The 53,725-nt window shown below is 45.4% G+C and overlaps 9 protein-coding genes and 1 pseudogene across 11 annotated transcripts; 5 read left to right on the top strand and 5 right to left on the bottom strand.

Annotated features, from left to right (window-relative positions):
• The first annotated feature begins 3,117 nt into the window (after window positions 1-3,117).
• Window positions 3,118-8,979, top strand: LOC100828641 (plasma membrane ATPase 1). Its single transcript, XM_003578124.4, has 21 exons — window positions 3,118-3,440; window positions 3,553-3,672; window positions 3,764-3,862; window positions 4,047-4,184; window positions 4,291-4,425; window positions 4,498-4,677; window positions 4,776-4,982; window positions 5,068-5,187; window positions 5,265-5,384; window positions 5,463-5,585; window positions 5,685-5,789; window positions 6,081-6,225; window positions 6,396-6,560; window positions 6,665-6,903; window positions 6,989-7,021; window positions 7,245-7,326; window positions 7,425-7,585; window positions 7,734-7,919; window positions 8,003-8,185; window positions 8,273-8,451; window positions 8,684-8,979. Exons 1-21 carry the CDS (start codon window positions 3,378-3,380, stop codon window positions 8,778-8,780), a joined length of 2,880 nt encoding a protein of 959 aa, XP_003578172.1. The 5' UTR covers window positions 3,118-3,377; the 3' UTR covers window positions 8,781-8,979.
• A 28-nt stretch (window positions 8,980-9,007) lies between these two features.
• On the top strand, window positions 9,008-13,004 carry LOC100839955 (annotated as a pseudogene).
• Window positions 13,005-13,213: 209 nt separating this feature from the next.
• On the top strand, window positions 13,214-17,257 carry LOC100821356 (uncharacterized protein YtfP). Its single transcript, XM_010238659.3, has 16 exons — window positions 13,214-13,408; window positions 13,507-13,641; window positions 13,758-13,817; window positions 13,921-14,034; window positions 14,143-14,230; window positions 14,315-14,460; window positions 14,530-14,631; window positions 14,949-15,020; window positions 15,099-15,198; window positions 15,670-15,752; window positions 16,127-16,204; window positions 16,287-16,385; window positions 16,481-16,531; window positions 16,620-16,676; window positions 16,761-16,802; window positions 16,980-17,257. Exons 1-16 carry the CDS (start codon window positions 13,277-13,279, stop codon window positions 17,079-17,081), a joined length of 1,461 nt encoding a protein of 486 aa, XP_010236961.1. The 5' UTR covers window positions 13,214-13,276; the 3' UTR covers window positions 17,082-17,257.
• A 127-nt stretch (window positions 17,258-17,384) lies between these two features.
• LOC100832383 (pentatricopeptide repeat-containing protein At1g18900) lies at window positions 17,385-23,054 on the bottom strand. Of its 3 annotated transcripts, none has more exons than XM_010238658.3 (4): window positions 22,667-23,054; window positions 22,149-22,184; window positions 21,057-21,131; window positions 17,385-20,166 (listed from the first exon to the last, which is right to left on the bottom strand). In XM_010238658.3, exon 4 carries the CDS (start codon window positions 20,161-20,163, stop codon window positions 17,590-17,592), a length of 2,574 nt encoding a protein of 857 aa, XP_010236960.1. In that variant the 5' UTR covers window positions 20,164-20,166; window positions 21,057-21,131; window positions 22,149-22,184; window positions 22,667-23,054; the 3' UTR covers window positions 17,385-17,589. The 3 variants fall into 3 exon arrangements, with proteins under 3 accessions (XP_010236960.1, XP_010236957.1, XP_003578355.1); XM_010238655.3 differs by having other exon boundaries at window positions 22,135-22,184; window positions 22,667-23,053; XM_003578307.4 differs by lacking the exon at window positions 22,149-22,184.
• A 2,622-nt stretch (window positions 23,055-25,676) lies between these two features.
• Window positions 25,677-26,631, bottom strand: LOC100846866 (1,4-dihydroxy-2-naphthoyl-CoA thioesterase 1). The gene has a single exon (XM_003579031.4). It carries the CDS (start codon window positions 26,297-26,299, stop codon window positions 25,766-25,768), a length of 534 nt encoding a protein of 177 aa, XP_003579079.1. The 5' UTR covers window positions 26,300-26,631; the 3' UTR covers window positions 25,677-25,765.
• Window positions 26,632-27,596: 965 nt separating this feature from the next.
• LOC100846557 (protein NUCLEAR FUSION DEFECTIVE 4) lies at window positions 27,597-38,791 on the top strand. The gene is made up of 2 exons (XM_003579030.4): window positions 27,597-28,132; window positions 37,510-38,791. Exons 1-2 carry the CDS (start codon window positions 27,674-27,676, stop codon window positions 38,662-38,664), a joined length of 1,614 nt encoding a protein of 537 aa, XP_003579078.1. The 5' UTR covers window positions 27,597-27,673; the 3' UTR covers window positions 38,665-38,791.
• LOC104584341 (60 kDa jasmonate-induced protein) lies at window positions 35,366-36,559 on the bottom strand. Its single transcript, XM_010238654.3, has one exon. The coding sequence runs from the start codon at window positions 36,309-36,311 to the stop codon at window positions 35,511-35,513; it is 801 nt and encodes a 266-aa protein (XP_010236956.1). The 5' UTR covers window positions 36,312-36,559; the 3' UTR covers window positions 35,366-35,510.
• A 38-nt stretch (window positions 38,792-38,829) lies between the features above and the next one.
• LOC100841076 (AAA-ATPase ASD, mitochondrial) lies at window positions 38,830-40,628 on the bottom strand. Its single transcript, XM_003577918.4, has one exon. The coding sequence runs from the start codon at window positions 40,525-40,527 to the stop codon at window positions 38,938-38,940; it is 1,590 nt and encodes a 529-aa protein (XP_003577966.1). The 5' UTR covers window positions 40,528-40,628; the 3' UTR covers window positions 38,830-38,937.
• A 969-nt stretch (window positions 40,629-41,597) lies between these two features.
• On the bottom strand, window positions 41,598-43,419 carry LOC100830055 (AAA-ATPase ASD, mitochondrial). Its single transcript, XM_003577963.4, has one exon. The coding sequence runs from the start codon at window positions 43,316-43,318 to the stop codon at window positions 41,798-41,800; it is 1,521 nt and encodes a 506-aa protein (XP_003578011.1). The 5' UTR covers window positions 43,319-43,419; the 3' UTR covers window positions 41,598-41,797.
• Window positions 43,420-48,164: 4,745 nt separating this feature from the next.
• LOC100845435 (serine protease HTRA3) lies at window positions 48,165-53,524 on the top strand. Its single transcript, XM_003577848.4, has 10 exons — window positions 48,165-48,483; window positions 48,657-48,818; window positions 49,650-49,804; window positions 50,028-50,312; window positions 50,465-50,592; window positions 51,106-51,229; window positions 51,303-51,395; window positions 51,510-51,587; window positions 51,686-51,776; window positions 53,190-53,524. Exons 1-9 carry the CDS (start codon window positions 48,246-48,248, stop codon window positions 51,773-51,775), a joined length of 1,353 nt encoding a protein of 450 aa, XP_003577896.1. The 5' UTR covers window positions 48,165-48,245; the 3' UTR covers window position 51,776; window positions 53,190-53,524.
• Window positions 53,525-53,725: the final 201 nt, after the last annotated feature.

Genomic DNA, 53,725 nt, shown 5'->3' with positions numbered 1-53,725 from the left:
CGTAAAACAACTAATAATTATTATGGGCCAAAGTACAGGCCCAGCAGAACTTTCTTTCTTATCAGTCCACAAATATAAGCAGGATCAAAATGATGGCTCAAATATCACTTAATCCTAATCATCATTCGGACTACCTGCCCGTCCACATTTATTTGAGCGCTAATCATTGTCTCTCAAAAAAAATTGAGCGCTAATCACAGCCTCAAACACGTGTAACATTCAACACATGGAAGAACTGCGAGCTGTGTGCAATTAATTTGGGATTTCCTTTCGATCTAAACCCTGCACCATCAAACACGTGTAACATTCACCACATGGTAAAGCGTACTTGCTTCCTTTTCTGTCTATCTTCCGGCTCAAATTTTACACCACATCCAAGATGCCAGATGTAACAGATGTAATGTAATTAACTGCTGTCGCCAAAAGAAACATGTTCTCTCTGAAACTTTTACTCTGTATGGATTCCTCCATTGGGAGACTCCCTTCTTTGATTTCCATCTGAAAGGCCAGCCTCCAGAACCACTAGTAACTTCATGCTCATGCTTAATCACAGAATCCAGAGGTGTTTGCACCAATGTATGTCCTTCCAAAAATTGTGCAATCTATTAAACAACATAACTTCAACTAGTTAATTTGGATCATTAGAGTAATATTTCCTTTCAATAGCATAGAAGAAGGATGGGGCCAGGAAGACATGAATGCATGGCTGTAAAACAGAAGCAGCCCCAAGATTGCTACTGCCTTTGCATGACCGTGATTGCACCACCTAAAAGGAGATTATTGTTAGTTTCATCTCTGGACATGCCTTTCTGAAAATTATACTATTCAAAAAGAAGGAAAGGGAAAAGGTACATCCATGCTTTTCTGAAAAGAAAGAGGGAAAGAAATGGTATGCCTGAACCTGTCCAAGTTAACTACTTGTCTTTTCTTTTTTGTGGTTGCATGATCTAGCTGTGCTCAGCTCTATGTGCTGTGACCAGCAAATCATTCCCAGTTTTCTAAACCAAACTCGTGAGTTCATTTTGACTTGTGCCGTTGCAGATGTATGCAGAATGAATGTCTTCTAGGATATCTCCTTTTTTTCTATGTTTCTGGTGAACAACTTGAAAAGAAGCTTTACCATAGTAAGTATAAAAGTCATAAATGGTTGATGATTGGTACTGTATATTTTACATGGATATCAATTATTAGTTATTAGCACTTGCACAGAAACCACTCCAAATGGGAATAGACAATATGGCATTGTTTCTTAGTACCTAATCTGACAACTTGCAGCTATAGCAGGATAATTTTGATCATCCATTAATTCCTTAAGCAGCAGAGCAAGCTCCAAATGACGAGCGAGGAATGCTTGTTTTCCAATTAATTTGGTCCCTCTTAGTTACCAGATTATTGTATTGGCATGCCACTATTTTCAACTCAATCAACGGATCGTTCTTCGCAATCTCTTTAGATTTGTGTTGTGCTCTACACGATGTACACCAACAGTTGTTTCCATCCAATCAACTCTGTCTTGAGACAAGTCATATCATCATGCTAGTACAGCAATAAAATGCAGAGGACTCAGACAAGCATTTATAACATTCCATTTGTCAAGTAGTCTTGCAGGAATAATTCATAATGTCCTATGATGTAATTGGGTAAAATGACATTGGAACCAATCTTCGCTCATATCATCTAGACAGTGAAGTAAACCTGACAACACATTATCTCTTGATTGGTGAATATGCTTTAATGCTGCTGTTTCCTAACACAACTGAACATTTTGATCATTGGTCAAGATTACACCGGGAGATCATATCGTGTATTTCATAAGCCAGTCCGATTTACCATCTAATGTAATGTCATCTGTTCATTTAGTAAATGGAGGTTTCGGGCTAAAAAGTTCAGTGTACCCATGCTCTTCATGTATATTTGGTACGTCACCTAATTAACCTGAAACTGAAAGCAAGATAGTTGGTGCCACTGCCAAATGACAACCTAGGAGCCAGCCAAGGTGTTGTGGAACTTTTGACAGCGTGTTTACGTAGCTCGAATGATTAGGACAATGATCTGGCCTAGTACCTAATCATTACCATGAATCGCACATCGCGTATATGCCACATGGCAATCTCCGGTTAGAAGCTTTCGTTTGGAAGTAAAGTGAAAGTAAAGATGGGTTGCTGGCTTTTCACTAGTTTTAGTATAATCCTCTTTTATTGTGGTCTGAAGAAAGCAAAGATAAGATTGGAGGCCAACTAAGAAAAGAAAAAAGACAGGAAGATAGTTCATTTTGGTGGAATCGCGTATATCTCCAACCAATCCTCTTCGGCTTAAATTTTGGTGCCTTTCTTCTTCTTCAAAGTTCGAAAAAAGATAACTAGTTCCTCCTAAGTGTGTGTCTCTCTCTTTTGGCTCTTCGGTCGGCCCAGCTCATAAGTAAAGACAACTTTGATATATGTGTGTAAAAATAAGTGAAGATTTCTATGTACCATGCGTTTTGCATTTGGTACTAAGCCCTGATGATTTCGACATGGCATGAAAAGAAGTGGAGGAGTTAGTAGGTGTATGAAATGAAATTGCTGTGAGCCCAGCTGCAGCTAAGCAGGGCACCACCTACCCCTGAACTGAACCAAAACGTTTCTTCAGTTTAAGTTTCAGAAGAGAAGGGCAGTACGGTGTGTACAGAGCCTGGCCCACTTGCTGTCTCTGCTGGATGAAACCCTTTGTTTGCTCCCATAATTTAGTTCAGAGAAGTTCTTCATCTATTCTAATCTAATAGGAGTATAATCTAATCTCTGCTTGAGATTGTTAATTAGGTATCTGTGCACAGCCTGGGGTGCTAGCTAGTAAAGGATCTATGTTGGGGTTTAGTTTACTTTAATGCAAGCATAGACTGTCAATGGTCCTGGTCCATTAATTGTATGTTAACAAGTCTTTACTTAAAGTACAGAGATCAGAAATCAAACTACTATACTAAATCAGGGGTGCCAGATGTCAACACAAGACAGACCTCTCTCTTGCTCTCCCAAATGGTGCAGAGAATCCAAACAGTTACACCTTTTTTTAAAAAAAAAACCCTCCTTTGCCCCCTCCTTAAATTTGTCCATGTGCCTTTTCTTACGCTCTTTTCGCCCAGTAATTCTCTTCCCTGTTTCCCATTAATTTCTCCTTCCTCCTACCACCCTCTTGCCTGCTGCTGCCTCTGCCTCTTCTTACACCTTCTTCAGTTACTCCATCGGTCCATCCCCATCCCAGAAGAATTTCTAGAGGTAAAAACCCCAAAGGACTGGAGAAGACACACTATTCCCACCCATTCTTGGTGCATATAAAGGTAAATCCATCCCGGGAGGGAGGAGGGGAAGGGGATCCGTCCGTGAGTGACTGAGGGCGCCGCCATGGCTGAGGCTGAGAAGGATGCCGGCAACCTGGAGGCCGTCCTCAAGGAGTCCGTCGACTTGGTACTTCCTACTGCTGCTCTCTTTCCGTTCCGGCTTAGTGTGTGAATGGTGGTTCTTGTCGAAAGCTTGCGCCTTCGTTGTTTTCGTTGATGGATTTCTTGTTGCTCTGCAGGAGAACATACCCCTGGAGGAGGTGTTTGAGAACCTGAGATGCAGCCGCCAGGGTCTCAGCGCTCAGCAGGCGCAGCAGCGCCTCGAAATCTTCGGTCCCAACAAGCTCGAGGAGGAGGAGGTTTTGCTCTATTCTCTGCGCTCTCGTTCCAGTTCGTTTCGTGTGAATGAGATGCTTAAAGTTCGGGGTTTTGTTTTTCTGATGGTGGCAGGAGAGCAAGTTCCTCAAATTTTTGGGCTTCATGTGGAATCCACTCTCATGGGTCATGGAGGCTGCCGCTATCATGGCCATTGCGCTCGCCAACGGAGGGGTAATCAAGGAGGCACTCAGACACACATCTGAACAAATTTGATGCCCTCAAAAAAAAATCTGAACAATTTGATTAGTTTTCGTTTCCTCAATCTTCTGCTTTGTTGCACATTAGTACAAGCTTATCTGGTACTGTAATGTGCTATGAACATATTTTTTATGACGTTGTGTAATTGTGTCATCAGGGGAAGCCACCGGATTGGCAGGATTTTGTTGGCATCATAACTCTGCTTGTTATCAACTCCACAATCAGTTTCATTGAGGAAAACAATGCCGGCAATGCTGCTGCTGCACTCATGGCTCGTCTTGCACCGAAAGCCAAGGTTATTTTCCACCTACTTTATGTTGCTTCAGTATATGCCCAGATATCAAGTTTGATGTGTCTACAGAGGAGCCCATTCCAAATTCTCATATTTGTTTCTCCTTCAGATTCTTCGTGATGGCCGATGGACTGAGGAAGATGCCGCGATCCTTGTACCAGGGGACGTCGTCAGTATTAAACTCGGAGACATTATACCTGCTGATGCACGCCTCCTCGAGGGAGATCCTTTGAAGATTGATCAGGTTCTTCCCATTGTACTTGACTTGCTAAAATCACATTTGAGGCTTGTCCTTACAATTTCTTGCGTGTTGTAGTCTGCCCTGACTGGAGAATCATTGCCGGCCACCAAAGGTCCGGGTGATGGTGTGTATTCAGGATCGACGGTCAAGCAAGGTGAGATTGAAGCTGTTGTGATCGCAACTGGTGTACATACTTTCTTCGGGAAGGCTGCACACCTTGTTGACTCCACTAACCAAGTGGGCCATTTTCAGCAGGCAAGAGTGAAGCCCTTACCTTATGTTCGTGTGTTCTTGACTGAATTACCAATATAACTCATTTTCCATATGGCCATATTTTTATCTTACTGATGCAGGTCTTGACGGCTATTGGGAATTTCTGCATTTGTTCGATTGCTGTGGGGATGTTTATTGAGATCATTGTAATGTATCCTATCCAGCACAGGGCATACCGTCCTGGAATCGACAACCTCTTGGTCCTTCTCATTGGAGGCATTCCTATAGCCATGCCAACAGTCTTATCTGTGACCATGGCTATTGGGTCACATCGGTTGTCTCAACAGGTTTTCACCTAGAGCATAACATAATCTGGTTTTCAGTTTTTATCTGTTTTAATATACTTAAGAACCATATGATTTTTTTTTTCAGGGAGCAATCACAAAGAGAATGACTGCTATCGAGGAGATGGCTGGCATGGATGTTCTTTGCAGTGATAAAACTGGAACTTTGACCCTGAATAAGCTTACCGTGGACAAGAACCTCGTTGAGGTGAGACAAGGATATTAGTTTAACTCCTTGTGTTCTTGTTCTGGTTTAGATATCTCAAGAAAATAAACTCAACCCAGGTTTTTGAAAGAGGAATCACTCAGGACCAAGTGATTCTCATGGCTGCTAGAGCATCTCGAACAGAAAACCAAGATGCCATTGATACTGCAATTGTTGGGATGCTAGCTGATCCAAAAGAGGTACTGTGCTTTGTGGTGGTGGCAGATAATTACCTTGCTTATATGATGAAATGACTGTTTGTCCACATTCTCATGCAGGCACGTGCTGGCATTCAAGAAGTTCATTTTCTACCATTCAATCCTACGGACAAAAGAACGGCATTGACATACACTGATGGTGATGGCAAAATGCACCGTGTTAGTAAGGGCGCACCTGAGCAGGTACCACAAGAAAACTGCTTTTATATTGACGTCCTATCCTAGCATTGCCTTGTGGAAGTGTTACTCACGATTGCTGTAAACCCAATGAACTGACTGCAGATTCTTCACCTTGCTCACAACACTTCAGAGATAGAGCGGAGGGTCCATTCTGTGATTGATAAATTTGCAGAGCGTGGACTTCGATCACTCGCTGTAGCTTATCAGGTGAGAAAGATTACAATGCACCCTTTATCTAAGTTGTTATTCACAGTGCAGTTACAGTGAGAAGGATTTCATGAAAATGTTTAAAATAATAACGTTAGTAAATAGTAAGCCACTACCATGCAAATGGGAGAGCGGGTGCCTGACTTAAGCTTGTTGTTTCAACTACTCATTTTTCTCTGTTTGTGTATCACTTACATCACTATAATGACTACTATAGTTGACCTGAATTATTTCTTTTAGTTTCTGTTCTTATGTTGTCTTAGCGGTGCATTATTCTATCCTTTCGTGTAGGAAGTACCAGATGGAAAGAAAGAAAGTCCTGGTGGCCCATGGCACTTTGCTGGTCTTATGCCACTTTTTGATCCTCCAAGACATGACAGTGCCGAAACAATTCGGAGGGCACTTAACCTTGGTGTTAATGTCAAGATGATCACAGGTATACTTCCAATGGAACAATATCCCAATGGGCTTAATCTTTATTGGTGTTCCTTCAGTTCCTTTTTTAGTGAACATGTCCCTGATGCAATCATAATAGCTTCACTTTGGCAACACCTTTGTTTATTCCTTATTTCTGGTTTCTTAATTCATTCTTCTAATAATGTTCAGGTGATCAGCTTGCAATTGGAAAGGAAACAGGACGTCGCCTGGGAATGGGTACAAACATGTATCCTTCATCTGCTTTGTTGGGGCAAAACACGGATGAGTCTATTGCTGCTTTACCAGTTGATGATCTCATTGAGAAAGCTGACGGTTTTGCTGGTGTCTTCCCTGGTATGGTTTTTGAGGAATTAAATTACCATACGACAAAGACAGGGAGTTGGGAAAAGGAATAAATATTTAATTCTACTTTAATTGAGTGGATGTTTTTTCTCCAGAACATAAGTATGAGATTGTGAAACGTCTGCAAGCACGGAAGCATATCTGTGGAATGACTGGTGATGGAGTAAATGACGCGCCAGCCCTAAAGAAAGCAGATATTGGTATTGCTGTTGCTGATGCAACTGATGCGGCCAGGAGTGCTTCAGATATTGTCCTCACAGAACCTGGCCTTAGTGTGATCATCAGTGCTGTGCTTACAAGTCGTGCAATTTTCCAGCGTATGAAGAACTACACTGTATGTTAAAAGTGAAAGTGTGCTTGAGTATTATTTCCTAATATATTGTTTATACTATCTGGTTAATGCATGTTCATGTTTGCAGATCTATGCTGTCTCTATCACGATTCGTATTGTGGTAAGTTTTTCCTTGTCTTTCTCCTCTGAATAAAAAAAAATGATGAATACTTCTGTTGGGGATTAATATTGTACAACACGAAGTGAAGATGATGAGATACCTATGCATCGCATCGATGGATTTAGAATATATATTAATCTTGAACACTTACTTTGCCCCTTCTGGCCTATATATCTTACTTCAGGGTTAACTCTATCTCTTCATTTCCCCACATTTTTAACAGCTTGGATTTATGCTACTCGCCCTCATCTGGAAATTTGATTTCCCACCGTTCATGGTCCTAATCATAGCAATTCTAAATGATGGTACCATATCCTTACCTCCCTCCTCTCTGCTTCACAACAGAAGTAGAAGCGGAAAGCTTTAGTATTTCACCTCTTAAACCATTTGCTGCGATCAATAGGTACCATCATGACAATATCAAAGGATCGGGTAAAACCATCTCCACTACCCGATAGCTGGAAGCTGGCTGAGATCTTCACAACTGGAGTTGTCCTTGGTGGATACTTAGCAATAATGACTGTCATCTTCTTCTGGGTTGCATATAAGACGAACTTTTTCCCGGTAATGACCATTGTGCTTAAGCGAATAAAATTTGAATTCAATGAATCTTAGCCAAATGCAGTGTATCCTTGGCTACTAAAACTGGTTTCGAACAATTTTGTTGATCTTTACTTCAACTTACCAATGCTTACTGTTAATGAAATTTCAGAGGTTATTTCATGTCGAGAGCCTCGAGAAGACAGCTCAAGATGATTTCCAAAAGCTTGCCTCTGCTATTTATCTCCAAGTCAGCACCATCAGCCAAGCTCTCATCTTTGTCACCAGGTCCCGCAGCTGGTCATTTGTTGAGCGGCCTGGGTTTCTACTGGTCTTTGCTTTCTTCGTTGCACAGCTGGTCTGCTTTTACTCTCTTCCACCTCTTACAAATTGCTCCAGGAGAAAAGTGACATCGAGCTAAAATTTCGCATTTAATTACAGATTGCTACACTGATTGCGGTGTATGCTGACTGGGCATTCACTTCGATCAAAGGCATCGGGTGGGGCTGGGCTGGCATCGTGTGGCTTTATAACATCATCACATACTTCCCGCTTGATATCATCAAGTTCCTCATCCGATACACTCTGAGTGGAAAAGCATGGGATCTTGTCATCGATCAAAGGGTAACAATAATATGTGTTGCACAGCTGTCTTGGCCCACGCCTTTCGGACCATGCATCATTCATGACCAACGTTTCATCTTGCTGTAGATCGCGTTCACAAGGAAGAAGGACTTCGGTAAGGAGGAGAGGGAGCTGAAGTGGGCACATGCTCAGAGGACCCTCCATGGGCTGCAGCCACCAGATGCCAAGATGTTCTCAGAGAAGGCTGGCTACAATGAGCTAAATCACATGGCTGAAGAGGCCAAGAGGAGGGCAGAGATTGCAAGGTACATAAGATTTAGGACCGCAGGCCACATTGGAAATAAAAATCAATAATGGTGCTCTCTTTCAAAATGCTTTCCTTTCAGTCCTTCATATAGGCTCCACCTGTCCCTTTGTTCATCAGTACATTATTTACTACCCATGAATCCATCTGTGGAGATGAAAGTTACCTACATCAACAATGTGGTTGGTTGATAACAATGCGAAGCTAACCGTGCTGTCTATGGTTGTTTTCAGGCTAAGGGAGCTTCACACGCTGAAGGGCCACGTGGAGTCGGTTGTGAAGCTCAAGGGGCTCGACATCGAGACCATCCAGCAGTCTTACACTGTGTGATGATGAATTGACCTGTGTTGTCCCAGAAAATTGGAACACAGGAAGAATACCAGATTTGTCACCGGCAATTGTGAATTTGATGTTGTCCATGTAGTGCTTATAAAAACAGAACATTTTCCCCCTTGTTTGTCAGTGGTGTCGACAAATTTGGTACGGTGCCATGTTGCCTGTCAAATATGCAACCGGTAGCTTTTTTTTTTGTTTTTTTGTTTTTGTTTTGAGGGGGATGCAACCAGTAGCTGGAAGATCTCCATGGTATATCTTTCAGGCTGTGGACAGCAAACCGTTTCATGGAAAGATTTACCGGGCCTTCTTCCTGAAATGGGCTCGATTTTGGCCTCAACCCAGTCCAGATTGGCCCATAAGGGCCTTTCATCTGACATTTCCATGTACTGGCGGCAAAGAAGGGGTCGCAAATCCAACTCCCGAATCGATCTGCCGGCGGCGGTAACCATGGCCGCCGCCGCCGCCGCCGACGACTACCCAACCATCGATCCGGTATCGTTCGACGAGGTCCTCTGCGGCACCGGTCTCCCGGAGGCCGTCCTCGCCGCCGCCTGCGCCGCCGGCGGCAAGACCGTCCTCCACGTCGACCCCAACCCCTTCTACGGCTCCCTCTCCTCCTCCGTCCCGCCCCTCTTCCTCCCTTCCTTCCTCCTCGACTCCTCCTCCTCCTCCTCCTCCGCCGCCGCCGCAGCAAACCCATCAACCACAGAAACCACCGTCGTCCATGGACTCCAGCGCCGGACCCCTTACTCGGATTTCGAGACCTCGGGGACGGTTCCCGAGCCAGCGGGTTTCACGGTCGACCTGGTGGGTCCCAGGCTGCTCTACTGCGCCGACGAGGCCGTGGACCTCCTTCTCAGGTCAGGGGAAGCAACCACGTGGAGTTCAAGAGCCTCGACGGGGGCACCCTCCTCTACTGGGACGGTGAGCTCTGCCCTGTCCCGGACTCGAGGGAGGCTATCTTCCAGCTTCAGGACACCAAACTGAACAAGTGTTCAGACAAGAAACAACAACTGTTACAGAAGTACTACCTGAACAACTTCTTGAAGCTTGTAGAGGCACACATTGCCGCCACGTCAGTGTCCTGTAGCGATGATGGTGACAAGGAAGAAGCTTCTGCCGGGAAGAAGATTTCCGAGGAGGACCTTGATCTCCCCTTCGTTGAATTCCTCAAGAAAAAACACCTTCCACGCAAGATGATAGCGTAAGTAAGATCGAGCATTCGCAACTGGTCTCTCTCTATTGTCAGCAGTGGTGTGTGTGATGACTAAGATTGACGGGCGGGTGCATAATTTATTTACAGGGTTATGTTATATGCGACCGCAGTGTCGGACTATGACCAAGATGTCTCAGGCTTTCATGAAAAATTACTAACGACGAGAGATGGAATCAAGAATGTAGCTCTTTATTTCAATTCCATTGGGAGGTTAGTTTGCCTCTTTCGGCCGTCCCTCTTTGGAAACACCATCTGTGAAGCAAATATCTTGTTTGTTAACCTTTTCCCTTTAGCTCGAGAAATATAACTAGTCTAACATGTGGGTATTAAAATGAGTTCCTTGCCGGTACAATCTTTTACTTATCTTTACTCTGTATCAGGTTTGCTAATGCAACAGGTGCTTTCATCTACCCTATGCATGGGCATGGTGAGCTACCTCAAGCTTTCTGTCGTTTTGCTGCCGTTAAGGGTGCCCTATATGTAAGATGATGATACCTTCAAACTATGTCTGGTTCCGATTTAACCTGTAACGTTGGCTTATTTCTTTCTGTGATAATCATATAGTCGTGTGTCATCTTTCTAGACCCTGATTTTTTAAGTCTCTTGCAATCTAATTGCAACCTGTCATTTGGTAATGACGGTTTGACACCTCTCTACAGGAATGACTTGAACCTTTTTGTAAAAAAAAAAATCGGATAAACTACCCTCTAAACTATTATCTTTTGTTATCCTTTTGCCACTTATCATCAGCAATCTCTCTCTTCTGTCAATCAGGTGCTGCAGATGCCTGTAACAGGACTTCTAATGGGTAAGGTAATGATAAAATCTATGCTCTATGGTCAGCAACTCAGCATGTTCTTGCGATTATTTGTGTGCCTGATATAGTCACCTACCCAATAGATCCTCTAGTATGTCTTACTTACTTGATCTACATTTTAATCAATAGGACAATAGCTTTTACTGTCCTGGCTCAAACGCGTGTTGACAAAGCGGCATAGGATTTAGGAAGCTCCCTTGGTCCATCAGAGATAGAAAGGAGAGAATTAGGCGAAATCTCTTACTCCATTGAATTTAAGACGACGGAAGTTTGTACACAGACAACAGCAATTCTCTGAAGCCTTTCTACCGCTAGGATTCAGGAAGAGCCTGGTTTCAAGTAGAGGCAAGGGAGCTTGCTTGTGTAGGATAAGCATGGTGATGACTGGTCATGGCTTTGAATGCCCTAGATCGATCACCAGAATCATCAGAAGAATGATCGTTTTCTTTTCTTTCTTTATATTCCACACATGAGAGATGTGTTATGCTTTAGTGTTTTATTGCATTATTCTGTAATTTTTGTAACCCTTTCTTTGTTTGCAACCTCCAATGATCAATACTCTCTTGATCAGGAAAACCAGCATTATGTAGGCACCAGGTTGGCATCTGGTCAGGATATTCGGTGCCAGCAGTTGATACTTGATGCGTCATACAAAATTCCTTCTTTGGATTTGCCATCTGATGCCTCAGACTCAAACCCACCAAGAAAAGTTGCTAGGGGAATATGCATACTTAGAAGGTCTGTGAAACCGGGTCTGTCCAATGTTCTGGTTGTTTTTCCACCAAAATGTAAGAAAAATTGCTTCCCCTCCATGTTTAGTTTAAAGTCCGTGAACTAGTCATGGCTGATTTTTGTTTCCTCTCTTTGATGCCCACATGTTTCCTCCATTTCAGCACTACAAGAGCAGCAGGTTGCAACTGTTCGGGTGCTTCAGTTGAGCAGCAGTGTAGCAATATGCCCTCCTGGAATGTAAGTTATTTCCTATCAATCTTTCATTACTATATGCAACTTCCATCACAAGCCAAATCTCACTCCAAGGTTTATAGTATATCTGTCTATTCCCTGTGCTGATGCCTTTACGGGAAAGCTCTGCATAAACAAAGCAATAGAGGTTCTTGTCCATTTCCAGGCTTCAAATGGTTCAGAAGGCCATTTGGAGACAGCCAGCAAAGACAATGAGGATGTGAAGCCAGGGCTAATCTGGAACTGCGCTTATGTTCAAGGAGATCACACAGGTACATTTCTTTCATAATCATTTTTGGACTGCACTCACAGTTCAATATTGGTAAAAGAACATTCCTGTTCGGATGTGCACATTTATACCTATCCTGTCTTCCACCACCAGGGAACATCCGGCACTGTATTGTCATGCCCCATGCCTGATGAATCTCTGGACTACAGAAATATGCTGGAATCAACAAAAAAGGTATGCATTCTTTGCATTAGGCACCTCTGTCATGCATAATATATTGAGATGTTAAATACACATGGCATATGTATTAAGCATCTGGCCTCCTGATAAGTTAAGTTTGTTTCAATTTTTGTTCTTGCAGTTATTTGCAGATACTTACCCTGACGAAGAATTCTTGCCTAGAAAATCAAGTCCTAAATATGCAGAGTGCGACTCTGATTCTGCAGAGTGAGCACATCTTGTAAAGGTAAATAGTAACATCCTTGCATGTGGAACTCGTACTGTTTGCTACGTAGTAACATTTAACTTGTTGCATATGAAAACATCGAAATATTGTATGATGAACTGTAATGTTTGCTCCAAGTTACCTCATTTGCATGTGGGGCTTTGCAATGTTTGCTCAATAGGTTTCTCCAACAGCCAATAGATCTTCCGGTCTCCTCGCAATACTACCTGGGTGTGTTCATCAAGTCCGGATGATGAAGGGCAAAAACGGGGCCGTGCAATCATAACAACAAGTTTCGGAGCTGTTGTGAACGAGGGAGAAATCTATGAGCACGAGATGGTGTGTTTCTCTTCGCCGAAGACGAAGATAGTCGTCTCACCTTGTCTGTAATGTCCATGTAGATAGTGATTGAACTTATTAACTTGATTAATTTTAGTTTCGTGTGAACTTGTGTTCTCTGTGTATTCTACGCCATGGCAGCTTGTAAACTTCTGCGGTACTGTTGATGCTTCTATAAATTGCTATGTAAAAAACTTGAAAACTTTCAATCATATAATAGTTAGATCTCAAGTAAATGGATGAGATAAAATATGAAACCTCCAATCACTTTTAAAAAAACACATTTTATTAATACAGTTGCAAATTTGTACCGCAAGAATCCTTTAAAAAAAGAGATAAGATTCGGCCCACAAAAAGCCTGCTAGGCGGACGGGTTTACACTGTGCGGCCCAGGCGCCCAGCTCACACCTTGGCTTACCTTCCATCCACTGTTGTTCTAAAAAAAACTTCCATCCACACCACCAGACCACTGCTCGACGAAATGCCGCATTGGCCGTGGCTCCAGCCCGCCGCCGCCACCGCTCGCCGCGCCACCCCGTTCGTTCTCCGCAGGAACAAGTGCTTCTCCCCCGCCTCTGTTTGCGCCTCTCCGTCCATCCATGACCGCGCGCAGGTAAGCTCTGCTCTGCCGCCCCGCCCGCCCGGGCGCCGGGCGCCAACATTGACGACAGACCCTCTTTATATATGCACGTATGTACACATGTGCCTCAGGAGGAGGAGGAGGAGCGGAAGTCGCTGGTTGTGGTGGGTGGCGGGGCGGCCGGGGTGTACGCGTCCATAAGGGCCAAGACCCTGGCTCCCCACCTGAACGTGCTGGTCATCGACAAAGGCAAGTTCCTGTCCAAGGTACTAGCTAGCACGACCATGCCATGATGCAACCCCACTGGAATGGACATCTTCTACTACTCTAGTGAGACATTGATTCAGTATCAATTTTTACTGGAACTGGTTTGGTTGTGTAGGTCAAGATTTCCGGCGGTGGCCGATGCAATGTCACCAATGGACACCATCTTGAGCCCTCGGTACGTCGTGTGTACACTCGGCATACATAATACTCTGACTGATGGGATATAATACTTACTGCATTGCTTTTTTACTATCACCATTGTTGCGATTCGCTCTCAGGGACTCGCGAGGAATTATCCTAGGGGTCACAAAGAACTCCGGGGATCCTTCTTTAGCACTCATGGCCCACAGGATACCATGCATTGGTTTTCCGATCATGGTGTGGAGCTTAAGGTAGCTTGCTTAATTCACACATCACATTTACCTCAGCATCTTGTAAATGTTACTGCTCTGAAGCCAACCTTTTCTTATCTGTGTCTATTGCTTTGTTTTTTATGTCAGACCGAAGACGATGGTAGAGTATTCCCTGTCACTGACAACTCTGCATCAGTAGTAGATTGCCTGCTGAATGAGGCAAGACGGCTTGGAGGTATCTAATACTCTTTGACTCTGCTTTTCATTCAGTTATGTCATCCCAACAAAACAATTCCCGAAACCGAGTTCTTTTTTGAAGTTTCCCTGCAGGCTGGTAAATCTGTGTCTAGTGCATCCGTCAGCGACAGTGGCAAGTTTGTTCTGAAAGTTGAGAAGCGTACTGTTGATTTTGTTGATTATGTCAACGCTAATTATGTCTTGGTTGCTACAGGAAGCAGCCAGCAGGTTTGGAAATAGATGCTTGCCCTATTAGATAACATAAACTGCGTCCCTTACATTTTCTCTTATATGCAGGGTTACTCGATTGCTACACAACATGGTCACTCCATAATTGCACCGGTGCCCAGTTTGTTCACATTTAAAATTGCAGACAAGCGGCTTTCTGATCTCTCTGGGGTACTAATCCATAACTCCATAAGTACTATTGTCAATCTCATGCTAACAAGTAGTGGTGTGGAACTTGTTTTCATCACTCATATGCTCTTAATAACCACATATCACATCTTAAGTGTCCAGCTTTAGCTGTCACCTTATGAGTTCTTTCACCTCATAGGGCACCCTGTTTTTATTTGCTTATATCGTAGGAATATACTGGCATAAAACTTGCAAGACCTCGGGACTAGCTTTAAAAAAATGATGAACTGGGATGCAGACTTTCTTTAAAAGGTTCACTGCACAGAAGTGATTCCTTCCCTTTTTCTTCTATCATGTAGGTTACATTCACAAGAGTCAAAGCAAAATTGATGCTAGATGGCATTCAGAAAAGTGCTCCTGAATTAACTCAGGTTAGCCAGACACCTTCAGCAATAGGCTCCGTCATAGTCTCATAGATGTTGCTTACATTTATTGCTTGGTCATTACAGACGGGCCCTATGTTGGTTACACATTGGGGGCTTAGTGGCCCTGTTGTTCTTCGATTGTCTGCATGGGGAGCACGTGAACTGTATCAGGAAAAGTACCAAGGTGAGATCCAAAGAAATTTACAGCAATGTACTACATTCACAACTGGACAAGTGGAGATGGCACCACGATTGTATTTCTAATGCCGGCCCATGTTCGTACTTGCATGCAGTACATCTAGAACATACAGAGTATCTTCTTGTCCACTTTCATTGTTCCATTTCTTGTTCGTAGCACTATAGCAAATTAGCAATGGTGCAACAGAAATGGAATCTCAAATTAGGAATTGTACATGGGTCAAGTTCTCATGCACCTTACCTTGAGAAGTACCTTTCATGCTGAGAGTTGCTTATTAACATTACACCATCATTTAGGATTTACTGTTTTGTTTCTTCAGCAGGTGTATTTTGTATTTCATCGATTACATGAGATTTTCTATTACAGTAGTATTTTAAAACAGCATGGAAGCCCTAGCAGTAATTATCAAACACATCCACTTCCCTTGTTGAATTCCATACATTTCTTTCTACACAGCAAAGCTTATGGTTGACTTCATACCTGACATTCATATTGAGGACGTGAAGCGCATCCTTTTCCAGCACAAAGATCAGCATGCGGTTCCTTTCTTTCCCATGCTTTTTTAATATGACATCGTTAACGCTTTTGAATATTCATCTAAGAATCTGTATTTTTTTGGTGTTAACTCTTTTGTAATTGCCTTCTGCTTTAGTAAATTAAAAGTCAGTTCTTATAAATGCCTTCAGTAAGATGGATATAGCTGTTTCATTATGTGACCCTTATTAGGCTTTTTGAGTTCAATTTGATGGCGATTTGCTATTGGACATGCAGATAATTACAACCACCTTTCCTATATTCTGTTTTATATGTCATATGGAATTGTTTTGATCAATGTTTTGGCTGGCTTCTGTATTTTTTTACACAAATATTCTGTGTTTGGTGGAGTTTAACCAACAAGTTTCAATCTTTCCAGAAGAACAAAGTAAATAACTCCTTCCCCACGGAGTTTGGTATGGTGAAGAGATTTTGGAGATTCCTGCTAGAACAGGAGGTTGTGATATTGCTGAATTTCTGATCCTAACTCCCCATCCCTTTAATCCGATGTTTTAGTCAGTCAAAGTCTTCTCTTGCAGAGTTTAGATGGTGATATGCACTGGGCCACCATACCAAAAAATCATCTGAACGCTATAGCACTTCAGTTAAAACAATGGATGTTTGAGGTTGTCGGGAAGGTATGTGGTATCTTAATGTACCACTTGAAAAGTTCAGAAGCGGTTTGATCCTTCTGTCGAGACTCACAGATGTGTTTTCTCATCATCATATGTAGGGTCAATTCAAAGATGAATTTGTGACCGCTGGAGGTGTTCCACTTTCGGAGGTGTCTAACACTCTAGCCCAGAACTTAAATTGCAGTTTTTATGGATAAACAACTTGGATAAAATCTAACTTGTTCCTCTGTCATGAAGATATCACTAAACACCATGGAAAGCAAGAAGCAGCCCAATCTGTTCTTTGCAGGAGAGGTAACAGTACTGTTGCTCTTGAACTTGGGACACTCTGGACCAGCAATGCTATTATTCATCTAACAGAGAGTGATCTTGCTTTAGGTACTTAATGTCGATGGGGTCACAGGTGGATTCAATTTTCAGGTGAGAAACTTCCTAAATACTAAATAGTATCACTTCTCATTTCCATAAAAAGATGTGCGCAAATTCATCGATTTACTATTGCACTTCAAGTACTGAACATAAATTTGATCCTTACTAAATAATTTTGAAGTGAGAACAAAAGATTTCCAACTAGCTTTTGTTCTTTATTTCCCCCAGAACGCATGGACTGGTGGGTATATAGCTGGGACAAGCATAGGCACATTGGCATCAAGCAGCAACCTCAGACCGCAGGCATGTTTGCAACTGGAAGCATCATGAGTACCCTAGATTTGTTCACTCTGAGGCCGGTGATTCAGGGATTCTAATTGGCTGACAAACTTTGTAAAAACTTCTGAGGATAGGTTAACTGCTAGTCCACCCCTGCACTAGTTCATGAACAAGCAAGGATAAATAAGATCCAGGAAGTTATATTGATGCAACAATTTTGTTGTCTAGCAAGATCATTAAGCAGTTGTGTAGTTTTACAGCTAGTACTTTGCAAATAAGTATCACACGATCTACCAATGCATTGGTTTCCTCAAGGTTATCAATTTCTAAACATAAAAAAAGTTCTTCACTGCCTAACTCAGAATGCAACAATGCCATCTCTTAATGTTATCACAAATAAGTTCCAAAAGATAAGAATTCGACCATCGTTACACTTAACAAACACTGACTATACCAAACTAGAACAGATGCTCCATCCAAACTGATCTGATTCTTCCACAAAATTGCACCTGTTTAGACAAGTCCTTTATTTCTGAAGATAACCTAGTGCTCACTACAACTACAACAAATGCATGCGCTCAACATAAGGATTGTGCAGCCACTGATTAAGTGGCTGCCCACATCCAACGAAGCAGCCAGTATTCCCGCGAGCAGTGAAGAGCGGGAATTGGAAGAGATGCAGAAGCTTCTCGACTGACTGCCTAACCAAGGATGATCCGGTAACCCTGCTCCTTCTGCCCCAGCCAGTGACGATGTCGATTCTTTCGGGGCAGGACCCCATCACCAGAATCTGCCTGTGGAACCAAGCAAGTGTCCTGGACAGGGCAGTCACTGCAGTGCCCTCGGACATCAAGTGAAGGTTGATAAGCCAATATGCAGAGCTCTTCTCCCTCACAGAATCCGGGTACACATTCTTCTGGGCAGCAACCTCCCATATAAAGCCAGCCTCCTCCTTGAGGCCGGACTTGTGTAGGAAGTCTATCACAGCATCCATTAAACCTCTTTTACTTTCTCTGTCCTCGCTGTGCATCATGTCCAAGAAATACCTGGTGTGATCCCTCACATTCTCGCCACCAGGTTCTGCGTCAGGCAAATATAGCAAGAACATGTGGGCCGGGTGTCCAGTGATCGCCATGAGCTGACAGCATAACCCCATCTGTGCATGAGCATCAGTACAACAACTGAGCAGCAAGGTATAAGTCTGCAGAGATGGAACAAGTCCCTGAGCAAGCATGTTCTGAAGAACGCTGTAGGCATCTTGAAACCTGTTTATCTTAAGGAAAGCACTCAAGAGAGAATTGCAAGTGGGCACATTAGGCTGCAAACCATCCTGAAGCATTGCATGGTACCATCCTAATGCCTTGTCAACATTGCCAGCTTTTCCCCACAGGTCCACCAAAAGACCATATACAGGTTCATCAGGAGCCCAGTCACGCCTCATCTCAATGAAAACAGCCTCAGCCTCATCTAGATGACCACAATGACCAAGAACTTCCATCACAATGCTGTATGTTATCTTGTCAGGACGAAATCCAGCAACTTGCATGTCTCTGTACAGTTTCACAACATTGTCGTAATTTCTCGCTTTTGCCTGCAGGGCAATTATTATGTTGTAAGTAACGAGGTTAGGTGTACAGCCATTTTCAATCATCTCACAGAAAAGCTTATAAGCAGCTGCCAATTGACCACCTTTTCCAAGGCAATTAACCATGGCACTGTAGGTGAAAGTATCCGGTGACAGGCCTACTTCTTGCATCCTGCCATATAAATCCATTGCTACTTCCAGATATCCTGCTTTAGCATGGATATCAATCAACGTACAGTATGTAACTCGATCAGGCTCATAACCAGCTTCCTCCATTTCCTCAAATACTTTAACAGCCTCCCTCAGATAATTTGCACGACCATATGCGTGTATTATTCTGTTGTATGTTACCACAGTTGGCTTGCAGCGATCTCTGTTCATCTCATGAAGAAGGTTTCTCATTATACCAAACTGCCTAGCTTGTCCAAGGATGCCTATCATGGTTGTGTAGGTATGACCATCATGCTTGAACCCTGGTTGCCTCTTTAACCAATGGAAGAAGCCAAGCGCCATAGTATGGTCATGAAGCAGCTTGAGTACTTGATTAGCCTGGAATGCATCTATCTTGCAATGGAGACTATCCAGAACATGTTCCGTCATGGGACCCCATTTCATCTGTTGCAGCGTATGATAATACTGCTCAACTGCCCGCAATGACTTCAATGACCGTAAGTTCGACTGCGGTCCTCCACCATGAGCTTTTATTGTTCCTGAAGGGCCCTTGGATTTGTCACTGGGGCCACTATAAACAGTTGGAGCTGAGAAGTTTCGAGTTCGAACTCCAGCCCACCTGCCATCTGAATTGAGATTATTAGAATGATAATTTGGGTTGCCTTGACCTGGATGTCTTTGGTTCCTTGCCTGTGCCGTTGAACTAGAAACTACAGCAGATGGCCCTGAAAAATTCTGTTTTGACTTTGTGTATCCAGGTCTTGATACCCCCTTCCCAAAGTCATTTTGCATGGAAGGGGTATAAGGCACCTTTGCCTCTGGAAAGCTATGCTGGTTATGTGCCTTGTTATTAGAAGACTGCGCACTGGATAAGGGCTTGTTAGAATAGTTAGCAATAGCCTGTGGAGCTTGCTCAGTGCGTCCATTAGTCGAGGAGGACCTCATATTTACCAACTCAGAATACACACCAGCTCCTGCAATTCCAGACTGAGAAACACTCCTGGCAGTCTGCTTAGATGGCTGTACATAATCATTTCCTAGCACCTGATAATTGCTAGGAGGGTTGTTTCTGTTGATAGATGCGGGCTCATTGCCTGGTGTCAAGGTGGAAGGAACGACATGAACAGCTTGAGGTGGGTATCCAGTAGCAGTGCCAATAGATCCAACATGTTGTGCAGAAGATGGGAGAGCCTTTACAGAAGATCTGCCGGTTGACTGAAACTTCTGCTGGATACCACTCGCCTGTCTCTTTGAAGCACATGTGTCATCCTCAGGGCATGTGCATGAAGCTCCATCAGTGCTACCACACCTTGACCCACTAAGATAGAAGGATCTTGCACACTGGGATAGTGTGCCGAGTTGCTTTGCCCTCAACATGAACTGCAATGTAAGTTCAGTGTTATCAACTAGAACAACCTTTAATATTATGAAGAGATAAGATACTTTCATAATTTGGATCAAAATGTACTCGGTCATAACAGAATTACTTTGATGGACTATTATCATATAAGGGCAGAAGAATATAGAAACAGTACCAGGTCAGAAGAAAATACTTTGTACTAAATCCAAGACACTTATTATGGATCGGAGGGAGTAATATAAAGAGAACAAGGAAAGAATGATATTTCTTTTCTGCAATACAATCATGAATCTCAACTGACTATACAAAGTCTTCAAGCATATTTACAAATTCCACAACAGGAGTTCTTTTTCATTGCTGGGCAGCACGATAAATGACAGCATGCAGAGCGCAGTAGGATAGCATGTGTTTACCTGTACGCAGATATTGCAACTCTATCTAGCATTTTTGTCCGATTAATGTAGTGATTAAGTTCTAGAAATAAATCAAACATTGCTCATTAAGATTATTTCAGGTCAGCAATGGGAATTGAAAGAATTTCTTTCTGCTGTTGGCAGCATGATAAACTACATTATGATGCTCCCATTTTGAGATTAAGAAATCACTCATTCGAGCAATATATGTTCATTACAATTTAATTAGTTCCTGACTCATTTCAGTGCTCATCCAGTCATATCTTTCCTCTTTAAAGAACACAAGACTACAAGAGAGCATAATATCATGTAGTGAAGGATATAAATCGTTATTTTTAGCAACTGAATGATACAAATTACTACCATTCATAAAAGTAGAATTGTATGTCGAGGACTCATACAATGAAATGATGGTTTGCTGCACTTAAGTATTACAATTATTATTAATGTTGAAAAACAAGGAGAGCGATTGGGGAGGGGAAGGGGGGGAGACATACTGGTTAATGTCGATCTAGAAATTTGAACAATGTATATACGTGTGGACTTCTATCCACCAGAGAGCTCCATGTGGCCTGCAAAAAGATGTGGTCAAGATTAATGCACAGCTGTATACTGACTAGGATGTATTATTATTAGCTGTATATTAATTAAATCAGTAGCACAAACTTGAATAACCAAGTAGATTATATACAACAAAATTAAATGAGTGCCTTATATCGTTAGGTTAACTTCTGAGCATCTATTTAACCTAGCCTGTTTTATCATGATAAAGCTAATGGAACTCCAAAGCTAAAACTAAACAATGGACATGCAATTTGTTTGTTCAATAACCTCAAAGTTCATTTCTTACTTTCTTAGAAAAGCCATCTTATTAGGACTGAAAGAGAGAGGCAACACATTGCCACCTGAAACAATTTTGCTTGGGCCCTTAATTTACTCCCAGACCACATGACACAATAGAGAACAATTTATCGCATTCTCAACTCAACTAACAATCTATCATACAGAAGACCATGGAATAAATCCATTGGCATTGTTTATGCCAATATAGGTCAGATCATAAATTTGGCTGGCTAGGTAAGGCCAAAGTTTGAGCCGGCGTACAAAGACACGATGCAACTGCTTCGAGGCATCTCCTGGTTCAGGAGAGACCTTCTTCAGAAATAGATATTTAGTGCCAGTGGGATCATTGCTTATCACAAGTCAGTTTATTGGAGTTTAGATTCAACTACAAAAAGGTCTAAGCTTTACAGGCCAATTCCAAAAGCCCCCAATGTTTGGCCTAGCTTAGCTTATTTGCAGGTTTAGTTGGAGGAGGGCTTAAGAATAAGTGCACAGTTGTAACCCCCTGCTTGGCGTTAGCTTCGAACATTCAATTTGTACAGTTACAAACAACAAACCAAAAAGATTTGACATTGAAACAGACCAAACAAGTCCTAAATAAAAGGGGCACATTTAGCACTGAGAAGGGCCATTGGTGTTTTAACTTTTTTCATCCAAGAATTGTTTGCATAAAGTTCCCAAATGAAATAACAAAATTAAGTTGTCCTGTTACATGTATTGGTCTATACTTACGTATTAGAGTCTACCTATGCTTGTGCGAGCCTTTTAGTGTGCACAATATCCTGCATACATAGATGGAAAGGGAACATCAATTGGTGTAATAATAATACTAATAATGTGCAATGATAATGTTATACCACCTGTACTAGTATGAGAGCTCAATGCAGAGGGGGGAAACAAGTTTTTTTTTCTTTTGGGGAAAAAAAGAATGAACTTTGTGGGGATTCAATCGCTTACTGGTAGCGAGATGCAAGAGGAAGGGAGGGCTTCTCAGGCGCTGGCGCGGGAGACAGGGGCAGGAAAGATGGGACCTTGGGATGGGGAAAGCGAGACACGCGTGTGGTATATAGGTGGCGGCGGAGGCAGGCAGCCTCACCGCCGCCGGCGAGACGACCGCGAGAGCGTCATTGGCGGCGACCTCGGCCTAATTCTATTCCCCCCAACATTGCAGAAGAAGAACTAACAATGCACGAATTACAGAGGAGGAAGGAGAAGACGAAGAGCGGTAAGCAAGAAGAAGAGATCTTTTTTTTTTCTCTCTTACCTTGGAGCGACGACGAGCAGAGCACCCGCGAGAGCGCAGCGGCCCGGCGCCGTGCCCTGGCCGCTGGCCGCCGCCGGTCGCCTTCTCCCTCAATCAATCCTGGACGCCACGCGGCGGCGGCGGCGGGGGCGGCGGCGGCGGCGGCGAAGCTTGGAGAAGAAGAAGAAGAAGCAGGAGGAGGAGGGAGAGCGCGATTGGGAATTGCAATCGGGGAAGGAAGGCAAGTTCCGAGGATTAATTTGTTTGCGTGCGATTTTGGAGGAGTGGATCCGGAAGTATCTCGGCGGCGCGGCGCACGGGTTCCTTGTGCTTGGGGAAGGCGCTGGCAGGGGAACAGGAGAGGAGCTTTGTGCAAAAAGACAGCAGCAGCAACTTCCTGCGCAAGTCAAGATTCCATTGTTTCAGCTCCCATACCTGCCTGCCTGCCTCTGCCACCTCGTTTGTCGGATCCGACAAACAAAAATCCACGGGGCTGGGCTGGATAATTAACCGTATTTTACACACATGAAATTAAGTTGGATCAAGTCAAACTTAGCTCGTGTATGACACATTTTTTTTAGAAACACCAACGGGTACAATGTAGACACACGCACATCACTCGCACGCACACAAATCGCACAACATCTACAAAGACCGGAGTCGCAGATGCCGCCCTCGACAGGCAATGTACTCGTCAACGGTGCGGTGCCAATGATAACTTCATCGAGCTCTTGTACCATACAAGTATCATTACTAACGTAATTATCGGTTGATCGTTAGCTTTAGTTAACTAAAACGAGATCACATTCAGTAGAAAGAAAAACTAGAACTGGATGCTGAGCCCATTCGAAAAATTATTACTCCATCCGATACATAACGAGTGTCGCGGATTTACTACAACCGGAGAGAGTACATGGTATCACCATCATTCTCGTTTTAAGCACACTGTTTTGGTTTTTGAGAGACAGCTTGATGAGAATGTGTGCCAGTGGGCGTGTATGTTGGTTAATTAGGACGCGTGTTCCGATTCTGGCCGTGATTTTTCTGGTGGCTGCTGCCGATCCATCGAAGCGCGTCACGTGAAGAAGCAAATAAAATGAACACGACTTTTCTGTTCATCGGTGGCGTAGATCCCTCCACGTACGAGTCCATTCTTGTTCCACGTACGCACCACGTGCGTGTATGAGATCGATCCAACAATGTGCTTTTTTACGTTTATTTAATAATAAATCTAATTTTGAGTTGTAGATGTTAGTGATTTTTATAAAAAAAATTCGAAACAAGTGACGTGAATTTGTATTGTTTCGGGACGGAGGTACGGCGAAGTTAGAACATGTTATAAAAAGGGATGGGTGGAGTGATAATTCTATCGAGCATCCGCAGAAATACAAAATAAAGAAAAAAACACTTGAATTAGGGTGAATTAATGTTTGGTACCACACAACAAAGCTAGCACAGGACCCAACAATTTCAGAATTCAAAACAGCGTGTTTCAGAACTCAAACCCACGACAAGAAAATCAAAAGTAAATTAAAGGAAAGAAAGGTACAATCCTTATCACAACACATTACGGAGTAGTACAAGTATTCTTGAAAAAAACACATTGCTGAGTACAAGCTAATTCTGTACTCTTTCCGATTAGAAAAATCAGAAGGAATTCTTGGACCAAATAAAAGCATCATGCAGTACAGTCTAAATACAGCCAAAAGAAGACACTTCGAATCCACTAACTGCATAAATACTAATTAATCAAGCACCACAGTATATATACATACTCCTACATGCATGCAGTACAAATTAATTTGGAGGAAAGATCCATGTTGGGGGGCGCCGATAGCTAGGACCTTCACCTTCCAAGTAAGAGAAGAAACCGATACGTGTGCCTAAATGGGGTGGTTTCATGCTGAACACTTCACCGAAGTCGGCAAAGGAAATAGCGTCGGGTTCCACTTCTCCACGAGCAACAACACACTTGCTGAAGCGTTGGCTGATGAAGAGCGTGCGTCCGCCGAGCCCATTGGACAGGGGAGTCCACGCGCCTGCACTCACATCGGCCTCGAAAACCTCCACCTTGCGAGTGAATCCGGCGGCCATCCCTTCTCGCCACACCATGAGAAGCTTCCCGCCGCATGGCTCGGCGACCAAGTATCGGGAGATCTCAAACTCGGGTTCTCTCTGTATGCCGTCGCCGACCATGGCATCCCCGGTTTTAAGCATCAATCTGCCGAGGGCACAATTGTCGTTTTCATCCTCATCTTCCTCCTCCTCCTCCTCACTGTCCTCATCGTCCTCCTCAACATCACTGTCCTCCTCCTCTTCCTCCTCATTGTCCTCGTCCTCCTCCTCAACATCACTGTCCTCCTCCTCCTCGACATCACCGTTCTCGTCATCGCTAACATCGTCGTTGTTCTCCTCGTCGTCATCACTTCCACCGCCACCACCATCATTACCATCATCACCATAATCACGATCCAGGGCTGCTGCCGGCGGCGGCAGAGGAGCGTGCTCCAGACGCGGCGCCACGCCAGTGATGCCGGGGCGTCGGAGGAATAGGCCAGCTCCATGACACGGCGGATGGAGTGGGCCGTGGATAGCTGCTTAGGGGACGAGACCGAGTACCATTGGCGGCGCAGATCTAGGTCGATGATGTCCAACTCCGGTTGCCGCCGTAGTACGACTGATGATGATGATGGGTGGCAGCAGGAGCGGATTCGGGCCGTAGTACGACTGATGATGATGTGCGTGGGCCGTTGCACGCACGCACACGCGTACGAACATGGACCGATCGATCCATGTCCAGAATCTAGGTCCATCGGCCAGAGGAGATCAGGCGCTTACCTCTCCCTTTTTTTTTTGGTTGGCTGATTATTCTGTCTACCTTGTTATCAAAAAAGGTTGGCTAGCTGATTGAGTATTACTAATTCCTAACCGGAACTGAAAGCTGTCAGCTGATGGAGCCCCGGTCGGGTCGGAATTAAAAACAGTCAATCCATCTCTACTTTTCTACAGTGCCTAGCTAGAAGAAGGAGAGTCATTTACCATAAATTTTATTATTATTATTATCGCGGACGAACGAACATCACAGCAATCAAAGGTCCGAGTAACTGAGTAAGTATGTAATTACAGTTTACTGATGGGGGCGACTGGATTCGCATCCGCAGCGGCGGCGTACTTCTTGAGCGCGTCTCCGGCATGTCGGAGGCTCTCCGGCACGGGCAAATTGCACAGCAGCGTCACCCTCGACTCCGCAATCAGCACCTTCTTCTTCTCCGGCTCCGGCGGCTCCACGAGCAGCTTCCATAGCTTGACCTCCCAGACCTGCGTGGAGCGGCCGAGGTGGACGGGGACGGCGCGGGCGACGACGACGTCGCCCACGGCGGCGCTCCGGAAGTGGTTGATGGCGAGGTGGACCCCGGCCACGCGGCTGTACCCCGACGCCATGTGGGCGCCCATGCTCGCCATCGCTTCCGACACCAGCGCCGACACGCCGCCGTGGAGCACCTTGAACGGTTGGCAGCACCGCGAGGTCACGGGCAGCCGGCCGGTGAGGAGCGACGGGGATAGCGACTCGAGCTCGAACCCCATCGCGTGCAGCACCGGATCCAGCTCCGCCGTCTTCGGCTTCGCAGTGGCCGCCGCCGTCTCGTCCGCCATGGCTATGCTCTCAGCTCTCCTCTGCTAATAAGCTTTCAACTTGTTGAATTAGCTGAGAGGGGGGGTAGCTAGCTAGCTAGCTAGAAGAAGAAGAAGAAGAAGACACGAGTGAAATAATTATTAGCACGACTAGTCCTGTAACCTATCTGGTAGTTGGGTGATGGGATAACCAGATCGACCCGGCCGTCATCATCGCCTGGCCGGTCCGCTTGCCTAATCACTCCCAACTCATCCCGTGTCTTGTCAGGCATATAAACTTACAGAGTAATTAACTGAATTTTTCGTGTTCTAGCTGGTGTGGGGTTCTCCATCAGCGGCAACGACCATACTACATATAGCCCGATCCCATATATATATTAGTGCGTCGTTGTTACACTGATTTCATTAGCCGGTAGGCCGGTAGGTAGATAAATACACGGATTGATTCAAAACAAGACGCTTTGGTTTCGTGGAAGCTTCCAAAATTACTTCTTGTCTCGTACTATTAGCGCGCGCACACGCATGGCCAACGTCTGCTCCACCTCATCTCTCCTAACGTCATAGACTATTTGACTTCTTTTTTTTTTTAGCAAATGATAAGACTATTAGACTGGTAGCTCGTGGGGCCAACGTGGGCCTCGGGCCGGCCCATTCATGGAAATATTGGGATGCGCTATACCCGTGTGGGCTTATTTGTGCGGACCGAATCAGGATTTGCTACACCTCAGCCCGCAGCATTGGGTTGGACCTTGTAGTCCAGCCCAACAAAAGAAGGAGCCCAAAGAAAAGGCAACACTTGTTTGTTCAAATAAAATCTCCCCTATCCCCTAAAAAAAAGTTTGTTCAAATAAAAAAAGCAACACATGCTCAAGTGGAATAAATGAACAAATGTTTAACGAAGAGGCAATCAAAATGTTTGGCAACATCGTCACGATATAGTAGTTTTTAGCTCATTCCACGTCTTTATTTCCTCCTCTTATTTATAAATATATACAAATGTGGCTTCCTTTACAATGGCGTAGGTGTAACAAGTTTTATGCAAGAGACATGAAAAGGCGAATAAAACCACACAAAAAAAAGACTTGCACTCATTGTCGAATTAAAAAGAGGAGCCATCCTCACCGTCAAAGAGAAACAGACACTGCTTGCAGCAAAATAGCACTACTAGTAGTAACATTCCTCTTCATTTTATTATCTAAAAAAGCATTCTCCTTCATTTTCGTGGATGGCTGGCTTCCTGGTGGCCCCATCCTGTCAGTGAAGCAAGGATTGACCTCATCATGTTTCCTTCTTTGCCGCATCATTGGAGTAAGCCACACAAAAGACAACTTCTTTTTCCTCTCTTCCCAATTCTTCCTTCCATCTCCCCTGGGCTGGGCCCCCGGGGAACCGGCGATGGCCACGCCGTCATCCCGCGCCGCGCGGACGCGGTGGTCGGCGCTGGCGGCGAGCGCGCTGATCCAGTGCTTCGCGGGGAGCTCCTACTGCTTCGGGGTCTACTCCCCGGCGCTCAAGGCCTCCCAGGGCTACGACCAGTCCGCGCTCGACGCCGTCGCCATCTTCAAGGACGTCGGCGCCAACGCCGGCATTCTCTCCGGGTTCCTCGCCGCCTGGGCCCCCGCGGGAGGGCACCGCCGCCCCTGGCTCGTCCTCCTCGCCGGCGCCGCCCTCTGCGTCGCGGGGTACCTCCCCATGTGGCTCGCCGTCAAGGGATTCGCGCCGGCGCCGCTCCCGCTCATGTGCTTCTACATGCTCCTCGCGGCGCAGGCGCAGACGTTCCTCAACACCGCCGACGTAGTCACCGCCGTCGAGAACTTCTCCGACCGCCGCGGCACCGTCATCGGCATCATGAAGGTTCACTTCTGTCCAGCCCCCCCTTCATTGACTTTCGTATTACCCTGCTGCTACGCTATGCCGTTCCCCATCTGTTGCTCTGCGTTAGTGATAAATAATGTGATTCATCAGTAATTAATTCATACAGCCATGTGAAACCAAGAGAGACAGACGACTAGCCACATGCTCTGCTCCTAGGAACCAAAAACGGGCATGTGAAAAAAATCTGTTTTGTTGGCATCCAGTTGCATTCTTTTATGTGGTGGCAGTTATATGTTATTCTGGCATAACACAACATAGAGAATTCTACCAATGGATTGATTCAACACAACATTATAAACAATCAGTGCTTACTGGTTTATGTCACTCGTGATTTCCCTTATTTCACCTGTGGGCGAGTTACACCTGTGCCATGTATGTTGACAATGACAATCGGCATATTCATTCATTGACAATCTTGGCTCAGTTTCAGTGTTCATACATGAGAATGAATAAATGTGTAGGATCGTGCAATAGCCATGCCACATTAAGCAGGGATTTCAAGTAAGTGTTTTATGTTAGGGAATGGGAGATGAGATTACCGATTCTTGCAGTTACACTGAACTGTAGGTAGATAAATAGGAGAGCACTGCCAGAATGTAGATCATGTGATTGTCCATGTCAAACTTTAAGAACTTCCCAGCGTGTTTTGCTGGAGGGAATTGAGATAAGAGAATGGAAAATTTAGCAGTTAGGGTTGTAAAATCTCATGTTTGTTTCGAGGGGATGGGACTTTAGAGGGGAAGAGGAAAGGGAATTGAGGGCTCCAACTCGCATCGATCTTGAGGACCCTGGTAATTCATGGGATGGAGCAACAGTTCTGTGTAAGAAGATCGAGAATACCATGCACCAGACTAGATATCAGGCAGATATGTGGCTTCGCGAATCTGATTAAATCCAATTTATTCAATTTCTTGCCGAACAAGAAGACTCTCTGTACATCAAGATGTTTTTGTTTGCTTGAAGAAAAGCTTCTCACCCTAGCTTTATTAGAATGCTTAAAAATATGTACTGATGGAGATACCACCTTACAAGGTTCACACCAGCACAGACTAACAAACAGATTAACAGTTTAGAACAAGAAAACCAACACCGAAAGCTACACACTTGAGCCAACACCAGCTCGGCTAACAGGGGCATCTCGCGCATTTGACTGGATCAAAGCCTGAATCTTGGAAGCCATCTCCACCAGCGAAGCTCAGCGGCCTCAGGTGTTTGTCAAGATGTCCCCATAGACAATGCACACACTGCATCAAGCGGCAGATAGAGTTGACTTCTGGGCCGCCATCCCCTACGAGGAGCAGATCATGGAGCCAGGGCCGTGCTGTAGAGGTTTGCAGTCCAGATCGAAACAAAAGAAGCATAGGCTAATGGGCATAACAGTAATGTTGCATTATTGAGTCTTTGTTTTCCAACCAGGTAGTCAAATAAAGATCTTCAACTTCCCACAAGTAACTCCCATGACAGGGGACTGAGAGTAAAATGCTAATTCCCTTGCCTAATCCCTAACTATGTCCTCCCCCTAAATTTCTGATTCGCCTTCCTGATATTTGGCGAAGAGGCTCCGGAATGAATTGGCTAAATCTAATATTTCTTGCTGAACATCCTCGATCTTGATCTTGATTGCGTGAGCCTCGAGCACTTGGCCAAAATCGCGATTCACCAGCACCTTTGTAAGACCCCGGGACCGGAATCATACAATTTAGCCCCAAATTGCTAACCTTTGCATAATTCAAGCTTGAGGTTCTTAACCTACGATAAACACTTCAATACATACATGCATTAATGTGCTCATCGCAGGGTTTTGCAACATGAATATCATTACCAAAACTCTACAGAAGAGAGTAATTACAAAGCGCATACAAGGAGCAAAATAACAAATATTACAAAGAGAGGACACATGTCCCAACATTACATCATTACATCAGCGGAAGTCGAATTATGCCCGAGTACGGACAAGAATATAGCATGGCCTGAAGAGGCTGGAAGCTGGAAGGAAACCCGCCACGAGTCTCAGAACCCTGATCTGGATCTCCTGGCTAAACATCGAATCCAACGTCGTGCTCCCCGAAGAAGCTAGCGGCTCACCTGCTCTACTGGAACCTCTGAAGAAAACAAACAACGTTGCAAAGCAACTGAGTACAAAGTACTCGCAAGACTTACGGGGAGAACTAAACTAAATATGCAACAAGTCTCAAAGGAGGGATATGGTGGGGTTATGCAGCAGCAACAATATCTGGAGAGACACTCGAATAACAACGTCTAAGTAGAGGATGAGAAGCGTCTACTAAGTGAGGTGATTAACCTATTTACTAAACACCAAACAACATAATCCTCATATCACCCCCTCAACACCCTGTGAGGAAGCAATCCAAAGGACACTCACACTTAAGCAGTTTAAGCATATCCATGATTAAGGCTAATTACTACTCAAGTTTTTGAGATTAAGCTGGTTAAGTTCTCTATGATCAAGTAATGACCAACCAAGTCGTCCATAACCGCGGACACGGTTTTCCGAAAGATTTATCCCTGCAGGGTGTGCCAATTTACCCATACACGTTCGTCCAACCCTTATTGCCACTCGAGTAGGAACACACAAAGACGTGTGTCGGCAGGATTGGGCGACACGACGTTTCCAAGCCCCACAACTAATCCAGGGGACCACCCAACTGAGTCTAATCCGAAACGAGAGCCCGGCCGAAGCGTCGTACAGACTCAAGAGTTGCGTGGACAGCTGGTAGTGGTTCAGAGCCCGCAGGATAACCACTCCAGACTAATGCCGCAATCCTATATGAATGCAAAGTCACCAACAAGTCTCCACGAATCTCTGCGTGCATGCAATGCAAATGCCAAATGGAACGCCCGAACTATGTGGCCCCTGGAAGAGCTGAGGATCAATTACTAAGTCTAGGGGGAAGCCATATCTTCTCCCACGAGCGGTTAGCGCGAAGTTTCTTGGATCAGCGAAAACGAGATCTCAGTCCTTAGGTCAGCGCAAATGGAACAAATCACCAATGCGTTAGAGCACGGCCTCCCATCATTGCCTTGTTACAGTTTAATATCATATCACAGTTTTAAGAATTGCAATTATAACATAAAGTAGCATGTGGATGTAGCAATTGTGTAACCCCAAAGTAAGGACACTAGACTCGCAACTAAGCATGACATCTAATGACCAAGATTTAGGGCAACAACAAACATGTGACATGGTAATAGGATAAGTAACAGGACAAAAGGCAATTGAGTAGAGCTGACTAAAAGCTATGCTATCCTAGAGGCATCGTGACAAGACTGAGATCGTAACTTAATGCAAGATTTGAGGGAGAGGCAATAGGTATAATCAACATGGTCAAGGAAGGGCTGCTTGCCTGGAGTATTCAATTGCCCGGAATTGAGCAAGAATCCTGGAAGAAGAATACAAGCGTAGTCGTAGTCGTCGTAGGAATCGCAGACTAGCGAGGAAGAAGCAAATACACGACATAAAAGGAAAGTATAAGCATACAAGATACACATGGTAATTAATATGCGCAATCAAAGAATGATGCGTGGCATATAGGGATGATGCGTGTCATATTAAGGATTTCGAAAGTAAATCCGATATATAATTTACCAAGTTAAATGGAGTCCGAAAATACTACACATAGCATCTATACAACTCCATATGCAAGGAATAGAGTTTAAGTGATTAATTACACACAATAATATTATAGTTGTATTAGCGTGCATGCCAATGACATGAATAGGTGCGATGCATGCTTTAAAACAAGAACGACACACCAAACAAACAACTCGGTCAGGGTTGCACACGCCGGTGGCAAGCGACGTACCTGCAACTAATATTATCGATACAATCGGTACATACACGGCATCTCATACAACACATGCATATCGACAATCGCAACCTACGGGTCTACGCCGAAGAACGGTGGCCTCACGGGACGATCGCACGTTATACCTTGGACTCGTTGCGGCGTCGCGATGTAGACGAAGTAGTCGACGTAGGTGAAGTAGTCGATGTAGTCATTCACGGTTCCGCGTACATAGTCGTGCTCAGCTACTCGTCCGGCTCCGGGTCTTCGGTGTTCGTCGGTCGTCGATCTTCGCGGTGCACAACAAGGACTTGGGCAGCGGCACGACGAAGCACACGCATGGCAGCAGCAACAGCACAGCAGCGGCAACAGCAAGCGGCTGACACGCAGGGCCCACACATCCAGATTTGATTAATTTTAGAAAACAGAAAAGAAAAGGGGAAAAAGGCCACAGGTTGCTGGAATTGGACCTGTGGGCTGTCTGTAGATGGGCCGAAGGGGGGCTCGGCCTGGGCTTGCGGGCTGGAGGCAGAGGAGGCTGGAGCGAGGGCGGACAGAGGAGCAGAGGTGACCGGCGGCGAGGTGGTTGCGGGCGACGCGGCCAGGAGCAAGGGGAGCAGGCGAGGAGGCGCTCGGTGGAAGGGAGGCGGAGCGGGAGGAGACGCTGCCGGCGGTGGCTGGTCGCAGGCGGAGCTGGGCCGGCGAGGTGGCGTCGGGCGGCGGAGCTTGGGCGGCGCGGTGGAGCGCGGGCGGGCGAGCAGCAGGCAAGGGCGCATCGGTGGCAGAGCTGCGCGGGGAGGCGAGCTCGGCGACGGGCCGGGTGCTGGCGACGGGGAGAGGCGGCGCGCAGCAGGGAGAGAGGCGCGTGGGAGGAAGAGAGAGGGGGGGCACCGGCCATGGGAGCTCCAGGGAGATGGCTTCGTGAGGAAGGAAGCAGGGAAGGAGGGGATCGGGGGAGGAAGAAGGAGAGAAAGAAAAAGAAAAAGAAAAAGGGAGAGGGGATTAAAAAGGTAGGGTTAGGGTTTGGCTTAGTGGGCTTTTGGGCCAACAAAAGCCTACAAAATACAGGTTTTGCAAATTTAGCTTTTCGCAAAAAGGTAAGATGCAAGAGGCTAGGTTTAATTAAACCCGGAATTAATTTGTCGAACCCAAATTAGTATTTGTACAAAAATAGTTTTAGGCTTTCGCGAACACGCGAAAAGGCAAGCACATTAAAGACAGCTTCATGCAAATGAATATGGTTTCATGTGACATGATGCTAATGACATGGCATCATGTTAATGATGACATGAGCATGACAACATGATGAAGATAAATAAATTACAAAGCAGGCCAAAAAGGTCTTAAAAGGAAAAGGGTTGCTCTCGGGCTGTTACAACCTTGACCACGACAAGCGCCTCCTCCTTGCTGCGGATGTTAGCGCTCGTCTCCAGCATCTTGGTGAAGGGCCCGTCCCACTTGCCCGTCCGGTTTGCATGGATGATTTCGTAGGACATCGTGTCCCAGTGGTCGATGTAGGGCAGATGCTCCGGGGCGACGTGGGCCCCACTCTGCCATCCTCTGCTAACGGTCTCGTGGATGGGCTGTAGGCGCTGGGCTTCGCATATCATCACCATGAGCGAAGCCAGCGCCGGCTTGAGCGGCACGACGTCGTCCTCGGTGGTTGCCGGGTCGTAGGCAAGGAGCACCTGGACAGCCTGCAACATGGCCTCCCGCCCCAGCGGCACACCCGGCAGGTTCTCGAGGCCGCCGATCAGGTCGCTGTAGCTGCTGCCAAACGGCAGGAGTGTGCATGGGGGGTTCAGATTCTCATGCTCTGGGAGGAAGGTGTGCTAGTGGCCGCTCCCGTTGGTGAAGGCGGCGATGGAGATGTCGTGGCTCTGCAAGGCCAAGAAGCTCTTGTCAAGGCCCGGGCCTTTTAGGTCGAAGATGATAATGGGTGGTGGATCGTCGTCACCGGTGGCAGCAACTGCTGGGTGGTTGCTATTGCTGGTGGTGAGGGCAAGCACTAGGAGGAAGAGAAGGAACGCGGCCATGGTGAACCGATCAGTGGATGCATGGATCCATCTCTTGAACAAATATATATATGGTGGCAAAGGACAAGCACACCGATCACATTGGCCAACTTCCTGCACTTTTTTGGGGCAATGGAAGCAGTGTGAGTGGCAGAAGAAGGGTGTGACTAATTGGTGCCTTTCTTGTTGAACCGTGGCAGAAACTAACGGGAGAAGTATGAATTTGAGGACACCCCCCCCCCCCCCCCCCCTCTGCTCCATGCAGCCGTTCATTACCTTGCACTGACATTAAAAAAACAAATAGCTGAGCAATTTCTGGGAGATTGGATATTTGCTTGGACTACTGTTGCTCCTGTGGAGGCAGCTTGGCTGATGCTAGAGAAGTACAATTGTGTAGGTAGCATGTCTGGTGCTATCAATTTTGTAGGTAACCAACTGTTTCGGAATAACTGCTCGTCTGGAGCCATCAGTGAGGCAATAATGCAGCGTCCTTTTATGTTGTGTCAGTAATCTGTTCTGTTGGCATAACACAACATAGAGAATTCTACCAATGGATTGGTGGAAGTACTAGTTAGGGGGAGCAGATTTGATGCAACACTATTATTTCTTAGTGGTTTATCTCGCTTGCCCCCATTGACTTCCCTTATTTCACCTGTCGGCGAGTTATGCATGTGGCATTTGAGAAACTTGATTCATCGATGTGATAATGGCGATTGTCATATTCAATCCTTGACAATCTTGACTCGATTTCAGTGTCCATACATGAATGAATAAATGTGTAGGATCGAGCCATGTCACATTAAGCAGGGATTTCAAGTTTAGTGTTTCGTGTTAGGGAATCGAAGATGAGATGACTGATTCTTGTAGTTACTTTGAACTATAGGTAGATCTATAGGAGAGCACTGACAGAATGTAGATAATGTGATTGTCCATGTCAAAGTTCTAGCATTTCCCAGTGTGTTCTGTTGGAGGGAATTAACACAAGGGAATGGGGAATTTAGTAGTTACGGGTTGTAAAATATCATGTATGTTTGGAGGGAATGGGACTCTGGAGGGGGAAAGGAAAGGAAAGGAAAGGGAATTGTGGGCTCCAACTCCTTTGTGTAAAAAGATCGAAAATACCCCGCATCAAACTAGATATCAGGCAGATACGTGTTTTAACGAATCTGATTAGATTAAGTCCAATTTTTTCAATTTCCTGCCAAACAAGAAGACTCTCTGTACATCAAGATGTCCCCATAGGCAATGCGCACACTGCATCGAGCGGCAGATAGAGTTGACTTCTGGGCCTTCAACAATGGCAGTGGAGGCCACCATCCTCTACGAGGAGCAGATCATGGAGCCATGCGGTAGAGGTTTGCAGTCCAGATCGAAACAAAAGCAGCATAGGCTAATGGGCAACAGTAATATTGTATTGAGTTTTTATTTTCCAACCACGTAGTCAAATAAAGATCTTCAACTTCCCACAAGTAACTCCTATGACAGGGGATTGAGATTAAAATGCTAATTCCCTTGCCTAATCCCTATCTACTTCCTCTAAATTTCTGATTCCTCTTCCTGATATTTGCCAAACATTTTGCGAATGGAATTGACTAATTCTAAAATTTCTGGCTGAACATCCTCTATTTTGATCTTGATGGCGTGAGCCTTGAGCACTTCCTCGAAGTTGCGATTCACCAGCAGCTTGACCACGGCGAGCGCCTCCTCCTGGCTGTGGATGTTGGCACTCTTCTTCAGCATCTCGATGAAGGGCCCGTTCCACTTGCCCGTCCGGTTCGCATGGATGATCTCGTAGGACATGGTGTCCCAGTGGTCGATGTAGGGCAGATGCTCTGCAGCAACGTGGGCCCCGCTCTTCCATCCTCTGCTAACAGTCTCAGAGATGGGTTCTAGGCGCTGGGCCTCACATAACATCACCGTGAGTGACGCCAGCGCCCGCTTGAGCGACTTGACGTCGTCCGCGGTGGAGGCCGGGTCGTAGGCGGAGAGCACCCGGACGGCCTGCAACATGGCCTCCCGCCCCAGAGGCACACCCGGCAGGTTCACGAGGCCACCGATGAGGTCGTTGTAGCTGCTGCCAAATGGGAGGGGCGTGGGCAGGGGGACCAGGTGGTCGTGTCCTGGGAGGAAGGTGTGCCAGTGGCCGCTCCCGTTGGTGAAGCCGGCGATGGAGATGTCATGCTTCTGCAAGGCCACAGAGCTCTTGTCGGTGCCATGGCCTTGCAGGTTCACGATAATAAGGTCTGGTGGATCATCATTGCCGCCGGTGGCAGCAACTGCTGGGTCGTTGCTGGTGGCGAGGGCAAGCACGAGGAGGAAGAAGAGGACTGCGGCCATGGTGAACCGATCAGTGGATGCATGGATCCATCTCTTTAACAAGTATGTATATGGTGGCAAAGGACAAGCACAGGCTGCACAGCGATGGCATTGGCCAACTGCCTGTACTCGCTAGTGCAATGAAAGCAGTGTGGATGGCAGAAGAAGGGTGTGACTAATGGGGTGGCTTTCTTGTTGTTGAGCCATGACAGAAACTAACGGGAAAAGTATGAATTTAAGGACCCTGCTCCATGCATCCGTTCATTACCTTGTACCCGCATTAAAAGACAAATTACTGAGCAGTTTCAGGGAGACTGGATATTTGCTTGGATATTCTTGCTCCCGTGGAGGCAGCTTGACTGATGCTACGGAAGTACAATTGTGTAGATAGTATGTCTGGTGCTGTAAAATTACAATGCGTGGGTAATTAACTGTTTCAAATGAACTGCTCTTGTCTGGAGCCACCAGTGAGGGAATAAATGCTTCTTTTCTTGGTCTCATCCTTTTTGGACTATGCTTCCTTTTAACCTGTTGCTTTTAAACTGGGTGGAGCTATCATTTGTCCAAACTTTCATAATTCTTCAGTGTAGTTTAATTTGTTGGAAACCTCTGAATAAACTCATATCTTTGCTCAATACTTTCCAGTTAGTAATTACGATGATGTGAGCTTGTGTGTATTTTAGTGTAATATAATTTCATCATATATTTTGCTACTGTCTTGAGTTTTCATCCAATTCCAGTAGTAATTATGATGATGGGAACTTGTGGGTATCAATTTGCTTCTCGACAGCATAATTACTACTGGAATTGGGTATCAATTTCATCATATATTTTGCTCCTGTCTTGAGTTTTCACCCAATTCTAGTGTAATTCCAGTAGTCCTAAGTCCTAACGTGCACTTTGTTTCTCGACAGCATAGCAAACAAGCAATCTTAAGGTGCATCAATTTGTCAGTGCATCAGTGGCGGAGCTAGCCGATTAGTGGAGCCTGGGCAAAATAACCCCTCCTCCTAAACTAAAGTTTGCCCATAAAAATTTGCTAGTTTAATCATCTGATTACTTCAACTAAAACGGGTTCAATTAGGCGAGCCCGGGCAGCTGCCTGGGGTGGCCAGGGGGTAGCTCCTCCTATGCAGTGCATCATGTTTTTTCCTGTTATCTAAGTACACAGATATGTCCTTTCTGTGGCATTAAACCATCTATGTAATTTTCCAAACAGGGTTTTCTAGGCTTGAGTGGAGCAATACTGGTCCAAGTACACAGCACTCTCCATATTGATCCTGGCAGTTTCATACTTATGCTGGCAATATTACCCACAGCCATCACATTGCTGCTCATGTATTTTGTCGACGTCCACAGCTCGCATCGACGGTACAACAAGAAGTTTCTCGATGCTTTCTCTCTCATTGCCATTACTGTTGCTGGGTATCTAATGGTTGTCATAATCTTTGACCAAGTATTCGTGATAAGTTCAGCTGTGCAGAGTGCTTGCTTTGTGATACTCCTGCTGTTGGTCATGTCTCCAGTAGCTGTTGTCGTAAAGGCCCAGAAGACAGAATCGTCAGATCAAGAAGAACCAATTTCAGAAGAAAGAACTGGATTGCTTCCTGAGGAGACTGCAGAGGATTCTGAGAATGCCAGCTCTAGCACTGCATTTGTGGGATCTACCGAGGACATATCGTCAGGCAAAGAAAACCTGAATGTGGTACAGGCCATGTGCAAACTGAACTTCTGGCTGCTCTTTCTCGCAATGTCTTGCGCGATGGGGTCGGGGCTCGCCACGGTGAACAACATCAGCCAGATTGGGGGTTCCCTTGGCTACACAAGTAGGGAGACCAGCACTCTGGTGTCACTCTGGAGCATCTGGAACTTCTCAGGGAGGTTTGGTGCAGGCTACATCTCTGATCACTTCCTCCGGTCGCGAGGACTTGGCAGGCCCTTCTTCATAGGTGCTACGCTTATGGTCATGAGCATAGGCCACGCCATCATCTCCTCCGGCCTCCCCGCGTCTCTCTACATCGGATCAGTCCTTGTGGGCCTGTGCTACGGGTCTCAGTGGGCTCTAATGCCAAGCATAACATCGGAGATATTCGGGCTGAACCATTTCGGCACCATCTTCAACACGGTGGCTGTTGCGAGCCCCGTAGGCTCTTACATCCTCTCTGTGCGCGTTGTCGGGTACATCTACGACAGGGAGTCGACGATACAAGGCAAGCTTGCTTGTGCCGGTAAGCACTGCTTCGCGCTCTCCTTCGTGATAATGGCATGCGTCTGCATCTTCGGGTCCGCTGTCGCTTTTATGCTGTTCATCAGGACGAGGAAGTTTTATAGTCGGGTTGTGTACGCCAGACTACAGTGTTTTGTTGAGAAATGACAGGTTTGGATACGCAAACAAAGTTTGTTTTTCCCCTGTGTTCTTGCAACATTATATATCATGTTAGTTTTTGTATTGTGGTACAATATTATAGCAGCATTATAATAGTCACTTCATCTTTTGTGAATTTAAAAGTGTGACACTCCTTCCGGCCTCTGCAACGTGTGATGCACACAACCAAATGCAAATTTTATTCAGGCGACACGCACATGTCGTTGATGTTGAAACTGGCTTTACAGAATGCTAAGGAAGGCCACACTGAACAAGCTCACTCTATTCCTGTCCCTTGTCACTTTCTTTGATGTCTCCATTGGCTTCCTGTGACGTTTTGTCTTTCCCCTCGTCTTTCTCCTTGGCTTTCTTTGCCTCGGACTCTTCTTTCTTCTCCTTGGCTTTTTTCGCTTCAGCCTCTTTGGCCTCTTCTTCCTCCTTCGCCTTTGCCACCGCTGCTGCTGCCGCTTCCTCCTTGGCTTTCTTTAGTGCCTCGATGAGGCCCGCCAAGCACACGTCAGGATCCCTCTTCTTCTTCTTGGACATGGGCATCAGGTTCTCTGCCACGTCGGCAGGGGACATGTCAGTCTCCTCAAGCATCCGCCGGATCTCGCCGAACAGCTCATGCTCGTCGACGTCCAGGTAGTTCTTGGCCAGCACCTTGAATCCCTCGAAGCGGCAGTAGGACATCTCGATGTGCTTGTCCATCCTGCCTCGTCGGATCAGCGCCGGGTCCAACTTCTCCTTGTGGTTGGTAGTGAAGATGATGATCCGCTCGCCGCCGCACGCTGACCACAGCCCGTCGATGAAGTTGAGCAGGCCGGAGAGCGTCACCTTGGTGGCATCGTCCTTCTCCGGGTCCGTCGGCAGCTTGGGTTTGTCACCATCATCATCGGACTCCTTGCTGCCCTTCTTGTCCTTGCGGCGCTTCCCGGTGAGGTCGACGGAACAGTCGATGTCCTCGATGACGATGATGGACTTCCCCGTGGTCTCGATGAAGAGCTTGCGCAGGTCGGTGTTGTTCTTGACGGCGGTAAGCTCGAGGTCATAGACGTCGTAGTCGAGGAAGTTGGCCATGGCGGCGATCATGGTGGACTTACCGGTGCCCGGCGGCCCATAAAGGAGGTACCCACGCTTCCATGCCTTGCCGACCTTGGCGTAATACTCCTTACTCTCCCGGAATGCCATGAGGTCGTCGATGACGGCATCCTTCTCAACCGGGTCCATAGCGAGCGTGTCGAAGGTTGCCGGGTGCTCGAAGGGCACATGGCTCCAGACGCTCTTCTTCCGGTAGGGGCTCCAGCTACCGCTAGCGTTGTTGGTGAAGAGGCGACGCTGGCGGTTCCTGACGGTGACGGCACGGCCCTCGGCGAGGACAAAAGGGAGGTACTCATCGACGACGAGGTCACGGTGGCGGCGGTGGAAGACGAGCCGGTAGAAGCGCTGGTCCTCCTGGCCAGGGTAGAGGCTGATGACGTTGGCCTTGGAGTGCGTCTTGGTGGCGTACCACCAGAGCGTGGTGCCGGCAAAGTTGTCAGTGACCCCCTCGTGGTCGTCGACGGTGACCTGGAGGTTCTTGCCGTCCTTGGCGGCGAGCTCGGCCTTGAGCCTGCGGGCGCGGCGGGCGCAGGCGTCGCCGAGGTAGGACTCGACGGCGAGGAAGAGGTCACCGCGCTTGAAGCGCTCGCCGGTGTACTCGGCGACGGTGATGGTGAGGTAAGGGTTGAGGCAGGCGGCGAGCTTGGCGGCCCAGGCGGTGAGGTAGAGGCGGATGCTCGGCGGGATGTGGTTCTGCACCATGGACCAGAGGAAGACGACGCTCGCCACGGCGGAGCCGAACCCTGCCCACTTCTCCACCATCATCGCCGCCATTGCCGATCTTACTGGCTAGCTTAGCTCTGCTTAGCTGTTTGATGGATGTGGATTCTGGACGCTGAGGTTGTTGACATTTATAGTGGGATTCTCAGTCTGGACTCGATGAGACGTACGTGTGATGTGTGTCAGTTGGTGATTTGCTTGGGTTGACCCCAAGACGGTTCTTCGTCTTGGGTCGTCGTCGGGACGTCGGAGCAGGTGAGGAGGGGCTGTCGTATCGTACGGCGGAGCTTGCACAAGATTCCCTGGTCCTGGAATGCAGCACGGATTAGCGTTGCTTGCTTGGTTTAATTAACGGATGGCAAAAGGCAGATTGAATTTGGCTTCCTTGGAGCCGAGCTAGCCTAGCAGTAGTAATATTGTGTGGAGATGAGAGGTCGGTGTCGAGATGGCGCGCGCGTCATGAAGAGGACGACGACGACGATGACGATGACGACCGAGACAGATAGAGCAGTCCACACGAAAGGATGCATCTCGTTTCAGTTCTACTAGAAGTTCTGTTACTGTTAGGCTGGGCCACGAACTTGTCCTTCTTTTTCTTTTCTTTTTTGAAGCATATTAGCTTAACCTGCACATGCCTCTTTGCCTTTAAATACAAGAGGAGACTGAGTACAAGACACAGGAAATCTGTCTAAACTTCTACGAGTAATATGTATATAGTGCACGAATAATAACAGTAACATAAGCAGATTATGTTAAACTGTCATATGCCTCTTTCGTGTTAGTGAACTGATTAACCCAGCTTGCTGTCAAAAAAAACTGATTAACCCAGCTACCTACTCACTGATTAAGTGATACTGTTTATATATACTCCCTCCGTCCCATATTAAGTGTCAAAATATTACATATATCTAGACATTTGTTAGCTATAGATACATCCATGCTTGAGAGAATTCGAGACACTTGATATGGAACGGGAGTACTTTATTTATCTCCGATTACTGCCACCAAACTCCTCCAAATTAAAACCGTCGCCAACTGTCTCCGAGGTCTCGAACCTATATTTGGCTTTGATATAAAATGTTGGCTCTCAGGCCTTGACGCAGCGCAAGCCAGACACACGCATGAGCTACACACACGATGAATTGGATGAACACAAAGATCTTTGTGCCAAGGAGACAAGGCGTTTTATTTATTTTTGCGACGCGTAACTATGCGTCTTTTCTTACTTCATTTTTATTCCGTAAGTAAAGAAACATAGCGCTGAGCTCGCCACAATTCACACAAAGCTTATTGAAAACAGGAAAGGATAGTAGGTGCGGCCAGATTAAACGGAAACAGTTTTGTCGTTCCTTTCGTCCTTCTCCTTGGCATCCTTCAGCTCTTCCTCATGTTTCTCCTTGGTTTTCTTTGCTTCAGCCTCCTCTTCCTCCTTGGCCTTGGCCACCACCGCATCCTCCTTGGCCTTCTTTAGCGCCTCGACAAGGCCTACCAAGCACACGTCGGGGTCTCTCTTCTTCTTCTTGGACATCGGCATCAGATTCTCCGCCACATCTGCGGGCGACATGTCGGTTTCCTCGAGCAGCTGTCGGATCTCGTTGAACAGCTCGTGCTCAACGACGTCTAAGTAATTCTTGCATAGTACCTTGAAGCCCTCGAAGCGACAGTAGGACATCTCGATGTGCTTGTCCATCCTACCATGCCGGATCAGCGCAGGGTCCAGTTTCTCCCTGTGGTTGGTCGTGAAGATGATGATTCGCTCACCGCCGCATGAGGACCACAACCCATCAATGAAGTTGAGAAGTCCCGAGAGCGTCACCTTGCTGGCTTCATCCTTCTCCGGGTCTGTCGGCAACTTGGGTTTTTCGTCCTCATCAGACTCCTTGGCGCCTTTCTTGTCCTTGTGGCGCTTCCCGGTGAGGTCAATGGAGCAGTCAATGTCCTCGATGACGATGATGGACTTGCCAGTGGTCTCGATGAAGAGTTTCCTCAGCTCGGTGTTGTTCTTGATGGCGGTGAGCTCGAGGTCGTAGACATCATAGTCAAGGAAGTTGGCCATGGCAGCGATCATGGTGGACTTGCCGGTGCCTGGTGGGCCATAGAGGAGGTATCCACGCTTCCATGCCTTGCCGACCTTGGCATAGTATTCCTTGCCCTCCTGGAAAGCCATGAGATCACTGATGATGGACTCCTTCTGGTCGGTGTCCATGGCGAGAGTGTCGAAGGTCGCCGGGTGTTCAAACTTGACGTGGCTCCAGACGCTCTTGCGCCGGTAGGGGCTCCATCTGCCACTAGAGTTGTTGGTGAAGAGGCGACGCTGGCGGTTTTTGACGGTGACGGCACGTCCCTCGGCGAGGACAAAAGGAAGGTAGGAGTGGATGACAAGATCACGATGGTGGCGGTGGAAGACGACCCGGTAGAAGCGCCTGTCTTCCTCACCAGGGTAGAAACTGATGACGCCGCCCCTGGACTGTTGCTTGGAGGCGTACCACCAGAGCATGGCGCCTGCGAATTCGTCGGTGACCTCCTCGTGGTCGTCGACGGAGACCCGAAGGTTCTTGCTGTCCTTGGCAAGCTCGGCCTTGAGCTTGCGCGCGCGGCGGGCACATGCATCGCTGAGGTAGGACTCGACGGCGAGGAAGAGGTCGTCGCGCTTGAAGCGCCCGCCGATGTACTCGGAGACGGTGATGGTGAGGTAAGGGTTGAAGTAGGAGGTGAGCTTGGTTGCACTTGTAGTGAGGTAGAGGCGGAGGGTTTCAGGGATGTGGTTCTGCACCATGGACCACAGGAAGAGGATGCTGGCCACCATGGAACCCAACCCCGCCCATTTCTCCATCAACATCGCCATATGTGCCTCTTGATATTCACTCAACGCTAGCTAGCTAGCTGTTGATGTTGTCTTCGCTTAAGTAATGCTACCTAGCTAGCTCTCCCACCAATGCACAGGTGTATATATAGCATCTCAGATGAGGAGCAGGTAATTGTATATTCCAAACACACAAGAAGTCTGAAAAGGTATTCCTGACTAGGTCAGGATAGACAAAAACCTTCGAAGAAGAAACAAAGAAAAGGGGGAAAAGGGAATATTCAGGAAAGTTTGTCGTCCACTGAAGCATGAAAAGTCTAATCGCCTCCTTGTTTGTTCTCTCCACAGCCTGCTTAAGGTATTTTTCAGTGATTTACTTATGTTGACCTAAAGACCTAGGCGGTGATCTTAATTCGTCGTGTGGGAGCAGCTACCAAGGATGAATCCATGCATGTGAGTACATTCGATCATGGGACTGAAATTCAGAATTGGCTACCTTTCACTTTCATTAATTAAGTAATTAACCCAACCTGGCGTTGACAGGGCTAATCAGCACATGCTAGCGGCCGAGGAGGTTAATTAGAAGGTTCGACGCAGATCGAGTTGGCTATAGCTTTTGGTTAATGGTGTTGATCTCGCTCGCAGCTTCCTGAGTCAGTGACAGTAAAATAATGCAGAATTTGGCATGCTTTACACATCCATTGATACAACTATCCACTTGTCCACACCAGCATCGCCGCCATGCCTAAGCCTGCAACCTCAGATCGACCTTGCTCTGGACGCTGAGATCGATGATGTTTATAATGGCCCGGTCAGTGCAGTGTGGATCGATACAGACGATTCTGTGATGTGTCAGTTGGTGATTTACTTAGGTTGACTAGATGTCTTCGTCTCGGCCGGGTCGTCGTCGGAGCAGGTGAGGACTGAGGAGGAGCTGTCGTATTTGACCGACGGAGCTCGAGCTTGCACAAGATTTGACGACGAGTCCTCCTGGCGTGCACGGAAAATGCACAGATTAGCTTGCTTAATTAATGGATGGCAAGTGCAGATTGATCGCACAGATCTATCGCGCGTCAAGACGACAACGACGAAGAGATGGATGCTGTATCGGTGCTGGTCGTAGAGTTGGGGCAGTGACCCGTAGTTGCAGCAGTGGAGGTCGTAGCGGCGTCCCTCTGGTCGTGTACCGGAGTGGACGTCGTGGTCGTCGACGGCGGCCTTCCCGTACACTTCAGCGTCCCCTAACGGTAGGGATCGTTATGGGTTGCTGAGTTTTCGCGAGGTCCTCTCTTGAACCAGTCGACGTGAGGGAGCCAGCCTACCCCTTTTATATGTGACGCTGCGCGACCGGGGGCGAAACCAAAGTTGGTTAGTGCCCCTGATTAGGGCGCGATTAGTGCAGGACTAAGGCCATAAACGTTGGTTTATGGCCCTTCCCCTTATAAATTCCCTAAATAAACGCCCCTCTAATTAAGGGAGTGATCTATGGCATTTATTTTGGTGATCAAACCAGATCAAACAACATTCTCCTCCTTGATCGTTAGGTTTATTCACATTTGTCCTTTTTCGCAAGAATAATGTACCAAAGTAAGGTGTTAAAATGACCAATGAAATGTCCCTGAAACATATAGTTGTCTACCACTTTGGTTTTGGGAAAATACTTTCGACATACAACCTGCAAATAGCCTCTTAACATTCCATCACTGCTAGAAATCTAATATTTCCCGACAGTGAAAGAGAATAGCCGACGGCCATTCTTGGCTAAACACACCCTTCATTCATTTCGCTGCTAGAGGCCAAAATGAAATTCCTACGGTTAAACACAGCCTCTCAGCTATATCCTTTAGTTGCCGACAGTTTCCTCCAATAACCGACGGGCTAAAATGACACTCGGTTATTTCATGTGTTCGCCGACGGTCTAGGCTTATATCTGATGACAGGGAGTAAAACACACACAGTTATTTGACCTCTTAACCGACGGTAATACACAGACTCTCGGTTATTTGACCTCATTCAGAAGAGGAAGAAACATAATACATTTATTCGTGACGGCATCGCAACCTCCGCCATTGCATTGCGATATGAACCAAACAATTAAAATATGCGAACACTTTTGGATAATCTCTGGAGGAACCGAGGTTCCCCCCACCTCGTAGCGCCAAGACGGCGGCCGGAGGCGAGGAGAACGCTAAATCTTCAACGGCGACGGCTAACACAAGTCATATTTTTTTTTGAGGAAATAACCTGTAATTTTATTCAAACACGAGAATCATTACAGGTACAATGCTTTGGATCATAGACTCTAGAAACTACAAGGTAACTCTTATAATTAAGAATCACAATGAAATCTCTAAAGACATCTTCTCCGTGATATCATACTTTGCAACATGAAATTCTGCTATGAGGTTTCAACATAGAGACCGCACTCAGATTGTAGCAGCAACAACGTTACTGGTATCCCTGTACGAACTTGACTACCTTTAAAGGTTTCAAAAAGCCCCTTGAGTCGCTCATCCAAAAAGATGAGAAGTCATGAGCGTTGAACGTACTTGGGCCGGGGATGATCCCCTAAACGTGCAAGTCATCGAACCGCAAGATCTTCATCAGAACGCCAGAGAAGTATTCCAAAATTACAAAAGATAAAACCAACAAAAGCACCGTGACACACTAACAAAAACTCAACAGATACATATAAACAGATCTGGAAGTACACAAACCCAAGATCCACAGACCGGGTACACTAAACTCACAGCGATTAAAAATCTTTGGCTCTGCAGCAACGCCCATTGAGATGTTAGGTTCGTTGCATAGGAAACAAAAAAAAATTCCTACGAGAAGTGCGGAAGAAAACCCAAGAATATATATACTAGATGTATGTAACGAGAGGGATCATGAACACCATACCCTCGTAGACCGCTAAGCGTTACGATCACGAGATCGTTGTTGGTGTAGTGGAACTTTCAATGAGATCAATCTCAGTGCCGAACGGACAGCACCTCCTTGGTATCCACACGTTCAGCTTCACGTTGTCTCCTCCTTCCTCGATCCAGCAAGCGAGAGGGAGAGGTAGACGAGATCCCGGCAGCACGACGGCGTGGTGACTATGGTGAATATTCTCACGGGCAGGGCTACGCCGTGCGCGTGAGAAGAGGAGGAGAGGAGGGCTCAGGGGAGAGAGATCCAACTGAAAGCTTGGGGTGTCTCTCTCCCTTGCCCCCCCTTCTATTTATATAGGGGTAGAGGAGGCGTGGCCGGCCAGGACTCTCATGTGGCCAGGACTCTCCCGCGGCCAGGACTCTCCTCCTGGCCGCATGGGCCCTGTGGGCTAGCCCCTCGGCCCATTAAGGCCAGGGTGCTCCCTCACAGGCCCATTTAGCCCAGGGATAGGTGGGCCTCAAGGTGGAACCCTCCAGATCCCTCCGGAACCTTCTAGAAGCTTCCCGGTCAAAACCGGGAAATATTCCAAACTTTCCAGAACCCTGAAAACAACTTTCCATATATAAATCTTTATCTCCGGAACATTCCGGAGCTCCTCGTTGCGTCTAGGATCCCATCCAAGACTCCGAATCATAATTCGATATCATCATCATTTATCTCATCTAACCCAAGCAACATGAAACGTTAAGTGTGTGACCCTACGGGTTCGATAACATGTGGACATGATCAAATATCAATAACCAATAGCGGGACCTGGATGTCCATAATAGTTCCCACATATTCCACGAAGATCTCATCGGTTGAACCACTATGTCGAGGATTCAATTAATCCAGTATCCAATTCTCTTTGTCTCGCGATATATTACTTGCCCGAGATTTGATCGTCGGTATCGCCATACCTAGTTTAATCTCGTTACCGGCAAGTTCTCTTTACTCGTTCCGTAATATAATACCCCCGCAACTAAACACATTAGTCGCATGCTTGCAAGCTCATTAGGATGTTATATTACCGAGAGGGCCCAGAGATATCTCTCCGTCACAAGGAGTGACAAATCCCAGTCTTGATCCATACAACCCAACAAGCACCTTCTGGGATACCTGAAAAACACATTTATGATCACCCAGTTACGAGATGACGGTTGATGCCCACAAAGTATTCTTCCGGTACTAGGGAGTGGCATGATCTCATGGTCTAAAGAAATAATACTTGACATAATAAAACATAAGCAACTTAAACTTAAGTGACACGATCAAAAGCTATGTTTAGGTTTGGGTCTGTCCATCACATCATTCTCCTAATGATATGATCTCGTTATTAAATGACAACACATGTCTATGGTTAGGAAACCTTAACCATCTTTAATCAACGAGCTAATCTAGTAGAGGCGTATTAGGGACACGGTATTTGTTTATTTATCCACACATGTATTTGAGTTTCCAATCAATACAATTATAGCATGGGCAATAAACATTTATCAAGAACAATGAAATATGATAATAACAAATTTATTATTGCCTCTAGGGCATATTTCCAACATGAGACGCAACTCGTGGAAAACCTAGATTAGATTTGAGTTTATAATTCGTATAGTACACACAACTCACACATGGTGCAAGAGTTCGTTCATGTATCGCCCGCTCGGCAACCTGGACCAACAAAAGGTCCGTGGCCCAGAATCTATCCGTCATAACATGGGCCATTTCCAGGACTTGATACTAATAGTACTATAAAATAACATGGTTTTTTTAGGGATAAAATAACATGGGTCGGATCAAGCCCCAGAGTCAAATTTCTTTTTTGCATGGTCCAGCACGGCCGGCTGGCCCAGAATCTCTCCCGACAAACCTGGGCCATTTGGACCGTATACACGAAAAGGCCTGCACCGTACCGGAATAGCAAAACGACATGTACCACGAGATCGATTAAAGCCTGGCCATCGCTCAAAAAAAGAAGAAGAAAAGATTAAAGCCTGGCCTCTCTCGATTTGGTCCCCTAGGCAAAGAATTTGCGGCACGGCTTTCCCCTTCTTCCATGGCGACCCCAGGGGCGGCGGCGGCGGCGCGAGAGATGAGTTCGTCCCCGAAGAACAAGAGGCCCATGGAGGCCGACCCGTCCAGCAGAGAGGAGCAAGTCCAAGCGAAGAGGGGGGGTCCGAGGCGGGAGGAGGCGCCTGCACTGCTCCCCATGCCCGCCGGCAGCGCTAGGTTCGTCAATTATTCCAAGTGGATCAACGCCAAGGCAGAGAGAAAAAGACGTGAAGCAGAATTAGGTCTGATTCCTCCCTCCTCTTCCCCACCATCCTCCTCGAGCATCAATTCAACACATTGTTCTTGGTTCGTACCATTAGTAACAACAACATAGCGCAATCGCTTACACGAATGTGTGTAATCACGTTTCAGTTATTTTTCGAATGATACAAGTGTGCGATTGATGTCTTGTTAGGGTTAACTCCCCCCGTGGAAGAAGCACAAGTTCCTCCTACGCTCGAGGATTTTGAACCTCCCACTACTTTTCACAAGAAACGGCTTCTCCACGTCCGTGAATCTGGAACCATGGCGGTGCTCACGGCTGCTAAGTCTCTTCTTGGGGTCTCATCGTCTGTCGGTATGTAGCACATCCAATTTGCACCAACCCGGCCTCTTAGTCTCAGTTTTAGGATTAACTAGCTACATGACCATATGTGAGGCTAGATTTACTATACTACCTCTGTTAGTAAATACATATCCTCAAACAAATAGTAAAAAACTTTTCTGTCAGTAAATACAGTGCTATAATTCACAAAATACATATCTGTCAGAAAATACAGTGCTATGCTCATAAACTTTTCAGGTAGGATGCGTGAAAGGTTTATGACTTTTAATCTGTATCTCTATAATCTAGAACAAAAAAAAACACTCATGTATATGCTTTTAGCCTATGTGAACATCCGGACCCACCAAATATCAAAGGTGGAAATGTTCAGCCTACGGAAGAAATGTGATCATTTTGTTTTAACCTGCCTACATATCCAACCCAGTGATCTTTTTATTAAAACTGATTGAAATTGCTGATTTTCTTTATTTCCAAGGTTAGGTCCACATATGTATGTATATACCCATGTTGTTAGTAAATTTCTCTTCTTCCTGTTCAATCCCATATAGTATTACTGTTGTACTTGCTTTGGAACTTTATTTGTTTACTTGTACAACTTCATCTCGGTTTGTAATTTGACTACTTGCAATTGTATACAAGTGTGCATGTAGAATTCATGTCCACCTAAAGTATATTGCTTGAACATATCCTTCTTTTCTTACCATATGTCTCCTATTGGTCTCTTTTTCTATTGTTTATGTCTAGTTAATGCTAGCCATTTCTTTTTCTAATTTAGTGATACAAAAAATTGACCAATCGTCACGCAACTTGATGTATATTTTGTATGAATCTGGATGGATGCAGGTGGCAAACCTCTAAAACGGTGCTCCGGTTTTTGGATTGATTGGGATGAGGAGAGCAAAACCGGTACAGTTTTAACAACTGCACATCTGATTCGCACAAAGGAAGCTCCTACCAACATCTGGTCAGGCGGAGAAGAGTATGATCCCCATGCTAATGTGAGTCAAATGTTTTGTCTGTTAACCTGTATGCATGTACTTTCACTTTACTTGGTTCCATGTCAAATTAATTAGGCGTAAGATAGCTAGTTGCCTGGTTGCAAATTGCATGCCTTATACTATTTGACCTCTCTAGTAAAGAAAAGGAAACAACGAATATGTTTGCTTTAAAAAGTTTTTTTGATGTAAAAATGTAATATCATTCTTTCTCCCATCTTTGCAGGTTACTGTTCATTTGCTAGACGGCACCAGTGCAGAGGGCCAGTTGCTGTACCACCAGCCACATTACGATGTTGCTTTTGTGAGGGTCAGAGTGGATAAACCTGTTCAGTTACCATCTTTCAATGAAGAAGTGAAATTGGTTCAAGACGTCTTTCGGCTAGGAAGAGACAATATGTTAGATCTAAGGATAACATATGGTAGGGCTGTATCTGAGAATCCAGACACGTGCCAGCGGTATCACGACATGTGCTTTCACTGTGCAGGTGTTCCAAACAATGAGGAGAAGGTAATATTTCTTATCAAGTGATTGTAGTAAATACATTGCTTCCCATACTGAGTTTGTTTGATATACTTTTGATGTTTTATATTGCAATATGCTATGGCTAGAACTTTTTGTTATCATGAGCCCTCATATTTTGTGAATGTGAGTTGTTGCAGTATGACGGAGGAGGGCCAGTCATTGACTTGGAAGGAAAAGTTGTGGGAATGTCCAATGTTCGTTGCACAAGGACTTTTATACCTTCTTCTATTTTGCTCAAGTGTCTGGATTTATGGAAGAAATATGAGTGCGTTCTCTCTCTCTCATACACAATTTAATAACGAGAAATTATGTTTGATCAAATAGCTGCAATAAATAATTTATGTAAGTATAAATGTTATGTTTGAAAAGGTAGCTGCAATATATAATTTAGCAACAATAATTCTTTGATGGGGTCAAGCTGGGCAAGCTGAGACCGCAGTTTTATTTCAATGAGGGATTGAACTTAAACTAGTTGGGGTATTGTCTGTGAACCAATGATTTTGTGATATGCATCCAGTTTATATTGAAATATGTTGTTCTGTTATAACATCATATCATAAAAATCCTTTTGGTCTTTTTCGACTATTTTTCATATCTCATCTCCTTTGGGCCTTTTTGAACTCTTACCAAATTAATTTTTTTTTGTTACTATTGGAAAAAAAATTAACCTGGTGGAAAGAAGTTAAATTCCAGTGAAGATGACTCGTTTAAAAAGTGCTACTTGCTCTATTCCTCATGTATACCTTGTTTGACATATGTTCTATGGTAATTTGATTAGGTATAAGTACATCCCCCGGCCTCACCTGGGGATGACGTTTGAGGCCATCAAGCTTCTTGAGCCTGCTCATGTGGACAAGATATGGCGTATGTATAACATTGATAACGGTCTTGTTGTTCAAAAGGTATGTAATGCTTTCCTAAAGGTGCTCAATTTCTCATATGGATACTGGTTAATGATTGCCAATTGAAACTTAGGTGTCAAAAGGATCCCATGCTGAGAAATTTGGAATCCAGATAGGTGATATTATTGAATGCTGCAATGGAGAAAGCGTTTCTACTACAGTTAAGGTTGGTGTATTAGAGATTTGTTAGGTTCCAAATGAAGTGAAAATAAATTACATTTGTGTGATATTTGGTAGTTTCATGTTCTTGACCTTTATGTTTTTATTCTTCTATTGTTAGTTGGAAAATATGTTGATGAGCATATGCAAGGGCTCCTCAGACAATTTAAATGGCCTTAATGTTGAAGTTAATGTTTCTGTAAGTTTAACCACCCGATCCCTGCCATACATTTCTTCATATGGAACTATTATTAGCAAAATCCTAGTAATAAAACATGTGTTATGCTGACTCCATAGGTTGAGGTGTTTCACACGCTAAAAAAACTGCGAACGGTCGGAGAGTTGGCTGCAGATGTATCAGATCATGGAGAAGTTATTATTGCATGAGGTATACATCTCCACTATTAACCTAGTACCATCTAAACATTATCCAGATCTTAAGCTCTAAACTACCGGTAGTATGTAGACTTGGAAGCTTGTCGATATCCACACAGTAAGAAACATTCACTATTTGACGAAAGAGGTTATTTGCTGGGTTTTGTACAGAACACATGAATACAAGATCCCTGATATAAAAAAAAAACATGGATGCCGTTCCATGTTATGGAGATTCTAGTTGCTCTGAAACACGCCCTTTTTTCTTGGTGATTCCAACCTCCTTCCTGACTTCTTTTGCATTTTTTAACTTCTATCCTTTGAGACCCTTCTTATTTCTCAAGCAGCAAACATGAGTTGTAGGTGCCGTGAGGACTAAGACCAAATGGTCTGGAACTTGGTCAAGAATAGTAAACAAGTTATTTAAGACCATGATTGAGTGCAAAGTCTGGACCAAATCATACTAATGAAATATCTAGCAAAGCATAATTCAGTTGTAGATAGCGCATATCTAACTTGTGCACTGGAGACATTCTATGATGGAAGGGACATCAACTTTGCACCAGGTGTAAAGTGTAAACATATGGGACTTTCTGTGTTCCTGTTCTCCAAGTTCAACGCCCGTGGGTGTTTGACAAGAAGGAACACAGGGGTCTTGCATAGGTTAACAGTAGTACATAGTGCGCTTAACATGATTTTTACAAGGCACGGAAAAAAGAACTGGGTGGAACCAATAATCCTAGTATATCTTTAGGTTTACGATCTGTCATTACAAGAAATAAATTCTAAGATGCAGGCTTTTTTAGGAGAGTGAAGCATACATCATTTTGGTCAGAGGACTCCCTGTGTACTGACTTTCATTCTCTCTTTGGTATCCAAGAGATTCTTGAACTGAGGTGTATATCACATCTTCAGCTGGTTGGCAAAGAATGCAGACTCATCCAACTTTCTCTTTGCAAACCAGCAACATGATACCACACTTGAATATAAGGTAGTAAATCCGAATGTTTACCCAAAAAGAAGGCACCAAGCAAGTGGTTGGTAGTAAATGTTGGATCTTACATTTGCTTCCCAGATGCCAAAGTCATGATCACAAGACGTGAACCCTCAAAGAAAGTTGAGGAACTAATCCATTCCTTTCTTTAATTTCCAGAACTAGATAATCACAAGCAAACATACTGAGATCGAAATATACTACATTACTGAATTTTCTTCTACAAAGCCTACCTAAGTCGCGATATCTTAGCCACTTGCCTTAATTGTGCTTGTAGGTTTGTCAACCATCAGTTTCGCAAAGGATGTAAATGCTGCTTGCATGTGTAGTTCTCTCAGTTTAGATGGATACAAAACCTGCGACCTGTCAGAGATGCTTTGCTCATAAACGGCATCGTCATTTTCACTCACATCGTGTTACTCTTTTCTGCAGGTCTTGTTGTCTGTTGAACCGGTGTCGTAAAAGGAATGCCAGTCGACTGGATGGGCCTCTTTTTTTTTTCTCCTTGCGTTTTTTATTGTGAACGTACTGTACATAGTAGTAATGTAGATTCTATGGCACTTGTTTTGGACCATACCAGTAGATCTTATATCGAAATAATGTTTGTACATTGGTCTCAAGAAGCGTTTTGATATCGTTGGGCATTGGGGCTTATAAACCAGTGTATTGTGCCTTGGCATCAATATGCTCTGTATTAATTTTACAAAGACAATGCGGACTTGTCGTTCTTGTTCAATAAGAATACGTGTTAGTAAGTTAAATTGGCATTGTATCTCAATATTTTGTGTATGTTTTCTTGTTTAGTGGATCTCAGAGCACAATACTTGTTTGGTGCCATAATATCTTGAGGCGGGTGCATTTAGCTGCAATCATATACATGATGGCTCAAAATGCTTGTGACCTTAGACAAGGGGAATGAAGCTCCAATTTGCCTCTGCTCTGATAGTTTGGAGGTGATCCAACTTGAG

Source organism: Brachypodium distachyon, chromosome 4 (genome assembly GCF_000005505.3).
Source record: "Brachypodium distachyon strain Bd21 chromosome 4, Brachypodium_distachyon_v3.0, whole genome shotgun sequence".
In the NCBI taxonomy this organism is placed as follows: domain Eukaryota; kingdom Viridiplantae; phylum Streptophyta; class Magnoliopsida; order Poales; family Poaceae; genus Brachypodium; species Brachypodium distachyon.
Note: the sequence above shows the minus strand (reverse complement) of the source record. Positions and strands in the feature narration are given on the sequence as shown.

What these genes read in the sequence shown, in the direction of transcription:
- LOC100821356 (XM_010238659.3), top strand. Translation starts at nt 13,277, where the DNA reads ATGCCGCATTGGCCGTGGCTCCAGCCCGCCGCCGCCACCGCTCGCCGC. An exon ending in AGCACAAAGATCAGCATGCG is followed by an intron (nt 15,753 to 16,126) that starts GTTCCTTTCTTT and finishes CAATCTTTCCAG; the next exon opens with AAGAACAAAGTAAATAACTC. An exon ending in ATCTGTTCTTTGCAGGAGAG is followed by an intron (nt 16,677 to 16,760) that starts GTAACAGTACTG and finishes ATCTTGCTTTAG; the next exon opens with GTACTTAATGTCGATGGGGT.
- LOC100845435 (XM_003577848.4), top strand. Translation starts at nt 48,246, where the DNA reads ATGGCGACCCCAGGGGCGGCGGCGGCGGCGCGAGAGATGAGTTCGTCC. An exon ending in TTCCAAACAATGAGGAGAAG is followed by an intron (nt 50,313 to 50,464) that starts GTAATATTTCTT and finishes GAGTTGTTGCAG; the next exon opens with TATGACGGAGGAGGGCCAGT. An exon ending in GATTTATGGAAGAAATATGA is followed by an intron (nt 50,593 to 51,105) that starts GTGCGTTCTCTC and finishes TAATTTGATTAG; the next exon opens with GTATAAGTACATCCCCCGGC.
- LOC100828641 (XM_003578124.4), top strand. Translation starts at nt 3,378, where the DNA reads ATGGCTGAGGCTGAGAAGGATGCCGGCAACCTGGAGGCCGTCCTCAAG. An exon ending in ACAAGCTCGAGGAGGAGGAG is followed by an intron (nt 3,673 to 3,763) that starts GTTTTGCTCTAT and finishes TGATGGTGGCAG; the next exon opens with GAGAGCAAGTTCCTCAAATT. An exon ending in CACATCGGTTGTCTCAACAG is followed by an intron (nt 4,983 to 5,067) that starts GTTTTCACCTAG and finishes TTTTTTTTTCAG; the next exon opens with GGAGCAATCACAAAGAGAAT.
- LOC100832383 (XM_010238658.3), bottom strand. Translation starts at nt 20,163, where the DNA reads ATGTTGAGGGCAAAGCAACTCGGCACACTATCCCAGTGTGCAAGATCC.
- LOC100841076 (XM_003577918.4), bottom strand. Translation starts at nt 40,527, where the DNA reads ATGGCGGCGATGATGGTGGAGAAGTGGGCAGGGTTCGGCTCCGCCGTG.
- LOC104584341 (XM_010238654.3), bottom strand. Translation starts at nt 36,311, where the DNA reads ATGGCCGCAGTCCTCTTCTTCCTCCTCGTGCTTGCCCTCGCCACCAGC.
- LOC100846557 (XM_003579030.4), top strand. Translation starts at nt 27,674, where the DNA reads ATGGCCACGCCGTCATCCCGCGCCGCGCGGACGCGGTGGTCGGCGCTG. An exon ending in CCGTCATCGGCATCATGAAG is followed by an intron (nt 28,133 to 37,509) that starts GTTCACTTCTGT and finishes TTTTCCAAACAG; the next exon opens with GGTTTTCTAGGCTTGAGTGG.
- LOC100830055 (XM_003577963.4), bottom strand. Translation starts at nt 43,318, where the DNA reads ATGGCGATGTTGATGGAGAAATGGGCGGGGTTGGGTTCCATGGTGGCC.
- LOC100846866 (XM_003579031.4), bottom strand. Translation starts at nt 26,299, where the DNA reads ATGGCGGACGAGACGGCGGCGGCCACTGCGAAGCCGAAGACGGCGGAG.